Genomic DNA, 72,089 nt, shown 5'->3' on the forward strand with positions numbered 1-72,089 from the left:
AGTTGATCAGTTGAACGTGAAGTACATGTTCATGAAAGGTGAGTGCTTGGGTGAAACACGGAAAGAGTGCCTGATGCAAGTGCCAATCATGGGACACTCTATATGCATATGAGAAATTTGTCAACAAAAGCATGCAATGTGAAAGAAGGAGATGATGGGTGTTTCGAGGAATAAATGTAGCACATGTGACATCAAAAGATGTCTCAATAGATTCCACCTTTCCAAGAAGGGTTATCGATGTAGAAGTTTCTCCACTCGTATCTCACTGTGCTCAGTATGTGAGTGTCTTTTGGACCTTCTCCTTCACTTCACCAAACTTGAGTACTTAGACTTCGACTCTTTTGCTCACCTATACCAGCATGAGCGACACAACGTAAATATGCTCAACTCTTCCAGCTTGAGCAGTACCTAGAATAACTAAGACACTTAGACCACAGACAATATTACTTGAAGCTTTGGGACTAGCACCTCACTCATTTTGTGTCTTAGCTCGACTCTGACTTGTATGACTTGTCGATTGCATGTTGACACTGCTTTGTGACAAGTTCTTTGGCTGTTGTAGTGGCTGCTGAGACATACTTCGTGAAGTTTCATCGTTTTCCTGTACCTTCTTCTCTTTGTAGTGTCAGGCCTCTCGTCAGTCTTTTCTTCATGTGGATTATGGAATTTTTTATTTTTTTCTTAACAATAAACAAAGAAAATCTTAAAACAACTCAACAAAAGAAAAATCATTCAAATAGAAATCTAAATGCTATCTACACTATACACAGGTCCCTAGGGGCTCATATATGGATTTTGTCCCCATACTTCTCTGTAACACTACTATGAGGGCATATACTCTAAATTTCGTCAAAAAATTATCACAATAAACCGCAAAAATTCAATGCATCTCACAAAACATTGCCCTCTAATAGTCATAATGTTAGGTCCGCATTCAGAATGCCTCCCCCCTTCCTATTTGGAGTCATCCTTTACGACAGGGTATCGCAAAGGGTATGTGTTGTGCTTGGGCAATTAAAAATTGTGCCTATGCAAGCCTTGTAATGTAGCCCTATTATGCATACACACCCAAAGCATGGAAAAGATTTCTGTTGTGCAAGATGTGGGTATAAGCAATTTGCTTATTGGCATTTGTTGGCGAGGCTTCCTATTCTAAGCAATGTAATGGTCTTTGAAGCTCCTGTATGGTTGCTTGATTGAAGCGACTTGCTCTCTTCTAACTGTACTGTAATCGTAGGAAGAATTGTAAGAATTCAAGCGGCCATGCACTTACAGCAGTTTTGTTGTTCTTCTTTGGGACCCATTTCTTTGCGTTTATTGGCTGTTTTGTTGCTGACGCTCGTTTGGGAACCCATACTCGCCCGTGCTTTGTTTGTGTTTGAAGAGACTTCTTTGGGATCCACCTTTTTGTTGTGTGAGTCGACAATGGTCTTTGCTTCAGCCCTTGTACGCTTAGTTGGGGACATAATTTAGGCTTTGAAAGTTGATACTGTGGTTGTTTTGGAATCCAAATGAATTCTTGACGTTTTTGTGCTTGAATCAACTTCTTTGGAGCCCAAACCTGAGTTGTGAAATCTTGCAATTTTGTGATATTCTTACCCGTTCGTGCACGCTTTCCTTGTTTTTCTTTTGGTGTTCTATCTTGTGATTTGTCATCAGAGATCTTTGTCTTCTTGATCCATATCTGTTTTTGGCCGATCTGGCTTTTTGGTATCCAGATTTGTCGAGCTTTTTGGATTTGACTTGTTGTCCTGTTCTTTTGACCTGTCATGGTTGTTGCTGAAGGGGTTGGTGATAGTGATGGCCTGAGTTGATGATAGGGGATGTCGTAAGATTCATCACTATCGCTACTATCCTCAGCAAGGTTGACTTCTTGTACTTTCCTTGATTTTTTGGCTGGTAGTGGAAAGTTACTATCTGTTTTCTTGAGGGTGGTAGTTTCTTGGAGGACTTTTCTAGCCCATTGATTAGAGCATTGTTAGCTCGTTGCTCTGGTTGTATTCCTCCTAGTTAAGTCTTTTCATCCTTATTAGGAGCCATGTATGAGCATGCTTGTGGTGGCTGTGTCTTCACTGAGTACTTTGGAATCCACTTTTGATGCACTTTATTCGTGTAGCGATGACATTGATTCTTGGTTCGTTGATCTTCTTGAAGCTCGAAGTGTTCTACAGAGTCATAGAACTCGTCGTCTTCTTCATCTTTTGATTCTCCACATTTCTTTGTTTGCTCCTTATTTCGAGAGCTTGTTGATGTCTGGTTCTCTTCATTTTCCTGGATTACATTTACTGCAAAATAAGGAACGACATCATAGCCATTTTCATCACAAAACTTTGTTGTGGGAGCATCCTCCATGGTGCACATGTCCAGAGTAGCCAAGATGTGTTCCCATCCAAAAGGCTCTAACTCTTCTTCAAGAAATGGTTCTGGGATATAGTCCATATCCTCTATAACCCGCTCTAGGATACATTCCTCACATTTCAAGCTACCACATTGTGAAGCTCCACACATCCACAGTTCTTTAGGCTTACCTAACCAAGCTGGAAGTTCTGATCCTGCTACTGTGGCGGAATCAAACTCCTCAACCGGTGTTCTCGTCACATCCCTATAGCTATGGTCCCTCAAGTTTATCTTTGTTATGGTTTCCATATGTCTCAGGTATATATGGTCATAACCCCAATCTTGGACCATTTTCAATTGTCGCATGAATGGTCTTCCCAGAATGATGTCATAGTTGTTCTTCTTGCCAAAGTCAACAACAGCAAAAGTGTGTTCATATTCGATGCCACAAGAAGTAACAAGTACTTTTTCTAGCAGTCCTAGGGGCTTTTTCTTGTGCCCGTCTGCAAGCTGCAAGGTCATTCGTGTGGATATCAAGGCAGGTTTTCCCCATTTTTTCCAAACCTCTTTGGTTGCAATGGCCACACCAGCTCCACTGTCAAGGATTTCCATGGTTTTTACACCATTGAATTCCATAGGAAGGGTGGTGTTTCCATCTTCTCCCTCGTAATACTTGCCTACCTTGTTTAATGGCACTAGCCTAGTATTTAGTTGAGGCATTTCAATCTCTTTGATGCCTTCCTTGATTTGAGTCATTGGGGTTTTTACACCAAAGTTCTCTAGACATTTACCCACATTAGCCCACATGTTTGGTCTTATTCTGAGCAACTCGACTAATATTATTGTACAGGTGACTGGGGTAGATAGAATATCTACTAGCCCCTTTGAATCGATGGTCTTGTTGGGAGACAATCTCTATGATGGGACTGCAACCACATCTAACTTGGTCTCGTACTCTCCGATGTAGGACGGTAATGTTCTTAGCGAATGGGGTTGACTATCCATAGATTGTACAGATACTTTTTCCCCCAAATACGATCTCACATCTAGATTCATTTGAGATCTAGTCTCAAATTCCTCTATTGGTGGTAGAAACACTCCTCGTTCATCACCAGTCTTGTCTACTCGTCTTCTTGGGTCATCGGCTTCATTGGCCTCTCTGACTTGTTTCCACAATTCGTCAAAACCATCTATCTCTTTACAATCCTCAGGTATAGCTTGGTGAAATCCCTCGGAAGAGTTATCCATGGTATTCAATACTATCCTTGGTTCTAATTGTTACCATATACATGTGGTAGTGATGTGTGTGAACACACTAGGACCGCCGGGGCATTTTTTCCCTCTTTAGGAGGTTTTTTCCCCCGTGCATTGTATATAAGCCCATCACTCTAGGGCTACCTATCTTTCCATTGCACACTAAGTAACACACTCTCTATTGTGTGCCTTGAGCTTCCTTCGTCTTCTCCAAGCTGTGTGTGTTTCTCTGCAACCCTAATTCCAACAATTGGTATCAGAGCAGGTCACGTCCTCCTGGGCCTAGTCGCCAGCTGCTCCAGCACACGCCTGCTCACTTTCTCCGATTTCAGTGAGCTTTGGCGAGCGTTCACACGTCGACAAATATTTTGGGCAAGCTCAAAGAGCTTGGTCTGCTCAGAATTTTGATTTGGGCTCATTTCGGCCTCCGTTTCCACTACGGGCGATACTGCACAGGCTATTTCGTCATTTTGTGCAGATTTTCTGTCAGTGCCGTTTTCTGCATAACAGGTGCCTTATAGTATTCTACGGTTTGTGCTATATAGCACAAGCTGTTCCCGCTCCATTTCTCCTGTTTTCGGGTAGTTTTCACATCAGGTACAACATTTACCATGGCTGACAACAACAACACAGATGTGTTCAAGATGTTTGCTACTGAGGACAGGTTGGATGGGGACAACTACCCTATGTGGGCTTATATGATGCAACATGTTCTTGTGTCAAACGGTGTCTGGAACATTGTGCAGGGCATTGATGTACGTCCTGGTTCTGAAGATGTAGGCGATGTTGAGGATGTTGCAGGTCTTGCTGCAAGGATTGCAGTTGTTAGAGTTGTTTTGCCTACGGCAGAACAAGCTCGTTGGGATGTTAAGGATGCGCAGGCTCATGCATTGATTGCGTTGTCTGTGAAGCGCACCATTATTCCTCACATCCGTTCAGAAAAATCTGCAAAACAGGCTTGGGATATTCTAGCAGGTCTTTATGCAAGCCGCAATGAGGCTAAAATTGCTTTGCTGCGTAAAGAGCTAGAGTCGAAGATTATGCATGAGGAAGATGAGATGGACACTTTCCTTGCTAGTGTCAAGGATATCAATGAGCAACTCATTTCTGCAGGTGAAGTCATTTCGGACAGTTCCCTTGTGCAGACTGTTCTTGATGCCTTACCAGATTCCTACCAGACTTTTGCTAGTACTTGGAGACTCATGACCCAAGGAAATCCTGAAGTTGTCAAGTTTGATGCATTATGCACATTGCTGTTGCAAGAGTCACTTTCTAGAAAAAACAGGACTAGGCAGCGTGCAGTTGAACAGGCTTTTATTGCTTCTCAAAGAAAGGGTGGTAACAGTAATGCAGCCACTTCTTATGGTTCTGCTGCGAGTGGCAAAAATTCTGTTCCTAATGCTTCTGGTGGCAGCACTTCGTCTGGCAATTCTGGTGATAAGGGCAAAAAGAAGATGCGTTGCCATTATTGTAAAGCCAATGATCACTTGATCAAGTCATGTCCTAAGTTGAAGGCCAAAGAGGCTAAGAAGAAAGAGGGTGGTTCCACTGCAAATGCTGGTTCCACTACAAATGCAGCCATTGTTGAGTCTTCTGTGAAAGGAGATTGTGATACTGATGTTGATGCAGAATGGGCTTTTAGCGCAGAGTGCACTTACAATCCTGCTGTCCATGATGCATGCTTGTCAGTTGCTGCAGATTCACATGTGTGGTATTTTGACAGTGGTGCTACAAAGCACATTACCTCACATCGTGAATTGTTTACCTCTCTCGAGTCTGTCCGTCATGGGAATTCAGTCACTTGTGCCAACAACGCCTCTTATCCAGTTCAGGGAGTTGGAAAGATTGTGCTCACTGCTGCTAATGGCAGTTCCTTCACACTTGTTGATGCACTTTATGTACCTGGGATCAAGAAGAATCTCTTGTCTGTATCCGCACTTGCTAGACTTGGACTTGTAGTCAAATTTGTGGATGACAGATGTACAGTTCATGATCTCAGTTTTGGTGATGAAATTGTTGCATCTGGGCTTTTGTGCCGTGGGCTGTATAAGCTCACTTTGTATGACAAGTGTGGACAAAATTTTGCAAATGCTGTTGCAGATTCAAGGGCTATTTCAGATGCAAAACTTTGGCATGCACGTTTTGGTCATCTGAATTTTGCCAGTTTGCTGCGTTTGCAGAAATCTGATATGGTTGCTTCTTTGCCGCCTCTTGAAGCACCTATCAAACATGTTTGTGAAGGCTGTATTCTGGGTAAAATGCAGCGTTCTAAGTTTCCAAAGGATGGTTCAGTTAGGGCCACATGCAGGTTGCAGCTTGTGCATAGTGATGTTTGTGGGCCCATGCAAACTCCGTCCTTGGGCAATTACCTGTACTTCGTGACTTTCATTGATGATTACTCCAGGCATGCATGGGTATTTCCGCTTAAAGCGAAGTCCGAAGTTTTTATGTGCTTCAAACAATTTTTGGCTATGGCTGAAAATGTCTCAAAATGTACTATGGACACCCTCCGTTCCGATCGAGGGGGGGAGTATATGTCTCATGAATTTAATGCATTTCTGGCTAGTCGTGGGATAAAACACCAATGTACAGTGCCTTATACACCTCAGCAAAATGGTGTTGCTGAGAGGAAAAACAGGTCACTAACGGAAATGGCACGATGTATGGTCAAAAGTCAAGCTTTGCCACATTCTTTTTGGCTTGAGGCCATCATGTGTGCCACTTATGTACTTAACAGGTGTCCTACGAAAGCTTTGCAGTCTATTACTCCATATGAAGCATGGCATGATAGAAAACCTTCTATTGAGCACATGCGTGTTTTTGGCTGTTTGGCATATGCTTTGGTGCCACAAGTGCAGCGCAGAAAATTGGATGATAAGGCTGTCAAATGTATTTTTGTTGGTTATAGTGTTGAAAGCAAAGGTTACAGGTTGTATCATCCGCAAACAAAACGTATTCTAGTTTCACGGGATGTAGTGTTTGTGGAAGATTCTGTTCAGCCCTTGCTGTCATGTACTAGAGACAGTAATGTAAGCTCACAGGACATTTATGACACTTTGTTGCCTCTTTTCAGTGGTGGAAATACGAATGTAAGTTCCAATGAGGCAAATGTACAGCCTATGGGGGTTTCTGAAAATGTTTTAGAACAGCCTATCACTGATGCAGATGTACATGATGTACTTGATGAGGAAAGAGCTGAAAATGAGTAGGCTAGAGGTATGCCAAAATGGCTGGTGCACACTTTGCGTGACAGTAAATTGGATGCACCTTCATCTAGTCGTACTCGTTCAGGCTCTCGCCATGCATCTTATGCATCAGATTGTTATGCTTTGGCTGTGTCTAGTTTACATGATGTTGAGGAGCCTCTGTATTTTGATGAAGCACAAAATTCAGAAAATTGGATTGTTGCCATGAAATCAGAATATGATGCACTTATAGAGAATGACACATGGACTTTATGTGATTTGCCTCCTGGCAAAAAGGCCATTGGTACGAAGTGGGTTTACAAGTTGAAACGCAAGCCGGATGGTGAGATCGATCGCCATAAGGCTCGACTTGTTGCAAAGGGTTATGCACAACAAAAAGGCATAGATTATGAAGAGACTTTTGCTCCCACTTGTCGTATGACTACTGTGCGTTTTCTATGTGCATTGGCAGCTCATTTGGTTGGGATGTACATCAATCAGACATTGTTACTGCTTTCTTGAATGGTGACATATTTGAGGAAGTTTATGTAACGCAGCCTCGCGGTTTTGTCATAAAAGGACAAGAGGACAAAGTGTGCAAATGTAAGAAGGCTTTGTATGGGTTGAAGCAATCTCCTCGTGCTTGGTATGAGAAATCTGACACTCATTTGGTTAAACGAGGCTTTCGTAACAGTCCAATAGAAAGCACATTGTATGTAAAGCGTGAGGATGATGTATTTCTCATTGTGGTTCTTTATGTTGATGATTTGCTGATCACTGGACCAAATGAGAGACATATTTCTGAATTTAAGGCTGATTTGAATGCTACTTTCAAGATGAAAGATTTGGGGCTGTTGCATCATTACTTGGGTATACAGTTTAAGCAGTGTGATGGTGGTATTGCCTTGTGTCAGAAGAGTTACATAGAGACATTTCTATGTAAGTTTGGACTTGAGGATTGCAAACCTATTGCCACTCCCATGGAAACAGGTTTGAAGTTGAGTCTACATGATGCTGGCAATCCTGCTGATGTCACTCTTTACCAAACTGTTGTTGGCTGCCTCATTTATGTATGCAACACGAGGCCAGATATTCAGTTTGCAGTCTCGCAGGTCAGCAGATTTATGCATAGCCCAGGGTCTAAGCATTGGCAGGCTGTCAAGAGGATTTTCTGCTACCTTAGTGGCACTTTACATCTTGGCTTGTTTTATCCCAAGGGGGGATCATTGCCGCCAGACTTACATGCTTTTTCGGACTCAGATTGGGCTGGTTGTTTTGACACGCGAGTGTCCACAAGTGGTTTTTGTTTCATGCTTGGCAGTTCATGTATATCATGGTTGAGCAAGAAGCAACCTACTATGGCCACTTCGAGTTGTGAGGCTGAGTATAGGGCAGTCTTCACAGCTACGGTTGAGTGTGTATGGCTCAGACGCCTTATGGCTGACTTGGGTGTTGGACAGGACACTGCCAAAACTATCTACACTGACAGTCAGAGCGCATTGGCAGTTGCGAGGAACCCAGTTTTTCATGCTCGCACAAAGCACATTGAGGTGCATTACCACTATGTCAGGGAGAGGCTCTCAGCAGGAGAGATCAGCTTGGCTTATGTTCCAACACAGGACAACCTTGCAGATCTTTTCACAAAGGCATTGTCTCGTGAGAAGCTTGAAGCTTTCCGCAAAGCTTTGGGCTTATTCCCCTTTGTGGACTGATCCTGTCCTCAGGGCATGGCACTTCCCTTTACTCATGTGCCAGCTCTCGTTCACCGCATCACTCTAGGGGGGATTTGTTACCATATACATGTGGTAGTGATGTGTGTGAACACACTAGGACCGCCGGGGCATTTTTTCCCTCTTTAGGAGGTTTTTTCCCCCGTGCATTGTATATACGCCCATCACTCTAGGGCTACCTATCTTTCCATTGCACACTAAGTAACACTCTCTATTGTGTGCCTTGAGCTTCCTTCGTCTTCTCCAAGCTGTGTGTGTTTCTCTACAACCCTAATTCCAACACTAATGTTGGGTCTTTGAGGTTTGGTATGTGCTTATGACTAGAATCTGGCTCTTTTAGTTCCTGGTTTGCTGGGATTACGTGTGTAGGCATGACACGGATCACATCCTCAGGTTTTGCAACTGGTTTTTCTAGTAAAGGTTGGGCTGTTTGAATCATTTTCTGGTACATTTAAAACCTTTGCTTTTCTAGTTCCCCATCGGGATATGTCATCCACCTGTGTTCTTGGGTTTGGTTATTTTTTAGCCTTTCATCATAGGCTTTCAAGAGGGCATCTAATGTCTCATTAAACTTCTCTGCCAACATAGATCCTCCTGAACTAGCACTTCTCGGTTTCTCATCCGTGGATGGTTCTTCTAGAGGTTTAACCATCTGTGTAAGAGAAGGTGCCTCTTTTTCCTCATGTTGTTTTATCTTCTCCTCAGCTTCCGTAAGCTTCTGAGCTAGGGATTTTTGCTCTCGTTCCCTACGTGCTTTCATCCTAGTCTTTCTAGCTTTCCAACTATTTCGTTTGCTCTTGGTTTTTTGACTTGGTACGTCTGTCTTTGGTCCATCATCTATCTTTGGACTCGTGTCACTTTCCATGTTCTTTGTCTCTGGATTTTCATCATCTTTCTTTTGGGCTTGTGCTCTCGTAACCACTTGAACTGGTACGACATTTTCATTTTCTAAGCTACTAGGGAGTTGAACAATCCCTAATACATTTGTCATGATTTTCCTGATTTGCTTTGGGTTTTTCGGACAATCAGGGATCAAGTGAGTGATGCCACACTCAAGACAATAGGCATTTACTTCAGTGATCTCCATATGAGGACATTGTTTGACCAAGTGGTTGTCACGAATTTTGTGACAATCTGTCTCTGGGTGAGGAGATTCTTTTAGCATTTCCTCTTGGCTATAAACAAGCTTTGACCTAAATAAGCCTCTATTTTCAATGAATCGCAATGTCTTTTCGTCCATTTCATACCTTCTTTCTTTCGACTAAACCCCAGGAGGTGGAGGTTGTACCGGCCTCACCACTCCATGTGTTTCTCTCACATTTTGTTGCTCCGAAGGGTAATACTCACTTTGGTTTCTATACCACATTGTAGCTGGTACTGGCATTGGTTTATTTGATGCTTCCATCATTGGCATGTATCTCATGTCTACTGGCATTCTAGCACCTGGCAACGGAGGTCGTTGTCCTAAGAGAAGCTATGGCCTTAAGACTCCTACTGGCCCTGGCGCATTCCCCGTAATGTATCTAGGTGGAGTAGGTGCTTCTGGAACAGGTTGTACATACCTCTCCCTCGTATTTTCCATGCTATAATAGCACTCTTCCTCCATATGGTTCGTCCATTTTCTCTCAATTTCACACCACTTTGGCTCTCGTGAATCAGACCTTACAAGAGGAATCAACCTCTTGACCAAGTCGTTGATAAGCTTTTCTTGATCAATAGGTGCCATTGTCTTGGCAATGGACTCACTTATCTGTGAAACACTGTGCTGAGAGGATGTGTCATCTCCTTGAATCTTTAAGTCCTTTTCTTTGTATGCCTCACAATTATCCACTAGATAAAGAGCTTCTTTGATCAACTCGTTTAGCATCATCCTCCTTATCATATGCAGATCCTTCTGAAGGCCCTCATCTCTCATTCCCTGGATAAAGATCAACATCAGTCGTGCTTCCGTAGGTAATTCCGCTCTCGGATAGATCTTATCATATCTCTTGAGCCGTAATGATGCTTTGAGTACTGATTCATTCTCTTTCTGTTTGAATCTATGGATTTGCGATACCGTGTTGTGAGCAATGCCTTTTGGCGAGAATTATTCAATAAACTCCTCAAACAGCTCATCTAGGGTCTCAAAATCCCATTTTTCCACCGAGTCGAACCATGTAGCCGCATCATCTTCTGGAGTCAATCCAAATCCTGCAAACTGTGTCGCAAAATCTGAAACTTCCTCTGCTCTAATAACTCTTCTAAAAGCTGTTACGTGATCTCTCGGATCTTTATCTCCGGAGTATTTTTTGTTCACCCATTTCTGGACTTGGGATGGTCTAACTCGTCGATTGTCTACAAGTCTAGCCAGAGACTCTCCCAATCCTTCTCTCGTTATCGCTCTTGAAGGGAATCCTGGTGGCTGTCTTCTTGGAATTCCTATAGGAATTCTCGTGTTTGGTGGAGGCATTTGTGGTACTTCATTGAACAAATATCCACCTCTTTCTAGTACACTATGTGGATTTGTGCTTTCTACAACTCTGTATTCTTGTCCATACTTGTCGACAACTATAGATCTCCATTGACAGTCGACTCCATATGTGTAGACATATAAGATCTTGTAATCCGTTATCTCTTCTAGGTATGGATCTGAGCACCTAAAAAGATTGACTTCATTTTGGTCAATGTATCTATATAGTACTTCACTATCATGACCAATCATCCAAACTCTCTCAAGAAGATGGATCTTTATCAATTGCAAGTTTGGAAGATCCATTGTGGGAGGATATTCCTTTATTGTCGGGATCTCCAAGCTTACATTGAATGTAGGGTAGACATGATTTCTGGGTTTAAGAACTTTTTCTTGGTTCAAGTAGACTTATTCCACTGTGTTCAAGTGCTTTGGTTAGGAAAAAGTCGAAACTATGTGAAAAACCGCAACCGTTTCGTCACAATTCTCGCAAATTGTCACTTTTAGACACCCCTAACTTGTGGATGTATTTTGAGGCTTCAAACGACGTTTTTATACTATACCTAGGTACCTTCTATACTAAGGCTACCTTAGGTTTAACAAAAAATGGGGTTGAAAGGATCAAATGGCTTTGTATTTACAATCTAGAAGTTCCATTGCACCCCGGCTTCTGAAATTAGAATAACTACTCATTACAAATGACATTTATAGCCGTAATCTGCAGCATGTCATAACTCGCAAAAGATAAGACTTTGGTACGAAACTTGAGTTATGTTGTGTTGTTGACCCAGCGGTCAACAGCCGGAAAGTTAGGACACTTTTCGCACAGCTTTGAGTAATTCTGCACCTTCAGATGGTTTGACCATAGCAGGTGTAGAAGGCTGTCTGCTTACTAAAGAAACCAACAGAAAGACAATGGACAAAGGCAAAGGAACAGCCTTAGTTTTTAGGGGAAGGACCAAAGAAAAGTACAAAGGTGGAAAGAGGAATCAGTCTCGTAGCAAGTCCCGAAGTGCTAAAGGCAAGAGTGACATACAATGCTACCATTGTGAAAAGAAGAGTCACATGAAAAGAGACTGCAGAGAATGGAAAGCAGAAAAAGGAAAAGAGAAAGGTGAAGACCATGGTGAGAAGAACAAGTCCTCAGTGAAGGTTCAAGAAATAAATGTGACAAACACTGTTGCAGAGGATGACAGTCTAGTGTCAGGAGACATCTACTTCTTGAAGAATGCAATGGACTCGGCTCTTCTTACAGCATCTGATGGAAATGCAGTGAGTGACTAGATTATAGACTCAGGGGCATCACTTCATGTGTCTCCAAACAAGGAGTGGTTTACCTCTTATGTGACCACTAAAGATCATGTTCGGCTAGGCAATGGGCAGACATGTGAGATCTTAGGTGTTGGATATGTTCAATTGAAGTTTCATAATGGCTCTTCTTTCACGCTAAAAAATGTGAGACATGTTCCCACAATTACAAAGAGCTTGATCAGCACATGTTTACTTGATAATGCTGGCTACGTCACCACTTTTGGACAGAACATGTGGAAGATATCCAAGGGTTCTATGACAGTAGCACATGGAGGACTTTACATGATTTATGTAGCAAATGTCTCTAAAAATTTAATCAATGTAACCGAGCAGTCGAACGTTTCTTTGTGGCATAGCCGGTTAGGACATATGTCCAAGAAGGGAATGGAAATCTTGTCTCGTTCTGGTTATTTGCCTGGATTTTCATTTAATGATTTTGAATTCTATGAACATTGTCTGTATGGTAAGCAAACACAGCAACCGCATAAGCATAGAAGCAGTAGAAGAGATACACATTTGGCACTTGTTCATAGTGATTTGTGTGGACCTATGCCTAACCTATCTCCAGGGGGAGCTTCTTACTTTATGACATTTATAGATGATTACTCGAGTAAAGTATGGGTTTACTTTCTCAAGCACAAGGATGAAGCGTTTAGTGTTTTCAAAACATTTGTGACACTTGTGGAGAATCAGAGTGGCAAGAAGCTTAAATGCTCACGCACTGACAATGGTGGAGAGTATGTTTCAAAGGCCTTTCAGGACTTTTGTGAGACTAAAGATATAAAACGTGAACTTACTGCTCCTTACAATCCTCCTCAAAATGGTGTTGCTGAGAGGATGAATAGGACCATACAAGAGAAGGTCAGAAGTATGTTGTCTAATGCACAGCTGCCAAATGGGTTTTGGGCTGAAGCTGTATCAACAACTGTTCATCTTATAAATAGATCTCCTAGCAAGGTTTTGCAGAAGCATTTAGTGGCAGAGATGGTATGGTCAGGCAAGGCGCCCTCATACAAGCATCTCAGAGTCTTTGACTGTGAGGCATATACTCACGTTCCAAGGGAATTTAGAAACAAACTTGAGGCAAAGAGTAGAAAGTGCATCTTTCTAGGCTATGGTAATTCTGGTGAGATGGGGTACAGACTTTGGGATACTGAATCCAAAAAGGTTATCCGCAGCAATGATGTTCATTTTAATGAAGCCAAATATCATTCTAAACCAGAGAGGGTTAAGGAGATTAGAAGAGTTGTCTTCCAAGAAGATGGACCTGCACGTGCAAGACAAAATGTCAGGGCTCAAGAGGAATAAGGACATGATAGAGTGGAACCATAGGTTGTGGCTGAGCCTCAGCCACCTATTTTGTGTAAATCGGGACGTATCTCACGACTTCCTGATCGGTTTGTTCCATCTATGAACTACGTCATGTTGACTGATTGCAATGATCCTTCATGTTACAAGGAAGCAGTGCAAATGAAGGACTCCGGGAATTGGCAATTGGCCATGCAGTCAGAGACCACAGCTCTACATAAAAACCAGACATGGAAGCTAGTTAAATTACCACAGGGCAAAAAGGCTCTACCTTGTAAATGGGTTTACAGGAATAAGATCACCACTCATGATAGTCAGCCAAAGTACAAAGCAAGGCTTGTTGCCAAGGGCTTTAACACTAGGTTGGTAACCTAACAGGACATAAAAGTGTCCTTTCAGGGTTTTGAAAAAAACCTCCAAAACCATAGTAGATCCACTCATTTTGTAAAATCCTTTCATGAGGTTATAGTTCAAGGCCTTCTACACATGTAAAAAATAAGAAACTTGTAAACTTGCTCATCTTTTGGTCACACCAAGCCTCCAAAGTTGATGGACCAGTACATTTTCATCAAAACAGTCATTTCTTACGTTTTGTTGCATAAAAATAAGATTAGGGATTTTTGTAGGACTTGAGATAAATTCCAGAGTTAACTTCAATGGGTTGGTGATCAGAACATATGATTGCTTCTCACTCACTATTTTTTGTTTTTCCAAAAGAAATAGGTACAAAAAAGTTGAATTTTTACCATTCTGCAAACCTATCATCAAAGTTTCTATAGCCACACTCAATAAAAATAATATATGCATGTCTTCTTAGTTCCCTATTGTCCTTTAAGTTCATAAGGATCCATGGAGCATGTCAAAAGAATAATACATCTCTTACCAAGGGGAATCTTGGGGACAAAGATGAAGTGCTAAATACAGCAAACATGAAAAAACTGGGTTCAACATTATGAGTTGTAGAATCCCATAGAAACTATTCAATATCTATCCAAATTTGATCCTTATGACTAGATATGGTTACTACCTACAAAATGCATGTAGTTGTCACAAGAAACTAACAATATTGAAAAAGCTATACTTGATATACTAGAATGTTTCGTTTTCTTCTATAATTGAAAAAATCAACCATCGTTGTCTACTATGCAAAATAGGGTATTAGGTGCCCCAAAAATCAAGGAATATTAGCTTTATGTTACAATATGCGACATAGAAAATCAAAACTGCATTTGGATATCATGAAAGTCACCAAAAAAATCATAGAAGAGCTAAAATTGGCTAAAAAATAGGATTTGACAATTTTTGTAATTTGGTCATAACTTACAACTTTAACATTTATTTCTCCCTAGAAGCATCAGGACATGTTGAGGACTACTAAAGATAGTTCTCTAGCATTATAGACCTCACAAACATGAATTATAGAGTGGTATAGCTGCAGAAAGTTGAAAAAAGACAAAAACAGGACCCATTTTTTCACACAGTTTAGGTTGTGAAATGTTGTGCAAGGACAAGGTTAAAGATGGACTTGATGTTCCAAACAAATGTCGAGTTTTTTTCAGCTCATGAGACAACTTTCTAGACGGATAGCACCTCAAAATCCATTTTGAAACTCTTGACATAATTCAAGGAAAATGGTCACTTAGCAGGACATAAAAGTGTCCCAGGACCAACCTAGTGTTAAGCAAGAACAAGGCATTGACTTTGATGAAGTCTTCTCTCCGGTGGTCAAGATGACTACATTGAGATGCTTTCTTGCATTGGTTGCCATATTACATTTGGTTTTGCACCAAATGGATGTCAAGACAACGTTCTTGCATGGTGATTTAGATGTGGAAATTTACATACAGCATCCAAAAGGGTTTGTTGAAAAAGGCAAGGAAGATTTGGTATCCCAGTTGTTAAAGAGTCTTTATGGCTTAAAACAATCACCGAGGGCATGGTACCATAAGTTCCACAAGTTTATGCTTTCTCAAGGCTACAAACGTAGTGAGTTTGATCACTGTCTATATACAAAGAAGGCTAAGGATGGTAGTTGGCTGATCCTTATTTTGTATGTGGATGACATGTTGATTGCTGGCAAGCACTTGGAAGAAATTTCAGCTTTGAAGTCAAAGATGGAAAAATTGTTTGACATGAAAGACATGGGTGAGGCAAGTCATGTTCTTGGTATGCGCATTCATAGAGATAGATCAAAGAAGTTGATTTGGTTATCTCAAACAGAGTATATTGACAAAGTTTTGCAACGTTTCAATATGGAGAAGGGAAAGGCATTGAGTGTTCCATTGCCACCATATGTGAAACTCAGCAAGCAAGATTGTCCCGTGTCTGAGGAAGAACAGGCTGAAATGGATAAGATTCCATATGCGTCTCCAGTGGGTAGTTTGATGTATGCAATGATTGCTACTCGCCCAGACATTGCATTTGCAGTGAGAGTAGTAAGTCGAAACATGTCAAACCCAGGCAAGAAACATTGGGAGGTAGTGAAAGGAATATTGAGATACCTGAGAGCTACAAAGAGTATGAGTATATGCTATGGGAGTCAGGAGCTAAGTGTAAAGGGTTTTACAGACTCAGATTATGCAGGTGACTTAGACAACCGAAGGTCTACTTCAGGGTATGTCTTTACATTGGCTGGTGGAGCAGTATCATGGTGTTCTAGATTACAAGATTGTGTTACTCAGTCTACTATAGAGGCTGAATATGTTGCAGCATCAGAGGCATGCAAAGAATCAATTTGGCTTAATCGACTAGTAACAGATTTGAGAATCAAAGAAGAGATTCCTATGTTATATTGTGATAGTCATAGTGCTATACAATTGGCTCGAAAGCCAGTTTATCACTCAAAGACAAATCATGTGGATGTGAAGTATCATTTCATCAGGGAAATGCTCGAGGATAAGCAAATTCAGCTTGTCAAAGTTCACACCACAGAAAATCTGGCTGATCTACTTACAAAAGGCCTTCCCTCAGAGAGCTTTGCGCATTTTCGCAAGCAGTTAGGTGTAGGGTAGTACATCACTTCTCTACATCTCTTGCATATTAGCTTGTATAGTAGCTTCTCTCACACTTAAAGTACCACATTGGACTTCAAGTGGGAGGTTGTTGGGGTATAAAGCCCAATGTGGTTGCCCAGGTAAGTGGGCAGGCCACCAGGTATGTACACATATTCTTTTGTAAAAACCTAATAAGAACTCACTATGCTCTACACATTACAATAGAGCGAGTTCACCATATCGTCGTGCTCTTCTTTTCGCACTCTCTCTCGCGTTGCACTTCCGCTCGTACTCCTTCAATCCCCCCCTTGTCGCCACGCACCATTAGGAGATTTCGGAGGTCATTTGCAGGGCCTTCTAAGAAATTCTATTTCTCTCTCTAGAAAATGTTCTTAAAGTATACTTGCACTTGTTTCATACGTCCAAAACGACAACTGAACACTCTGAAAAGTGAACCTAATATTTAAAAAATCCTTGAAAACGGTCACTTTTTCATTCAATGCGTGTGTCGTTGTCATGAAGTACATGACGCTCATTCAATATAGCTTTCGTCATCATATTGATATTAAAAAAATCACAAAATTATTAGTTGGTGTTAGAGTTTGAAGTTTTTGATACCGCCAATGCCTCCAAAATGGCAAAAACTTAAAAAAGTTTATCTACTTGCTTCAATCTGAGAGCTAGAGAGGGAGAAATTATCAAAATACTCCTAAAGAGGAGATTTTGTCTCACGACGTGCGTGGGACTATCTGGAAAATTCCAAATGGCCCTCCACGCACCGTGAGGCAAAAAATAAAGAAAGTGGATCACGGCATGCAGAGGGTCATCTAAAATTCTCCAGATGGTGCCTCCCGCGCCATGATCCAAAATCCCCTTTTTAAGGGTTTTTTTGCGATTTCTCTCTCTTCGGGTGTCAGATTGAGGCAAGTAGATAGGTGTTTTTTAGGTTGTTGGACGTTCTGAACGCATTGGCAGTGTCAAAAGCTTCAAATTCCAACATCAATTGACAGTTTTGTGATTTTTTTAATTTTAGTGATGACTAAAGCCATATTAAATGAGCATCGCCTACCTCATGAAAAAGACATTCGCATTGAATGAAAAGGCGTCCGTTTTCAAGGACCTCTGACACCTTCTTTATATTTTTCTTAATATCAATCTATTTTTCTACGTAACGTAAGCTCTTCTTTTATTGGAGGAGCGCTTTTTCTTCTCTTTTCTAAAAGGACCTCCAAAAGACCTCCGAAATCTATTAATGACTCTCCATTGCCATCTCCATCTCTGTGCGTGTCCCCTTTTCCTTCCTTCAATATGGCCTATCTTGTAATCTCTCTCTCTCTCTCTCTCTCTCTCTCTCTCTCTCTCTCTCTCTCTCTCTCTCTCTCTCTCTCTCTCTCTCTCTCTCTCTCTCTCTCTGTGTGTGTGTGGCTCCCCACTACCATGCTCCATGCCACCACTCCCTGCCTCTTTACTCATCGGCAAGATATGCCTTTTCTTCCCTACTAGGGGGTCTTTCCACACTCAATTGGACGCAATCTGTCCACAGTCCTCTTTCTCTTCAACTAGTTCTTTTTGTTTAAGCAAATTCTCAAGGCTCACACTCATGCACCTAGTCAATATCGAGCTCAGGACCTCAATCACGAATTTATATGTCATGTGCTTCTAAATTGTCATATTACTAGTATACATAAAATAGTGGGTCATTACATTCCATAAAAAAGCCGTATGAGGAGGGATGGCTCATTGTGAGAACGTCCATAAATTGTTCGTATTATGTAGGGAGGTAGGTCAGATGTAAGATATTGTATGTAGGGGGGTTTCTCTAATTTGGATGCACACAAGTGACATCCCCCCATTACTAATAGTGAATCCCCCGGGCGTAAACCCTTTCCACTCTCAAATACACCTCATTCTCATGACATATTGGATCTTGTTCATACTGATGTATGTAGACCTCTACCTTCTTCAAGATCACAATATCACTACTTCATTACGTCCATTGATGATTTCTCACGGTATACAGCAGTATTTCTACTTAGACAAAAATCTGAGGCCTTATTTGTTTTCAAACAATTCCACAAGGCTGTGCAACTTCATACTGGCCATCGTCTCAAGAAGCTTTGTAGTGACAATGGAGGCGAATATTTTCCTTAAGAGTTTGTTAGTTACTGTGCTAGCAGTGGGATTCGTCATGAACACTATATTCCATGTTCACCTCAACAGAACGACATTGCTAAACGAAAGAATGGCACTATTCTCAATGCTAGTAAGATGTATGCTGATTCATTCTGGCTTATCTCGTGTTTTTTGGGCTGAAGGTACTTTGATAGTAGTATTTATTCAAAATCATCTTCTTACTACTGCATCGTTTGGTAAGATACCCATCACAGCATGGACAAGTGACATTTCTTCTGTATCTCATTTTCGAACCTTTGGATGTATTGCTTATATTCATGCTCCCAAAGAGACACGAACAAAGCTTGATACTCCTGGTCTTAAAGTTATTTCATTGGATATTTTGACACTTTCAAAGACTACAAATTCTATGACCCTTCCTCTAAGAAAGTAATTGTGAATCATGATGCTACTTTTAATGAAGAGCTTATGGGAGGCTCATGATCCATGGATGATTCTGATGATATCAAATCGTTGCTTCAAGCTTTTCCATTTCTTTTAGATGGTGAAACTCTTCCTATAGAGTAGCTTTCCTCTTCACAACCATCCATTCCAAATGTTGCCAATGATGATATTGATAATTTTGTTGCTCTGCCTATTGATTTTGAACATGGTTCATGTCATGTTTATGATGACGTTATTGTTGATAATGCTTTCTCTACTTTTGAAGATTCCATTATAATGAATTATTCTCTTCACACCACAAAAGGATCAATGGCAAGAGGCTATGGAAGAAGAGTACAATTCTCTTATATCTAAAGGTACATGAATACTAATTGAACTACCTCCTAGTCGTATAGCTATTAAGTGTAAGTGGGTGTATAAGACAAATGTAAGAGCAGATGAATATTTTGATAAGTTCAGGAATATTTAGTTGCAAAAAGTGAGTCTCAAGTTGTTGGTGTTGATTATCATACCTTTTCACCTTGTTTGCATTACAAGTGGTTGAGTTTTATTGGTATTCGATGTTCAATTTGATTTAAAATCTCATCAAATGGATGTACAAATTTCTTTTCGAATGGTGATTTGGAAGAGGAAATTTATATGAAACAACCAAAAGGGTTTGTTACTTTAGGTAATGAAGACCTTGTTGCTCAACTCCATATGGTGTTATATGGTCTCCGAAACAAGCTTCGCGGGCCCGGTATACAAAATTTAATCTTTTTCTCACCTCTAAAGGATTCATCTCTTGCTCTTCAGACCCCAACTTATACATAAAGCACCAAGGTAGCCATTTTGTGATTATTGCTCTTTCTGTGGATGATACCATCCTTGTTTCCAATGATTAGGGATTTCTTCACCAAGTGAAAAGGTTATTGTCTTCTGCATTTGATATGGTGGATCAAGATTCAGTTGTGTCTTGGCATTCAAATTCAAAGGAACCACACAAAAGGTATTTTATTCCTTCAACAGTCAAAGTTTATTGCAGATACTATTCAAAAATTTGATATGCACTCTGCACATTCAGCCAACACCCCTTGTCTTGCAAGTTCTACAAAGAACACTTATGATAGTGGCGGTCAACTTGTCACAAATCAACCTTATGCTAACTTGATTGGATGTCTTTAGTTTGTTGGCATGAATACTCGCCCTGATATTTTCTTTGTTGCTAACTTGATTGGATGTCTTTAGTTTGTTGGCATGAACACTCACCCTGATATTTTTTTTGTTGCTAATTATCTTGGAAAACAACTTGCATGTCCTTCTCTTAAGCATTGAACTAGAGCAAAGCGCGTATTGAAATACTTAAAAGGTACTATAGATTTTGGTTTGGTCTATCGAGGACAAGTGACATTGGATTCTATGCAATCTCTTTCTCTTTTGGTTTGCACAGATGCAGACTGGGAAAGCTCACATTTATGTATGAAATCTACTAATGGAAATTGCTTCGTTATAAATGGTTGCTTGTTTCTTGGACCACCAAGAAACAATAATGTGTTGTAGTTTCTACGACTGAGTCCGAATATTTGCGATCATTGTAGCTTGTGAGTTGATCTGGCTTCGACAAATGCTGGTTGATATTGGTCATTCTCCTCTTTCTAGAACACCCTTGCGGTGTGACAACCAGAGTGCTATTATTCTTACAAAAGACTATGTTCAACATAATAAGTCAAAGGACATTGCTATGCATTATCATTATACACTGTCCAAATGACCATATGATTGCAGACAGGTATAAAGTATGCAAAGGCACCATAATGGTTGAACACTGTCCAAATGACCATATGATTGCAGACATTCTTAGTAAAGACCTCAATGAGTCACTTTTCATCCTCTTGTGCTCGGAGCTTGGAGTTGCTTCGGCCTCACTCTTTCTAGATTAGCTTCTCTGCTATTGTGATAGCTTTATACATTTGACATTGTAATCATATAGGTATCATGCACTATGCACACTCCATAGTTACACACTGTGATCTTTGAGTCACATGTATATTTGTACTTAGATACACAATTCACTTTCACATCATCATCGTTGGTTCATATTTTCAAACTGTATAGGGGTTTGGATTTTTCCCTTGATGTCACAGGAACCGAATAATAGAGATAGACAGCAAAACAGACGAAGAAATCTTTGTATTGATAGTGTTTGATACAAGAGAGGAGCAAAATATATGGGCGCACTCGCACCCGCATAAGAGAGATCGGTGAATCCTCCCAAAACGCACCACCCGTCCTTCTATTCTGATTTTTCCTCCAAAAGCCTGCGACCTCTCAAAATAGCCGCTTTTCTATTTTTGGCGTTCGGTCGACTCGACTTGCGCGCCAATATACCTGCGAGAACAAGGTAAAAACATGATCGCGAAGCGATCCGTAGAGGTTAGATTTTTGTTTTTTGATTTTTTTGATTTTTTTTTAAGTCCACAAATTTTTCAGCTGTCTTCAACTGAACATAACTCCCAAACGGAGCCAAAAAAGCCCAAGTCCGTCTCACACAATCTTATTGCCCTCGCTGCGCTCTTTGACAGCTATGTGTGGAAAATTTCCATAGCCTGCTCTAATTTGCTGAAAATCAACCTGCAAAACAGCATTTTCTACAAAAACGATGCAAAAACAGCAAATCCAACTTTTTTTCTTAATCTTTTGCCCTCAACGAGCATCAAAACATCAAAATCTCTAAAGACTCAAAGAACCAAAGTTGTTCCTTATAACGGAGGCTTCAATCGCTTCATACATCACTTTTTAAAAATCCCACGTTAACACCTTCAAAAATGCCCCAGAAAGTGCCTTCCGGATCAACTAATTTTATTGGACGAAAACAATCCACACATCCTTCTACACAGTGGACTAACTTTAAAACGACCAAAACTTCCTAGAAAACAAAATTTATTACTAGAACACCTCAAAATCAAGTCTTGTTACAATCTCCCCCTTTCAGAATTAACTCTGTCCTCAGAGTTGGAAGGAGGGAAATTCTCTTTGCAAAACACTAAGATCAACCCAAGATGCATCCTCTACTGGATAGTTCTGCCACTTAACCAAAACTTCCACAATGTCTCTATTTCTCAAATGTTTGACATGCCTATCTAGCACTAAGTCTGGTTCTACTGTCAATGTTCCGTCATCTTTCAACTTAGAGTTGTCCTGTAAAACATGGTGCACGTTAGGAACATACTTTTTCAATAAACTCACATGAAATACAGGATGCACTTTGACATGAGAAGGCAATTCCAATTTGTAAGCTAATGAACCAATGCGCTTCAAAATTTTAAATGGCCCAGCAAATCGTGGAGACAATCGCTTATCCTTTCCAAGAATCAAATGAGACTTCTCGGGAATAACCTTTAAGAAAACCATATCCCCAGTTTCATACTCCACAACCCGATGTTTCTTGTCATAATACAATTTATGTCTCTTTTGGGCTTCTCTAATATTCCCCCTGATTTTGGCCAACTCGTTATCCATTTTCTCAAGCATCTCACGTGACAGTTCTACCTTATTCCTCGAGCTAAGAAAATTTATAGAGCTGTGGGTTTTTCCCTTGATCCCCAAGGGTTTTTTCATCCACATTTAGGGACCCTTATTTGAGCGGGGGTGTTGAGCTATCGATTAGCTCGTAATCAGAGGTGTCTCCATGAATCTGCTATGTAGCTTGTCATCACTATCATATCACCAAACATATCTTCATGTTGTCATCAATATGACATCACCAAACATATCTTCATAAATCTTTTATTGTCACCAAGTTTGTCTTTTCAATAAAATGTGCATTCTCATTAGGCAATCCATGAAACTCTGGGAACTCGTCTGCAATGTTTAATTGCCACAAAAACACTTACATGTAAGGTCGAAAGATCAAGGGATGCTGATGGATCACTCCAATACCTAATACTGGGTAGCCTGGCCCCCAGTGTTTGGTTTCACAAAATGCATGGGTAGACTTAAAATAAGTTGAAAAAGTAGTGGAGACCCAAAAATAGAGGATTTAAGAGTCACGACCTAAAAATTGCGTTTTCAGTCAAACAGAGACGTTTTTTGCAATTCTGTCCGCTTTGCCTTGTAGACCAGACCTATTCCCATCGTTTTCAGTACCTGGATTATTCTGTTCTGAGTTGGTTTGTAAAAGTTATGATGAAAACAAACATCAGGCAGCAGCAGTGTAGTATACACAGGGACAGACAGACATACAATAACATACAACTCTCCCTGCTATCAACCAAGAAGTGGATTTGTTTCTTTATGGTAGACTATTGCAATTGAGATTATGAAGGTACATAATTATGTTTGTTTACTTTGATTATCATGTTGAATTGATTGCACGAGTATGTTCTTTTGGCTATTTTGTAGGCGATGCAGAAATCAATATGTGAAACAGGATCTGTGCAAAGTGTCATGATAAAAATCTAACCTTCACGGATCGCTTAGCGATCACGTTCTTATATTATTCTCGTAGGTATACTTGGTGTGAAAATCGTGCAGGCTTTTCGAGGAAAAGAAGGATAAAAGCACGACGGGTAGTGCGTTCGGGGATCATTCACTCATCTCCTCGTCTGCGAGTGCGAGTGAGAGTGAGAGTGAGACGCTGCATGCAAGCGGACTGAAGCTCGGGGGTGGTCGGGAGGTTCGAGCTTCGTACAACGGAGTGCGCCCATATATTTTATTGCTCCTCTGTTGTATCAAAACTCTGCAAAAATCCATCAATACAAAGATCTCTTTCTCTATCTTTTGCTGTCGATCTCTATTATTCGGTTCCTGTAACAAGTGGTATCAGAGAAAGCGGTTGATTCTGGACATGGAAGGATACAAGAGTAGGATGAAGGAGCAAGAAGACCTTATTTCGCGACTATGAGAAGATCTGGAACAAGAAAATCGGGAGTGTGCTGAGGCTCTGCAGGGCAAAGCAACACGAGAGCCCGATATCTATGTGGACCTTGATGGCAAACATGAGGCGAAAACCATGCTAATCCACCAGGAAACAATAATCATTGTGGCGGCGCTGGGGCACCTGGCGGTGGTGATAGTGGTGATGGTGGGAACGGTGGTGGTGGACATAGAGGTCGTCAACACGAAAAAGAAACGATGACGATATGGGAGAAGGGACAACCAATCATTCTTAACGAAGGATAAGCTTAAAGAGTTTGATGGTATAAGAAAGATATGCAAAGATTTAGAAGCGTGGATTGAAGAACTCAAAGATTTGGATTATACTTTCAATATCGAGAACACGGTCACTAGACTTTCGAATGCTTGAGCAAGGTGACCCATAAGACAATACGTACCTTTGGTTGAATTTGCATATAACAGTTCATATCATTGATCTATTAGGATGACTCCGTTTAAGGCAATGTATGGCTATAATTGTCCCACACCTATTAATTTTCTTAACTCGAGTAATAAGGTAGAACTGTCACGTGAGATGCTTGAGAAAATGGATAGCGAGTTGGCCAAAATTAGGGGGAATATTAGAGAAGCTAAAAAGAGACATAAATTGTATTATAACACGAAACATCGTGTTGTGGAGTATGAAACTGATGATATGGTTTTTTTAAAGGTTATTCCTGAGAAGTCTCATTTGATTCTTGAAAAGGATAGAGGATTGTCTCCACGATTTGCTGGGCCGTTTAAAATTTTGAAGCGCATTGGTTCATTAGCCTACAAATTGGAATTGCCTCCTCATGTTAAAGTGCATCCTGTATTTCATGTGAGTTGTAACAAGACTTGATTTTGAGGTGTTTTAGTAATAAATTTTGTTTTCTAGGAAGTTTTGGTCGTTTTAAAGTTAGTCCACTGTGTAGAAGGACGTGGATTGTTTTCGTCCAATAAAATTAGTTGATCCGGAAGGCACTTTCTGGGGCATTTTTGAAGGTGTTAACGTGGGATTTTGAAAAAGTGATGTATGAAGCGATTGAAGCCTGCGTTATAAGGAACAACTTTGGTTGTTTTAGTCTTTAGAGATTTTGATGTTTTGATGCTCGTTGAGGGCCAAAGATTAAGAAAAAAGTTGGATTTGCTGTTTTTGCATCGTCTTTGTAGAAAATGCTGTTTTGCAGGTTGATTTTCAGCAAATCAGAGCAGCCTATGGAAATTTTCCATCACATAGCCGTCGAAGAGCGCAGCGAGGGCAACAAGATTGTGTGAGACGGACTTGGGCTGTTTTGGCTCCGTTTGGGAGTTATGTTCAGTTGAAGACAGCTGAAAAATTTATGGACTTAAAAAAAAAAAAATCAAAAATCAAAAAACAAAAATCTAACTTCTACGGATCGCTTCGCGATCACGTTTTTACCTTGTTCTCACAGGTATATTGGCGCACAAGTCGAGTTGACCGAACGCCAAAAATAGAAAAGCGGCTATTTTGAGAGGTCGCAGGCTTTTGGAAGAAAAATCAGAATAGAAGGACGGGTGGTGCGTTTTGGGAGGATTCACCGATCTCTCTTCTGCGAGTGAGAGTGCGAGTGCGAGTGAGACGCTGCATGCAAGAGAATTGAAGCTCAGGGGTGGTCGGGAGGTTCGAGCTCCGTACAACGGAGTGCGCCCATATATTTTGCTTCTCTATTGTATCAAACACTATCAATACAAAGATTTATTCCTGTGACATGAGTTTATTAAAAAAGTATGTTTCTGATGTGCATCATGTTTTACAGGACAACTCTAAGTTGAAAGATGACGGAACATTGACAGTAGAACCAGACTTAGTGCTAGATAGGCGTGTTAAACATCTAAGAAATAGAAACATTGTGAAAGTTTTGGTTAAGTGGCAGAACTATCTAGTAGAGGATGCATCATGGGTTGATCTTAGTGTTTTGCAAAGAGAAATTTTCCTCTCTTTAGACCAACTCTGAGCACAGAGTTAATTTTGATAAGGGGAGAATGTAATAGGACTAATCTTTGAAGTTCTTAAAGTCGAAAAGAATGTAGCAGGGCATATCTTTCGTTTAGCACGATTTGAAAGATTGTTGAATAGTCTATTAAATAGAGCTTAAATGAATGAGTTTGAGATATTAAGAGAGAACATATATTCTCTTTTTGAAATAATACACTAAAGGCGTATTTGATGAAGCTTAATAAATAACAGATAGTTTGTTTATGAACAGTAAAATTGAGATTTTTTTTAATATCAATGTTTTATATTTATGTGTTTTAGCTTAAAATGCATGGGTAGACTTAAAATAAGTTGAAAAAGTAGTGGAGACCCTAAAATAGAGGTTTTAAGAGTCGCAACCTAAAAGTTGTGTTTTCAGCCAAACAGAGACGTTTTTTGGGACAACTCTCCCTGCTATCAACCAAGAAGTGGATTTGTTTCTTCATGGTAGACTATTGCAATTGAGATTATGAAGGTACAAAATTATGTTTCTTTACTTCGATTATCATGTTGAATTGGTTGCACGAGTATGTTCTTTTGGCTATTTTGTAGGCGATGCAGAAATCAATGTGTGAAACAGGATCTGTGCAAAGTGTCATGATAAAAATCTAACCTTCATGGATCGCTTAGCGATCACGTTCTTATATTATTCTCGCAGGTATACTTGGTGAGAAAATCGTGCAGGCTTTTCGAGGAAAAGAAGGATAAAAGCACAACGGGTGGTGCGTTCGGAGATCATTCACAGATCTCCTCTTCTGTGAGTGCGAGTGCGAGTGCGAGTGTGAGTGAGAGTGAGACGCTGCATGCAAGCGGACTAAAGCTCGGGGGTGGTCGGGAGGTTCGAGCTCCATACAACGGATTGTGCCCATATATTTTATTGCTCCTCTCTTGTATCAAAACTCTGCAAAAATCCATCAATACAAAGATCTCTTTCTCTATCTTTTGCTATCGATCTCTATTATTCGGTTCGTGTGACACCTCACGACCCTCCAAAGGCTGCAATCCAATTATACGACCGCCTCAAGTGTTGTCCACAATTTTCACATACATAGGTAGTTGTCCATAAGGACCCACATCCCCTTTACATTCTTTGCCTACAGAATAGACATATTTCACACCAATTGGAGCATAGGAGAACTTGCTCCTTAGCGGGGGCACCAAATAATATTAGCATGCAAAAGAGCAAGAAAATGAATGCCTCTATAGCCTTGCACGAGTGTAAGGAGACATGGGAGTACAATAATTGAATAACAGAAATTTGCAAGTACACAGAGTGTTGATCTATCGATAGCCTTTACACCTCTTAATTGAACCTTTGTATTCATTATTGTATTTGATAGGATAGGAGTAATGTAACTTCTCATAAAAAATTCATTGTAAAAGGAGTGATGTAGCTCCTCATAAAATATTCATTGTAAAAGGAGTGATGTAGCTGCTCATGAACATTTGTATATTTAATGATTTTTATAATATAACGGTGGGTGTATATAGAGCTTTGGGTTTTTCCCTTGATCCCCCAAGGGTTTTTTCATCCATAGTTAGGGACCCTTATTTGAGCGGGGGTGTTGAGCTATCGATTAGCTCGTAATCAGAGGTGTCTCCATGAATCCGCTATGTAGCTTGTCATCACTATCATATCACCAAACATATCTTCATGTTGTCATCAATATGACATCACCAAACATATCTTCATAAATCTTTTATTGTCACCAAGTTTGTCTTTTCAATAAAATGTGCATTCTCATTAGGCAATCCATGAAACTCTGGGAACTCGTCTGCAATGTTTAATTTCCACAAAAACACTTACATGTAAGGTCGAAAGCTCAAGGGATGCTGATGGATCACTCCAATACCTAATACTGGGTAGCCTGGCCCCCAGTGTTTGGTTTCACAAAACCTCATGTAATAGGACTAATCTTTGAAGTTCTTAAAGTCGAAAAGAATTTAGCAGGGCATATCTTTCGTTTAGCACGATTTGAAAGATTGTAGAATAGTCTATTAAATAGAGCTTATATGAATGAGTTTGAGATATTAAGAGAGAACATATATTCTCTTTTTGAAATAATACACTAAAGACGTATTTGATGAAGATTAATAAATAACAGATAGTTTGTTTATGAACAGTAAAATTGAGATTTTTTTCAATATCATTGTTTTATATTTATGTGTTTTAGCTTAAAATGCATGGGTAGACTTAAAATAAGTTGAAAAAGTAGTGGAGACCCAAAAATAGAGGATTTAAGAGTCACGACCTAAAAATTGCGTTTTCAGTCAAACAGAGACGTTTTTCGCAATTCTGTCCGCTTTGCCTTGTAGACCAGACCTATTCCCGTCGTTTTCAGTACCTGGATTATTCTGTTCTGAGTTGGTTTGTAAAAGTTATGATGAAAACAAATAGCAGACAATAGTAGTGTAGTATACACAGGGACAGACAGACATACAATAACATACAACTCTGCCTGCTATCAACCAAGAAGTGGATTTGTTTTTTTATGGTAGACTATTGCAATTGAGATTATGAAGGTACATAATTATGTTTGTTTACTTTGATTATCATGTTGAATTGATTGCACGAGTATGTTCTTTTGGCTATTTTGTAGGCGATGCAGAAATCAATATGTGAAACAGGATCTGTGCAAAGTGTCATGATAAAAATCTAACCTTCACGGATCGCTTAGTGATCACGTTCTTATATTATTCTCGTAGGTATACTTGGTGTGAAAATCGTGCAGGCTTTTCGAGGAAAAGAAGGATAAAAGCACGACGGGTAGTGCGTTCGGGGATCATTCACTCATCTCCTCGTCTGCGAGTGCGAGTGAGAGTGAGAGTGAGACGCTACATGCAAGCGGACTGAAGCTCGGGGGTGGTCGGGAGGTTCGAGCTTCGTACAACGGAGTGCGCCCATATATTTTATTGCTCCTCTGTTGTATCAAAACTCTGCAAAAATCCATCAATACAAAGATCTCTTTCTCTATCTTTTGCTGTCGATCTCTATTATTCGGTTCCTGTGACAAGTGGTATCAGAGAAAGCGGTTGATTCTGGACATGGAAGGATACAAGAGTAGGATGAAGGAGCAAGAAGACCTTATTTCGCGACTATGAGAAGATCTGGAACAAGAAAATCGGGAGTGTGGTGAGGCTCTGTAGGGCAAAGCAGCACGAGAGCCCGATATCTATGTGGACCTTGATGGCAAACATGAGGCGAAAACCATGCTAATCCACCAGGAAACAATAATCATTGTGGCGGCACTGGGGCACTTGGCGGTGGTGATAGTGGTGATGGTGGGAATGGTGGTGGTGGACATAGAGGTCGTCAATGCGAAAAAGAAACGATGACGATATGGGAGAAGCGACAACCAATCATTCTTAACGAAGGATAAGCTTAAAGAGTTTGATGGTATAAGAAAGATATGCAAAGATTTAGAAGCGTGGATTGAAGAACTCAAAGATTTGGATTATACTTTCAATATCGAGAACACGGTCACTAGACTTTCGAATGCTTGAGCAAGGTGACCCATAAGACAATACGTACCAAGATGGCTCAATTGGAGACTTTTGGCGATACGTACGATAAAGGTAAGTCATCGATCCCTTCTTTGTGATGTTGTATGTCTTTGATACGTCCTTTGTGATCGAATTTATGCGTAAAAGTTGAGATTTAAATTTGAATTTCTTATTTGACTTGGATAGTATTCATTGATTCTTATCGTCTAAATTGATTGAGAAATTTAACTTGAAATTAAATCGAGAAGTAAAAAAAACTTGTGGACTTAACCAATGGTAATAATAGTTTCACGAAAGAGTTAGTAGAATTTTTTTTTTCTTTGAAGAGTTGGAAGCATAAAGATGATTTCTATATCATAAACATTGATATGCATGATGTTATCATTGATATCAATTAGATGATTGAAGATTATGTTTTGATTGATTGTTAAGAAAGAAAAATATATCTTTAATATTTGATGATGATAAGTCACACTCTTCGTGAAAAGAAAGAGATCCTAAATCTAGTTTTGGCCATGGAATTGATAAGGTGACTTAGATAAAAGTGTGAGATGTTTCTTGTGTTTGCTAATGATATTAAAGAAGAGTCTGGGGATAAATAGAAAGAGACAAATCTAGAATTTGTAGAGGATCTCTTACATCATTTAAGGATGTGTTCCGGATGATCTTCCTCGTATACCTCCACCTAGAGCGGTAGACCATGCCATAGATCTATATCTAGGAGCAACACCTTATTCAAGGGCTCCATACAATTTCAATATTGATAAGCTTAAAGAGCTCAAGATACAACTTGATGATCTTTTGAAAAAGGGTTTCATTAAACCTAGTGTATATATCTCCTTGGGGTAGTCCTGTGTTATTCCAAAAGAAAAAGGATGGTACGTATAGGTTATGCATTGACTACAGGGGATCAAACAAACAGACCATTAAGAACAAATATCCTCTTCCTCACATAGAAAAATTGCTTAGCCATTTGAGTGGTGCCATAATATTTTCAAAGATTAACCTTCGTTCTGGCTACCATCAAATCCGCATCACGACCGAGGACATTCCAAAGACTGCTTTTCGTACACGTTATGGGCATTATGAATTTACAGTTCTTGCTTTTGGTTTGACTAATGCACCAACAACTTTCATGTGCTTAATGAATAGTACTTTTCACCCGTATCTTGATGACTTCATTCTGGTAATTTTGGATGATATTTTTGTGTATTCTAATAATGAAGAAGATCATGCATTGCATTTAAAGAAAACATTTGAAGTTTTGCGTGAACATGAATTGTATGCCAAAGCAAGTAAGTGTTCTTTTGCAAAGGATAAGATTGTGTATTTGGGAAGAGTGATTTCTAAAGAGGGGATTCACATTGATCTTGATAAAGTTAAGACTATGTCAGTAAGAGATGTAAGAAGCTTTATGGGTCTAGCACAATATGAGAGCACACATTAAATATTTCTCTAAGATAGCAAGTCCTTTGACCAAATTGACCAAGAAAGACAAGGGTTTTGTGTGGACTTCTACCTGTGAGATTTCTTTTGAGACCTTGAAGGATAAAATAGCGGAAAATTATGTTTTAAAAGTTCCTGAGATGGGCAAACCATTTGTTGAGTCATGTGACACTAGTGGTGAAAAATTAGGTTGTGTTTTGACACAAGAAGGAGGAGTGGTTACATATGAGTCTAGGAAATTAAGACGACATGAATTGAACTATGCAACACATGACCTAGAATTTCTTGCTGTTGTTGATGCATTGAAACATTGGCATCATCTTTTTCTTGGTGTCAAGTTTGAATTGCGTACTGATCACATCAAAGTTTGAAGTATATTTTCACTCAGCCATTGTTAAACAACAGACAAAGGAGATGGATTGAATTGCTGGCTGAGTATGATTTTGATTTGAAGTATTTGTGTGGAAAAGAAAATGAATTTGTAGATCCATTGAGTCGTAGGCCCATGTGTAATCTGTTCACTGTTGTGCGGTCCAATTTGATTGATGATATACATGCTGAAGTTGAAAATGATTCTTTTTATATGCCTATTTTGAAATTCTTGCGTGGAAATATTGGTGAGATGTATGAGAACAGATATCGCTTGTATAAGGGAAATATGTACTATTATGGCCGCTTGTATGTTCCTGCAAATTCTACTTTTAAGAGTCAAATTCTGCATGAGTGTCATAATTCACCTTTTTCTGGTCATCCTGGATTGAATAAGACATATGAAAAGATTAAAAATTCATTCTTTTGGCCGCGTATGAAATTGGATGTTAAGAATTACGTGTGTGAATGCTTTCAATGTCAACAAGTTAAGATTGAACATAAGAGGATTCCTAGTGACCTTCAACCCTTAGACATTCCTTTACAGAAGTGGGAGTCTATATCCATGGACTTTATCATTAGACTTCCTACTACTCGTGGAGGGTATGACTCGATCTTTGTGGTGGTAGATAGACTCACAAAACAAGCTCACTTCTTTCCTGTAAAAATAACTGATACTGCATTCACCATTGCACACTTGTTTATGAAAGAGATATTTCGTTTGCAGGGCATGCCCAAGAGCATAGTGTCTGACAGAGATTCTAAGTTCACTCACTACAAGAGGCTATTCATATTAGCGACGCTCACACAGCGACGCTCAAAAAAAAATTTCCCGGCGTCGCTATGAGCATCGCAAATTTACTTGTAAATTTGCGACGCTCATAGCGACGCCGGCTGGGCTATAAAAATAACAGAGAGCGCCCAAAAACTCAGATCTCAGATCTGAGTTTTTCGGCGCCCTCAAGTAAGAGCAGGTAACGCTCTCCCTCTCTCTCTCTCTCTCTTTCTTCACCACACACACACACACACACACACACACGAGGAGAGGAAGGAGGGCCAGGTATGCTCCTTCGCTCTCCTCACTCTCATGTTCCCTTCCCCTCTTTCTCTCTCTCTCTCTCTCTCTCACACACACACACACACACACACATAGTGTTTTTGAGAGAGAGAGAGAGAGAGAGAGAGAGAGAAAGAGTACAAATATAAACAAAAACGCACACACACATACATAAACAAAGAATGCACACACACATTGAGAGAGGAAAAGAGAGAGAGAGCATGCATAAATAAAAAACGCACACATTGAGAGAGGAAAAGAGAGAGAGAACATGCATAAACGAAAAACGCACACATTGAGAGAGGAAAAGAGAGAGAGAAAACATGCATATCCAAAAAAACGCACACACATTGAGAGAGAAAGAGAGAGAAACTAATTTAACGTCGTAGAAAACTAATTAAAATTAAAAGACCTAAAGATCTAGCCGACGAGGAGTTGAACTCAAGACCTATTATTCAAGAGGGAAATGGCATAACCAATCTATCATACTTGGCATGGGTGATAGAAAGGTTATACCATTTATCTCTTTTTATTGGCACACACATCCACACACGCGCACACACACAAGAAGAAGAGAGTTATAACGTCGTAGGAAACTATCCTAAAACACGTTAAAGATTAGGTTAGATGTAGACTTACATTAAATTAGATTTAGGTTTATTTAAGTTCAATTAAATTAGATTTAGGTTTATTTTTAGTTAGATTTACGTTTATTTACGCTAGATTTAGATTTACGTTATATTAGATTGGATTTAGGTCTCCATAGACTGCGATGCCTGCATGAAGTAGGTGAAGAAAGCCCTCAATGGAATATAGGGTATTGCTGCCTTCACTCATGGTGGGCTCCGTCGATCCAAAAGTACTGGTGAATTGTCTTCAGAAGATAGGGAAGAAGGTGGATCTTCAGGGCGGCAAGAGTCACTACATCCCCGACAATGACCATCTAGACAACCTCTAGTCATTCAATAGCAACTTCAAAGTCAGTAACAAGAGCAAGAACGATCCAAAGGGCCAATTGCTGTCGTCAGATGTGGATGGAGATGAGGTCACCGCCGGAAGTTAACTCTCACATCTTTAGTGATGAGAATGTCAACTCTTGCCGAGTTATGTGAAAAATAAGTTTTAAGGTTCTTATAATCCCTGTTAGTTTAGTTCTTTGTTTTTAATATAGCATAATTTACGTTAGATTTAGATTTATGTTATATTAAATTAGACTTAGGTTTATTTAGGTTTACACACACACACACACACACACACACACACACACACACACACACACAAGAAGAAGAGAGTTTTAACGTCGTAAGAAACTATCCCAAAAGACGTTAAAGATTAGGTTAGATGTAGACTTATGTTAAATTAGATTTAGGTTTATTTTTAGTTAGATTTACGTTTATTTAGATTTACGCTTATTTACGTTAGATCGAGTCCACGCAAGAATTACTTACGGTTTAGGGTTTAGAGTTAGATGAACAGTGAAAAGATCTACTGTGAAAAGATGTTAAGATGCTGTGAAGTGCTACAGCTAGAGAAGAGGCAAAGGGGTTTTGTCCACTACATGCAGTATCATGTAGACGTGGGTCTGTAGATTTCTGGTACCCACAAGTATAGGTATTGACCAATAAAGACGAGATTATAACCCGGTGGTTCTGATCTCCGTGCACCTCTAGACCGAGGTGTGCGGGGATTGGACATGACTAGAGAATGTGAGGTAGAGAGAGAGAGAGAGAGAGAGAGAGAGAGAGAGAGAGAGAGAGAGAGAAAGAGAGATAAGACGAAGAATGCCAATAGAATATTAAATTTGTTGTCCAGGTTATAAGATTTTTATCCTCATTATGAGTAGTGACGAGGATGTGGGACCGTCCAACCGAACCTATCTCTCAACGAGGGTCTTATGTCCTTGTAATCAATGCAAGCATGCTGTGCGACGGACAAGACGTGTTTCTTTGCAGCACGTTCGTGAATTTGGCGAGTTTGATCCATCTATTATAGATCGAGTTGTTGCCAATTATAACTCATCGGACTCTGACGTTGGCCAACAAGCAGCAATCTTGCAACCCAATAGACGTGTTCGTAGGCGCTTTGGTCAAGCAGCATATGTGAGGCCACAAGATGTATCCTCTGACAGCTCGGGGGATGATCATGCAGAGCACATTCCCAACGAGGCAATGTTTGAGCCCGAGATTGATGAAATGATCGAGACGATCATGGATTCAGAAAGGCTTATCTATGATGATATGAAAAGTGAAGCCGATACGCCATTGTATAATGGAGCACGTATGTCTAGATTGAAAGCACTCCTAGTTCTTCTCAACATGCAGGCAAAGTTTGGATGGAGTGACACTAGCGTCACAGCGCTTTTCAGGTGATCTATTACAATTAGTTTACTTTAATAAAACTCTAAATGTATAATGATCTGATAGATTTTTACACGACTGTATTGTATTTTTATGTTGTGTAGATTTCTTAAAGAGCACATACTACCAGCTGACAATGCGATGCCAGATTCCCGAGATGAAGCAAGAAAGATTTTGCGAAACTTGGGGATGGATTACAATTCTATCCACGCTTGTCCTAATGACTGCATTCTTTTCAAAGGGGAATACATAGACATGGAGAAGTGTCCAAAATGTGATTCCAAAAGATATCGAGTAGATCTCCAAGGGAAAAAAATTCCACAAAAGGTTTTGCGACATTTTCCTCTGCTTCCTCGCATCAAGCATTTCTTCGAATGTAAGTCCATGGCCGCCCTAGCATCATGGCATGAGGAGAATAAATCTTCGGATGGTGTGCTACGAATTCCTGCAGATTGCGCAGCCTGGAAACATATAGATGGAACATGGTCGGATTTTGCCAGGGAAGCTCGAAATTTGCGCTTAGGCCTGGCTATGGATGGCGTAAATCCATTTGGTCAAAGATCAACATCTTACAGTGTATGGCCCGTTGTCATCGTCAACTACAACATTCCCCCATGGTTGACTACGAAGAAGGGGCACCTATGGCTAAGCTTGATTGTGCCAGGGCGATATAAAGTGGGGAATGTGGATGTGTATCTTCGTCCACTATTGGAAGAGCTACAACAATTGTGGATTGGCATAGAGGTGGTGGATATGAGCCGACACATAGGATGACAGAATGCTTTGATCAGAGGCATTCTAATGTGGACCATGCATGACTATCCCGGGCTAACAGAATGCTCAGGTGATCTATTGACACTCCTCACTCAGACACTGTAAATCTTGTTTTTTCCCATAGTTGATCTATTATCATGTGTATACATGCAGGGCTTCAAACAAGCGGATACAGAGCATGTGTCACATGTGGACCTAGACTGAATGCACGTAGGGCGCCCTCACTGAAGAAGGAAATCTACGAAGGTCATCAAGCGTATCTTCCAGAGAATCATGTATTACGCGGCGGCTTTTTGGAAAGAGAGCCACCAAGGATGTCTGCACAAGCATGGTTAGAGCTGAAGGAGATGTGTGATGACGGATTGCCTCCAGGGATGAAGAGACTATCTCTATGGTATGAGTTACCATACTGGCCCCGACTCATGATCAATCACTTGCTCGATCCAATGCACATATTCAAGAATGTGGGTAATCTACTATGGGACCATCTGACCGGCAAGAAAGATACTTTGGGAGCCAGAGTTGACCTTAGAAATGTGGATCGTATGGAGCAATATTGGCCGCAAACAGTGTCTGATGGATCGATAAAACTCCCTAAAGCACCATGGATTTTCACAGAAGCCCAAGAACGCAAAGTAAAAGAGACCATTCGATCTTTGCGGACCCCCACTGGCGTAATGCACTCGCTCCGAACGTGTTTTACTAAAGAAGGAAAGCTTACCGGTTTGAAGTCACACGATTGGCATAAAATGTGTCAGGTACGTTCATAGTGGACTTTAATATCATTGCATAAAATGTGGACTTTAATATCATTGATGCACATACTTTACAGTTTATTTTACCGGTTGCCATTGAGGGATGTTTGTCTCTCGACATCCGTAACACAATCTACAAACTTGCAAAGCTGGTGCAATGGATCTCACAAAAGGAGATCAACGTAGACTCCATACCATTCGCCAAACTAAATGCTGAGGAGCTTGTGTGCATGTTTGAGAAACATTTTCCTACTACCATGCTAACCATTCAGGTGCATCTTCTTGTTCACATAGTTGATGAGGTGGAAATAGCTGGCACAGTTCATTCCAGATGGATGTTCTTCTTAGAACGTTTCATGAAAACGCTTAAGGGATATGTGCGTCAAAAGGCACGTCCGGAGGGTAGCATGGCAGACGGTTGGTTGGTATCAGAGTCCCTAGTGTACATTGGAGAGTGGCTAGACGGATTTGATAAAGCCTGGGACACGCTATGGCGAACCATAGATGATGAGCGCATATCTGGGATTGTCATGTGCAATCTCGGTGTTGAGAAGAAGATGAGGGAAGATCTAGAGGCTAATATCAACCGATTTTGCATGCTTCACAATCCAGTGATGCAAAAGTGGATTTCACAATATGAGGATGCAAAGCAAGAGTGACAAAGGGCACGAATCGAGTGGAGACGGGGAAGACGACCACCGATGCACTATCCGACGGTTCTGGAGAGCCTACCAACCTTCATGAGCTTAAGATGGTTGCACAACCAATTGAAAAGCGCACAACAATGCGGTGACGAAGTGATTGAGGAAGAGTGGGAGTACTCTCGGGGTTGCACGACCAAGGTAAGTTTGCAATGTACGACATGCTAGTGACTTTATTTCTAAAAGTTTGAACGGACACTCATAATCTTTGTTCGTTGTAGTATAAGTCATACACAGGATCATGGTGTAAAGGTCCACATTTTAGGGTGGAACGAATCGAAAAAAAGCGTTTTACTCAAGATTGTGGAATCATGGCAAAATTTGAACAGTCTAGTCGACGACGTTCCTCTGATGCAGATCCTCTGGTGGCGGAACTCACTTACTTCGGCACGCTGCAAGAGATTTTGAGGATTGATTATAGAGGATTTTTTGTCGACTTGTTCGACGTGCAATGGTTTAAAATAATCATGGAGGGTCGCAACGCTACTGTGCGTAGAGGAGAGTCTGGTTTTCTTGAGGTGGATTCTACTAAGAAATGGACTGACCTAAGAGTCACTTTTGTACTACCAGAGCATTGTGAACAACTAAGTATGTAAATAGTTAACATCCCCCTTTTACAAGTTATGTGCTTGAAAGCTCTCATGTAAGTTATGTGGCTTTGGCAAGTAATATTTCATCCTACAAAGTCTACATCAAACTGGTGGTACATCATAGAGGTAGCCCCTTGTAGTGCAAGGACGTATGAAGGCTACCATGTGCCAATCACAACGGCATCAATGGAGGAGATCAGAGAAGATGCTCAATCAGAAGCCGCTGCGGTGGTGCCAGACGAGCATCAAGATGCTACTACTCTATATGGGGTGCATGCAGAGGAGCTACAAAATGAAATAGAGGATATGTGTTTAAACAGAGAGCTCTATATAGATATAGGAAGTTATGCTGAGTTATGCGAGGATGAGAGAGAGATCTCTTAAAGCCACAAATATTGTATTTGAACAATTTTGCTCCGGGTTGTAAAAGCTCTGGCTCTCTAAGTACCTTCCATGGCGCTCACATCTTTTGATTGAAAATTCTGAGTTTTCCACTTGCCTCTTCTATCACTCAATTCATTGCGTCATTGTATTTATATGCGTCATTACGTCATTGTATTTAATGGTCTTTGCGTCATTGTCTACTCTATTCATTCAATATTAAGTTTAAATATTCGTGTGTTTAATGCAGGTATGGATGATGAGGAGTTTCTTTCTTCTTTGTCACCGCAGCAGAGACAGTGGTACGTGGAGCGTCATCGCTCTGGCGCATCATCGCACGTTCCTACTCCATCCACATCTCTCTCTATTTCGGAGCATTCGGCACGCTCCGAAGCTTCGGCGTCGACGAGACGAGCTTCACACTCGTCTAGACACCGGCGCTCTAGTGGTGGCGGTGGCGATTGTTGTGGGGATTCCGGCACCGATGCCTCCACACCGCCTCGTGTTCGATGAGGATCTTTACCCTGCCCTTCTTTGCCAGCCCCCACACCAACCACAGCATCGCCATCTACGCCAGGTTTTGCACGGCTGACTGTTCCTAGCAGCTACACACCTCTACCTACTCCGCCAGGGGCCACCCCACTCGACACTCCTCGCTTCGGGGTCCTGACGCCGGTGGAGACACCTGACGTCCGTACCCCCATCGACACACCGCTAGAGACCCCTGTCGGGACCCCCAGGTTCACGCGTCACCGACCAGAGGGCTTGCCTTACTCCGTCGACTTTAGCGGCGACATCATCATGGATGATGACGGCAAGAAGGTGATCTCGCGCATGCGTGGTCTTTGCTCTCAGCTGTTTAGACACTACATACTAAACAAATGGAGTGAAGTACCAAGTGATTTAAAAAACAGAGTCATCAGCATACTTCATGATGAGTTTCCCGTTCCAACACGGGATCAGTGCTTCGATGAAGACCTGATGAAGATTTGAACGCACGAATACTGCAAACACAAGCGTTTCGAAGTGCAAAAAGCAATCAAGGATGGGTGGAACAGGCCAGATTGGCTGGCCAAAGAAGATTGGAAGAATGCGAAGAAAGCAGCGCGCGAGAATCCCGACAAGTGGAACCAACAAAAGGATGCAGCCAGAGCGCGAGTAGAGGCACGGAGCTCGCACCACTTGGGGAGCGGTGGATGGGCATCATTTGAGGCCAATTTTGTAAGTGTTTTTGCATTGCTCCTTATGTTCGATAGTTTAGGGTTTATGAGTTTTTTAATTCTAACATAATGAAATCTTTGTATGTTTTGATAGTGGTCGATGACAGGACGTGATCCCACACCGTACGAGCGCAAGTACGCAGGCAGGAAGGGCTTAAACTCCCTGATGGACATTCTCAGTTCTCGTTGCGGCATGGTTAGTATTAGGGTTTACTCTTTTCTATTTTTTGTATTGTTTTATAAATGTCGTTATATGTTTATACTTACTGAAAGCTGTCTTATTGTCTTTTTTCGCAGAATCCGACAGATATGCAGCTTGGACGCGATGAGACGTCTGACCAGACGACGTCAGTTTAGCCGTAGCTAGATAGCATTAGTTTAGGGTTTCTCATAACTTATGTATCATGAGACGGATTTTATACATCTTTTTGAACCATGTATATTATTACATTTGTCACCGCATTTCATTTTGCCAATCAATGCTTTATGCCTGTGATGTTGTACAATTGTCATTATTACATTTGCCAATCAATTCATTTTGCCTATGATGTGTATAATTGTCAATTTTACGCTTGTCAATTTTGCAAACAATGAGTCTTGTGGGTGACTATTTTGGGTCTATTATCTACCCTTGCACTTTTTTAAAAAAGTGAATCAAGTACAATATGGTTGATGGGTGGCAGGGCATTCAATGCCGTGTCACCAAAAAAAATTTCTCTCGGGCGTCGCTATAACCGTCGCTATTTATGGCTCTGGAGCGTCGCTATAGACTTCTGTGTAAACGTCGCTATAACCGTCGCTATGAGCGTCGCTATGAGCGTCGCTATACGCGTCTCTATATAGCGACGCTTATAGCGACGCCTATAGTGACGCTCTCGTAGCGACGCTATTAGCGACAGTTTTAGCAACGCCGGGGGTTATAAAAACCCAGTGTATTTCCGTCGCTAACAGCGTCACAAGAGCACACAACCTCTTGTAGTGACTTCTCATTTTTAGAGAGCGACTTTTGACTCTATAGGTACCCAGTTACGCATGTCTACTGCTTTTCATCCTCAAACAGATGGGAAAATGGAGAGAGTGAATCGTATTTTAGAAGATATGTTACGAATTTATGTCAATGAAAACCAATCTAATTGGAATGAATATGTACCTTTGGTTGAATCTGCATATAACAGTTCATATCATTGATCTATTAGGATGACTCCGTTTGAGGCAATGTATGGCCATAATTGTCCCACACCTATTAATTTTTTTAACTCGAGTAATAAGGTAGAACTTTCACGTGAGATGCTTGAGAAAATGGATAGCGAGCTGGCCAAAATCAGGGGGAATATTAGAGAAGCTAAAAAGAGACATAAATTGTATTATAACAAGAAACATCGTGTTGTGGAGTTTGAAACTGGTGATATGGTTTTTTTTAAGGTTATTCTTGAGAAGTCTCATTTCATTCTTGAAAAGGATAGAGGATTGTCTCCACGATTTGCTGGGCCGTTTAAAATTTTGAAGCGCATTGGTTCATTAGCCTACAAATTGGAATTGCCTCCTCATGTTAAAGTGCATCTTGTATTTCATGTGAGTTGTAACAAGACTTTATTTTAAGGTGTTTTAGTAATAAATTTTGTTTTCTAGGAAGTTTTGGTCGTTTTAAAGTTAGTCCACTATGTAAAAGGATGTGTGGATTGTTTTCGTCCAATAAAATTAGTTGATCCGGAAGGCACTTTCTGGGGCATTTTTGAAGGTGTTAACGTGGGATTTTGAAAAAGTGATGTATGAAGCAATTGAAGCCTGCGTTATAAGGAACAACTTTGGTTCTTTGAGTCTTTAGAGATTTTTATGTTTTGATGCTCGTTGAGGGCCAAAGATTAAGAAAAAAGTTGGATTTGCTATTTTTGCATCGTTTTTGTAGAAAATGTTGTTTTGCAGGTTGATTTTCAGAAAATCAGAGCAGGCTATGGAAATTTTTTATCACATAGTCGTCGAAGAGCGCAGCAAGGGAAACAAGATTGTGTGAGACGGACTTGGGCTGTTTTGGCTCCGTTTGGGAGTTATGTTCAGTTGAAGACAACTGAAAAATTTGTGGACTTCAAAAAATTAAAAAAAAAAAACAAAAAACAAAAATCTTACCTCTACGGAACGCTTCGCGATCACGTTTTTACCTTGTTGTCGCAGGTATATTGGCGCGCAAGTCGAGTCGACCGAACGCCAAAAATAGAAAAGCGGCTATTTTGAGAGGTCGCAGGCTTTTGGAGGAAAAATCAGAATAGAAAACGGGTGGTGCGTTTTGGGAGGATTCACCGATCTCTCTTCTGCGAGTGCAAGTGCGAGTGCGAGTGAGGCACTGCATGCAAGCGAATTGAAGCTCAGGGGTGGTCGGGAGGTTCAAGCTTCGTACAATGGAGTGCGCCCATATATTTTGCTCCTCTGTTGTATCAAACACTATCAATACAAAGTTTTTTTCCTCTGTTTTGCTGTCTATCTCTATTATTCGGTTCCTATGACACTTGAACTCCACAAGGTTTTTTCATCCAAAGCTAGATACTTTTTTTTGAGTGGGGGTGTTGGATATATGGCTCACTCTACTCAACTTGGTCTCACCAATATATTTGTATCTTTTCCTCAATATGAATCAGTCTTTGGGAGCGTACATGGTGTGTCTCTTGCTGCGTCTCTCTCTCTTTTGTACACTTGGTCCACCAAATTTGATGGATGGTGATTGGCCAACAACTAATAGTAACACTATTGTATTAACCAAGTGACGAATTGAAAACAAAATTTTCAATGCAATAAAGTGCACGTATGGGTCACATCAAGCAACACTAACATCTTTTGTGCCTCTATATCTTTTTGTTTTCTTGTTCAAGGTAGACGATGTTCATCGCATGCCTACCACGTGGCTTGCTAAGGGTGGAACAACAATGAATGCCTTCCTTCCATCTGCTTGGGACTCAAAGATTGTTCAACACAATAGGGATACCATAAAGTGCATGGTTCTGACAAAGGAAAGGATCATATGATACCACATTGAAAATTAACAAATCTTCATTATATTCCCCTATTAATAGTGGAAGCAGATGTGAGGTGAATGGAAAGAGCTCAATTTGGACATCATTGATATGGAGCAGGTTGAAGTGCATGTGTGCAAGCAAGACAAAGTGTGGGACATGGTCGTCAATGCCGATTTGAATACGGAAACCGTAATGGATTACTTGGTGCTTGGTTTTGGGCTCCAGATGGACTACTCGTTTGTAATCATTGTATATGTCATGAGCTTCCATGTGTTGCTTCTTCACCGCGTCCTCCTTAAGAAGAAGAGGGCTTTCCTTATAAAAGTAAGACAATCAGCCAATGTAGCCCTTGTACTCTCCTCAACAAGAAAAGAGAGTTGGAATTCCTCTAGCTCCACAATCCACTTCATGAGCCTCCTTCACAAAGTAGGGTTATTCACCGATTGAGGTAGAAAAGTGTAGCTAGTGAGGAATGTGAGTGGTTTAGGGAGAAGGTAGTGCCTAAACACACACCATAATGAGCTCCACCTCAATATAGCCTCTTTCCACCTCAAGCTTCACCCTACTAGCACAATAGATAGGCTTCATGTAGTGGGAGTCGTTACCTTGTTGAAGAAGAATAGCTCCAGTAGCATACTCACCTATTGATAGATTCACATAAAAATCCTTATCCCAATTAGGATCTTTCTTGGTAGGAAGAGAAGCAAGAATGTCTTCGATACCTTGAAAACCTCTTCACATTCATTTGCTGACTGTAGAGAATCCAACCTTGCTACTTGTTGTAGAGGATAAAGAAGTTGAGAGGACAAAGGAATAAACATTGACATGTACTTCAACTTTTGAATAAAAGTATCAAGTTTCTTTGTATCCTTAGGTGACAGGACGAGCACCAAAGCCTTCACTTTGTCAGGATCCGCTTCAAACCAATTCTCCGAGATCATATGCCCCAAAAACTTCACTCTTGGTTAAGCAAGATGACACTTCTTTGGGTTGAGTTGAACTCCACTTTCATCATCTTTTTTCAATGCCATCAAAAGATTTTCACAATGATCCTTTTTAGAGCTATAAACACAAAAGTCATCAATAAGATCCTTCACAAACTTGCCAAGAAAGGGAGAGAACACCTTATTGATGCACTTTTGGTACCATGCACAACCACTCATAAGACCAAAAGTAAGCATACAATAACAAAAGAATTCCCATGGTGTGATAAATGTGGTTTTCTTTTGATCTTATAAAGACAAGGTGAACTGAAAATATCCAGAGAATCCATCACATACACTCTACCTCTCACACCCTGTAAATAGAATCAAGTATTTCATCCATGAAAGGAAGAGGGCATGGATCCCTCTTCATAGCTGCATTTAGAGGCTTAAAATCAACACATATCCTCCACTTTCCATCCTTCTTGGGTGTGACAACAACAAGACTCACCCATTCTTCGGTATTCATAGGACATATGAAACCTACTTTGAGAAGCTTGTCTACTTCTTTCTTTAAAGCATTAAGTTGTACATGTCCCATTCTCCTTAGATTTTGGTAATTGGATTGTGGATCTCCTTGCCTTTGAAGCCTATAATTTCCTCATAATAAGTGATGAATAAATGGGAAAATTTTTGTACCATATGTAGGTACTCACCCTTCTCATGACTAGTCAAGTCGGGAGACAACATACCTTGTATAAGATCTAGTTTGACATTAGGTTGAACTTTGGGTTGCATTAGATATACAATTTTCTCATAAGGACAAGATATGTCCTCATTTTCCATCAGGAAAATAAATTTTTGTTTCTCATCATGCTCTTTTTCTAGAAACAAGGAGGAAACATCTAGATCACTATCGTTGCTATCTTCCACCTCACTGCCATCATCCCCATTGTCTTCTTCCTTACTTGAGTACTCTTCTTCACCACTTTGATCATTAGAAAAAGTATTCAAATATTAATTTATAGCCATGTCAAACCTCTTCTTATCACCCCTTTTATTGTAGAGAGTGATGGTACCATGTCCCCAATCCTGTATAGCTTTGGTTTCTTGTAACCATGGTCTTCCAAGGATGAGAGGGAAAGCACCAATACCTGCATGCATAACATGAAAATTGACCATAAATTTAACATCAAATAAAACCACCTCCAAGTCAAAATTGTTGTTTTCACAATCTCAACATTTTGTTTTCATGTGTTTTAGCTTAAAATACATAGATAAGATTAAAATAAGTTGAAAAAGTTGTGGAGACCCAAAAATAGAGGTCTTATGAGTCGCGACCTAAAAGTTGCAGTTTTAGCCAAAAGAAGAGGTTTTTCACAATTTTGTCTGTGAGACCATGTAGATGAAACTTATTCCCGTCGTTTAGAGTACCTGGAAGTTGATATTCTAATTTTGTATGAGAAATTAATAGAATAAAAAAATAGCCAGCAATAGCAGGGTAACCAACAAGCAGCAAGATATTAGCTTACACACAGATATGCATAGGTAACATCTCTTTTGTTTGAACCAATCAAGAAGTGATTATACTCTTTTATGATGATACAAAATTATATTTTCTAATTTGATTATCATGTTGAATTGGTTGTACGAGTGTGATTGTGATTGAGATTGAGAGTGTGATTGAGATTAAGAGTGTGGTTGTGATTGAGATTGAGATTGTACACAAGATTGAGGTTGAGATTGCAATTGAGATTGAGATTGAGATAGCTCAGAGGTGGTCACAAGGTTATGAAACGAGCTATGCTCTTCCTGTAATCATTATCTTGTATCCATACAAACTCTTTATTTCATATATTTACGCAGTGTTAACCGTAGTCTTAGTGGGAATGAGTCGACCCACCTTTGTGAGATGGTGTACAATTACCCAAATGGCATCATGGCCAAGATTTTTAATAGGTAGTCCTTCTACAAAATCCATGGAGATACTCTCTCACAATATTGAGATTGAGATTGAGATTGCACACAAGATTGAGGTTGAGATTGCAATTGAGATTGAGATTGAGATAGCTCAGAGGCGATCACAAGGTTATGAAACGAGCTATGATCTTGCTGTAATCATTATCTTGTATCCATACAAACTCTTTATTTCATATATTTACTCTGCGTACTCTGTATATTCCTTGTTCATCAATCTATTTTTCTCTTTCGTGTCGCGTCACAAGTGATATCAGAGCGGTTTTGATTCTATGACATCGATGAAAAAAATACAAGAAACGATTGACAAAAGAAGATAAAAGTGGACATAAATGATCAAAGGAGAAGAAGCAAAAAAGAACCGATGACTACATTGCGGGTGAAGCGGCAGTCAAATAATTCTTCAAGAAGGCTAAGCTCAATGAGTTTGATGGCATCCGAAAGACATGCAAAGATTTGGAAGCATGGATTTAAGAACCCGAAGATTTGGATTATGCTTTCAATATAGAGAGCAAGACCATTAGACTTTTGAATGCTTGAGCAAAGTGATCGATAAGGCAATATGTACCAAGATGGCTCAATTGGAGGCTATTGACGATGCGGATGATAAAGGTAAGTCATCTAGCCCTTCTTTGTGATGATTTATGCCTTTGGTTCGTCATTTAAAATATTTTGTGATCAAATTTATGCGTAAAATAAAAAACCTGAAACTGAATTTCTTAATTGATTCGGGTAGTACATATTACTTATTGTCCTTTGAATTGACTCAGAAATTAAACTGAGAAATCAAAAGACTTGTGGATTTAACTAGTGGTAATAAAGTTTCATGAAATGACTAACTAAAAATTTGTCTATTTTCTTGAATAGTCAAAATCATAATGGTAATTGTTATGTCATAGATGGATGTGAATGATACGATTATTGGCAGGGATTTTATTGATTGTAAAGAAATTTCCTGAATCTTGTAATGGGAATAGTCACACTCTTTATAGGAAAAGAAGAGATTTTAAACCTAGCTTTGGCCATGAAATTCATAAGGTGACTTAGACAAGAGTGTGAGAGTTTAATAACTTTCAAAAACGAGTAAAAGATAAACCTGAAATAGGAAACGGGAAAAAAACAAGAGTATGTGAAAAAACTTCTTGATAAGTTCAAAGATGTTTTTCTTGATTACCTATCAGGTATTCCCCCTCCTTCCAACTCTGAGGACAAAGTTAGTTTTGACAAGGGGAGAATGTAAGAGGACTAATTTTCCAAGTTCTTCAAGTTAGAAAGAATGCAATAGGTTAGATCTTTTGTTAAATATGGTTTAAAAGATTGTTAAATAGTTTATGAGATAGAGAGTATTAGTCCTACACAAATGAGTTCAAGATATCAAGGGACAAAATATATTCTCTTCACAATACATTAAAGATGTATTTAGTAATAATTATTGAATAAAAGATCATTTGGCTGTAGATTGTAAATTAAACACGTAATCAAAATTGTTGTTTTCATCAATATCAATGTTTTACTTTCATGTGTTTTAGCTTAAAATACATGGATAAGATTTAAATAAGTTGAAAAATTAGTGGAGACCCAAAACTAGAGGTTTTATGAGTCTCGACCTAAAAGTAGCATTTTTAACCAAAAGAATAGTTTTTTTGCAATTTTGTTTGTGATGCCTTGCAGATCAAACCTATTTTCATCGTTTTGAGTTCCTAGAAGTTGATATTCTGAGTTTCTATGACAAAGTTATGGCATAAACAAATTGTCAGCAGCAGCAAGCTAGCCTACAAGCAACAACAGATTAGCTTACATATAGACATACATAACATCTCTTTTGTTTGATCCAATCAAGAAGTTACTATACTCTTTTATGATGATACAAAATAATATTTGTTGATTATCGTCAGGGATTTCATTAACGTAATCACGATCGGGTGATTACGTAAATAACTATCATATTTACAGAAAAAAATCACATGATCAGGTTAATTGTTAACGTGGCTTTGATGATGACCTGTAAAAACCTATAGAGCCGGTAAGCCCTCCGGGCTTTCACAATTTCCCTGCGGGAACCGCCGGGCTTTTTCGTTTTCCCGGCGGGCCCACCGAGAAAACGAAAAAGCCCGGCGGGCGTAATTATATATAGTAAATAGTTTCCTAACCCCGGTCTTTTAGCTAGGCAAATCCTTGGGGAGTGTATCCGAGTGCCAGGTATTGTCATCTCCTTGTGATTTGACCTAAGGTTACAGAGTCACAGGTCCTTTTTTTGGCCGGACGTGATTCTTAATTCGGTAACCACTTCTAAAAAAATTTAATTCGTTTACAGACATAAAGGTACGAAACCAAAACAACTGAAAACTTGGGGAATCATGCTCATTGCAAAGAAGCCATTGGTCCAAATGAGGGCTGTAATTGGTTTTGGAAGATGAGCATATGTAAATGTTTAGTCGATAGTCAAGGGTCGGATGTCCTCTACTAGTGTACCAGGCATATAAAGATCCTTGAAGTCTTATATTTGAGTTGATTTAGAGCTATAATCCTTGATTCGGTGAAAATAGCTTTTATATATTGAATTGGTTTCATGGGTGGGCTACAATCCTTCACTGGGTTCAAGTAGTCCCCAATTGGGTGATTATATTGAAGATTTATTTGCGTTAGTTCATGCATTGGTTTATACAGAGATTGCATTATTTATTACGATAGATTATATTAGTGCATGAAATGACCAATTATATATTTTATTGCTTTCATTTGTTTTTGTAGCAAATGAAATTAGATGTTTCTTATTGTTTGCAAATCAAAGTGGACATATAAATAATCATTATAATAATAATTGCATAGAGAGATTCACAGCATTGTTATGGTTATTACACCATGTATAGATTACATTGCAATGTGTATGGTTGCTCACAATATAGGTGATCGATATGTGGATTGACTAGCGTGCATTGAAAATCTCATATTGTGCATCATGGTTACATTCATATTGAATGGTTTTTAAATTATAATGTATATTAAAAATAAAAAAATTGTTTTCAGTTTGTAACATCTTGTTCTTTTCTCTTCAGTTTTAATTTAAAAGCAATGGAGTAAAATGTGGGCACAAGTGGTACAAAGAAGCCAAAGAATAAAAAAGCTCCTGGCAAAGAGTGGGATTATGCTCACAACATATGCGGCCGATATATGGAGTGGCAATGTAAATTTTGTCACACAACAAAATCTGGCGGTGCACCATGTATTAGGGATAATTTCCTGGGTAGCGCTAAAAACAATTGTAGAAAATGTGAACATTCTCAGGCACCTGCAGTTGCAAAACGTTTGAGAGAAGAGCTCGCCAAAAAGGGTGGCAAGAAATGACAGATATATAGCTCTGTGCCTTCGAATCAAGAGTTCCCAGAGCCAAATATTAACTCCACAGATCCTGTAGTGACGCCAACTAACCTTGGAGAGCAACCTGCGCAAGGAGAGGAAATTCCAGGCAATATTCCTTTTAAATGTCCCACTGAAGGTGGACTTTGTCAAAAGCGTCAAAAATCATTACATCAAAGCTTTTGAGTGCAGTCTCTAGAAGAAGCACAAATAGCACTCTCCAAAGAAATATTCTTCACTGGAAGTGCTTTGGTCATGGTAGACAGCAGTCATTGGAAGGCTGCTTGGAAGAAAATCGGTGAGTTTGGTCAAGGATTTTCAGCTCCTTCTTATCACACGATAAGAAATGTTTTCTTGGACAGATGTTACATCGAAGTCAAAGAGCGTGTTGGCAAAATAATGCTTCGGAATATTTCACTTTCAGGGTGTACAATTGTGAGTGATGGCTGGTCAAACGTTCAGAGAAGACCGTTGATCAATGTAATGCAGGTTTGTCCAAGGCGAGAAACGTTTATAAAGGCGATTGATAGTTCTGGTGCAATTAAAAGTGGCAAATACATTTTTGAGGTCTTCATTGATGTAATTAAAGAAATAGTGCTGAACGTGTTGTTCAAGTTGTGATGGACAACGCAAAGAATTGTAAAAACGCCAGTAAATTAATAAAGAAGTGCTTTCCACATATTTTTGCCAATGGTTGTAATACGCACAGCTTGAACTTGGTGCTGAAAGATTGGTACACTAGCGAAGAAACCACATGGTTCACCAAAATAATTGATATAGCACATCACGTTGTTAAATTTATCTTGAAATGATAGAGAGTGCTCGATTTGTATAGGATGCGCATGTCAGTGATGCTGAAACTTCCTGCTGAAACTCGGTTTTGCACACACTTTTATACCTTGGAATCCCTTCTCCGTAATAAATGTGCTATGATTGACACATTCAGTTGCGCGTCCTTTGATGAATAGCAGCTTGAGCAGAAAGAAATAGTGAAGGATGAAATTACATGTGTATGTGGCAATGTAAACAAGGTTTCTTGGTGGAGTGTAATGGATGCATACCATGTAATGATGCCCGTTATGTTTGCGATCCGCAATCTTGAGCAAAGGGCGCCAAGCTTGGGCAAAGTGTGGATGACATGGTGGTCAGTCCAACATTGAACAGAGTCTTGAAAATCTTGAAGAGCCAAAGGAGTCTGTAGTAGATAAGGAGTGGCAATTACCATTCTCTGGCAAACAACGGGAAATTTTGGCTAAGTATTTTCATGCAAGGTGGAAGAGTGCTCATAGTCCACTCCATAGCGTGGCTTACATGCTTGATCCAGAGTATTGGAATTTAGATGTAATAGGACTAATTTTTGAAGTTCTTAAAGTCGAAAAGAATGTAGTAGGGCATATCTTTCGTTAAGCACGATTTGAAAGATTGTTGAATAGTCTATTAAATAGAGCTTATATGAATGAGTTTGAGATATTAAGAGAGAAAATATATTCTTTTTTTAAATAATACACTAAAGACGTATTTGATACAGATTAATGAATAATTAGATAGTCTGTTTATGAACAATAAAATTGATATTTTTATTAATATTAATATTTTATATTTATGTGTTTTAGCTTAAAATGCATGGGTAGGCTTAAAATAAGTTGAAAAAGTAGTGTCTTCAACCAAAAAAATACATTTTTCGCAATTTTGTCTGCGTAGCCTTGTAGACCATACCTATTCCCGTCGTTTTGAGTACCTGGATTGCTTTGTTCTGAGCTCGTTTGTAAAAGTTATGATGAAAACAAACAGAAGGTAGCAGTAGGGTAGTATACACAGGGACAGACAGACATACAACATCATACAACTCTCCCGACTATCAACCAAGAAGTGGATTTGTTTCTTCATGGTGGACTATTGCAATTGAGATTATGAAGGTATATAATTATGTTTTTTTACTTTGATTATCATGTTGAATTGGTTGCACGAGTATGTTCTTTTGGCTATTTTGTAGTCGATGCAGAATCAGGGTTAGAAACAAGATTTGTGCAAAGTGTCATGATAAAAATCTAACCTTTATGGATCACTTAGCGATCACGTTCTTACTTATTCTCGCAGGTAACTTGGTGCGAAAATCGAGTTGACCGAATGCCTAAAAAGCGACTATTTTGAGTAGTCGCATGCTTTTCGAGGAAAAGAACGAAGGGTGGTGCGTTTGGGGATCATTCACATATCTCTTCTTCTACAAGTGCAAGTGCAAGTACGAGTGAGAGTGAGACGCTACATGCAAGCGGATTGAAGCTCGGGGGTGGTCGGGAGGTTCGAGCTTCATACAACGGAGTGCGCCCATATTCAATTGCTCCTTTGTTGTATCAAAAGTCTGCAAAGATTCATCAATACAAAGATCTCTTTCTCTACCTTCTGTTGTCTATCTCTATTATTCCGTTCCTGTGACATTAGATCTGATGTCCAATACAGAGGTGGTAGGCGATTTCTATCACGTGGTCAACATGTTCTACTCCAACGTTTAGGTCCAAATTGATTGCATCAAAGAAATGAGTGCATTTAGATTAAAAGAAGGTCCTTTTGCAAATGATTTTATACAGGTAATGACAAAAGAGCAACCTGCATGGAAGTGGTGGATGATGAATAGTGGAGAGCATTGCTCTACCTTACGTCCTCTTGCAATGAAAGTAGTCGCACAATGTGCAACAAATTCAAGTTCAAAGAGAAACTGGAGTATGTACAAGTTTGTTCATAGCACTATTCGCAATAGACTATTAGCAAACAGAGCATAGAAATTAGTGTATATGTATTGCAATAAAAAGATACTGAATCACATCGAAAGTGTTGGCTACAAGGAGGAAATGCCAACCTGGTTGTATGATTGTCAAAATGAAAATGATTAAGATTTCAATGTTGGTGTATCTCAATGCACTGTAGACGAAATAGAAGAGAATTTGATAATAGATGTGGAGGTTGAATTACAAGGAGAACCACAACACTCAGACTTAGAACCAAATAGCAACTCAACTGATTCAATATAGCTTGAGATTAGAATGAAAAACCATTGTTAAAGACCTTGTATTCAAATGTGTGTTGAGTAATTACAATGCTTCATATTCTCGATAGTACATAGTTTGTCGCGATATTACATAGTTTGTCGATCTCAATTGTGTTGCCCTGAAGCAGCATCTTGCTCATCAAACAGATTTCTAATTGTGCTAGGGGTATCTGGGCGTGCTTGCTTGAATTTATATTCGTTTTCCATGCCAAACAATATAATATACATTCCTTGTGGCATATCTTGTGAACATATTGCGCATCGACTATTGTTTTGCATCAAACGAATAAGACAAACTAAATGATAATAGTGACCACATGTCAATGTATAGTACCCACTCCATCCATCAAAATTCTTGTAGCAAACTGGACATTGGGAAGATGAGGATGCATCTGAAGTAGACGAGGGGACCAACTCCGGATGCAAGACAAGGTGGCTGATGTGTGTCCCTTGTATAGGTGTTGGATTCACTCGCTGTGTTAGGGTTTGAACGTCCTAACTTAAGCGGTGAATGTTTTTCTCCATCCGGGCTTGTGAGAGTTGCAGTGTCTGGGTGGCTATAGAAAGACGTGTTATTTCTACATCTTTCTTTGCCGACTGTGTCCTGTAAAAATCCTTCTCTTTCTTTAATTGTAGGTCGGTGCCTTCCACTATCAATGCCAGCTTATCTCGGGTGAAAGTGACACAACTCTCCCTTAAATCATGAGTGGCAACAGTTGTCTCCTTTGACGAGAAGTCTATTGGTCGCTGTTGCACAAAGTGAACATATAACATTTTGGCAAAATATAGCGCACAATATGCATTGTGCAGGGGATGGCCATAAACCTCCAAATAAATCCTCTCAACGTTATCTTTGATACCATCATGCGTGCACTTCTAAACCTTCCACCTTCCTTTCTTAATCTTTGCATCCTCACATGGCCATATTGTCTTGATCATGTCCTTTGTCACTTCTTTACTGATCTCTTTCCACTGCATATGGTTTGGATTTATCCACTTTGAGAGTCGGCGAGCAGTACGCGTCGCTTGTTGTACCGACATGCCGTGTGCCACAGACTTTATACGCTGAAATGCATTAACAGCCGCTTGTTGTTGATTATCAGGCAGTGATTGGGTGCCAATATCTTGTTCTTGATCGGCCATTTTCTCTTAGAGCTACAGTCAACAGAGTGGAAAATATTCAATATCATTGGCAAATATATATTCTCACTCATTGGGACACTGCACGGAATCCACAAAAAACCACCGCTTCAAATGCGACTAATTGAACCACAAGGCAAATTTGAAATATTGACAGTTAAATGTCAAATTTAAAATTTGAACCACAAGGCAAGATAATTGACTCAATTAGGTGAACCACTTCAAACGAGATAATACACTTCAATAAAAATTTGAATACACTTGACAAGACATATATATCATAAAAATGTTTAAATCGGATAAAATGATGGTGCAAGTTCAACAAGTGGATGTTGCACAGGATTAGGGTCTGTCTTTAAATGTTCTTTGAAAAACATCAACACGTCAGAAGAATTCCTTCTTTGGTCCCGATCTTTTAACTTCATCCAACAATCTACTTTAATTCGAATAGCCCTCATGACATCTCCGTCGAGGTGGTGAAAAACATCGTCTGTAAAATAAAATTTTCTGGCTGCACTCCAAAAATCTGCCAGCATGTCAAACAGGTAGCCCAATTCATAAATGTCGTTGGCTTTTGAGTATGCATCTGCGCACCGTGGATCGTATAGTTTGGGAGCAATCCACGGTCGCTCGGCGTTCCCTGCTCTCTGTGCATTCAAAACTGCTTCGTTTGACTGTGCGGTTGGAGACAAATAATTGTTTGCCACGCACTTAGCAGGTGTTTTCAGCATCATATCCCAATCAATGATACCGACGCGGGGTTTATTGACGCGAGTAAAGTCCAACATTACGTTGAACGGGTGCAGGTCACTGTGCACTATACCAGTTTGGTGGGCAACCGCAACGCTTTCGATTAAGGCATGAAAAATTTCCGGCATCTTCTCGACCATTGCTTTGATCCGTACTGTGGCTATCTCGCTTACAGGGTTGTTTGCTACAGGAAATGACCTCCAGCCGTGTTGTAGCCTGTGCATGTGTCGTCTGAACAATCCGTGAGCGAACAGTAAGTGGCACATCATGTCGCCCATTGTAGTATGGGAATATCCTGATCCAAGGAGACTCTGTAGTAAACACAATGCACCTGACAATGGAGGGGTGAAGCGTTTGCATTCCGTGCTCTATGTGAAAGCTAACAAATTTTGCCTCACTCCCTCCTTTGTAACATTTTCCCACATATGTAATGTAGTCTGTAAAAAATGAGATGCGTTTGATAGTGTACAATGTGCACACACCGAAGGAGCCAGCTCAAATCCTCAAACTTTCTACCAAGGCTTCGTGAGGATGCCAACAAGATGAATGCACTTTGCATCCTAAGCAGTGCACATGATTGTGCCAGTGCCTCTGGCATCGGATCAACCTCCCAAAGTTGCTTGTGCATCTTGTGCCATCTTCAATGTGTTGGGTAGAGCTGCTTGGTCCTGCAGTTTCACACGCTTCATCTTTACCTTCTGTTCTTCACACAATCTATCCCAGAGCTCTAACTTTGACATGTCGCAAGCAGGTGGGATGTCTTCTTTTAAGTCTCTACAACATACTTTCATATTGCCCAACATTGTCCTGACTTTATGGTGGGGGTCAAATTCTCGTATCCTAGCTGGACTCAACAACTTGTATTGGCCTTCAAGTCGCAACCTGCGCTCTGTGTTCTCCCATATAGCGCTAGTGATGTCTTTGATGTAGACATCGCTTTCACTAATCTGTTGTATGCGGTCAGCTACACATGATGAGATTGCCAAAATACATTCTTTACGAATGGCACGCATAATACATTTCTTCGAATCTGGTGTCATATTTGCACTGGACAATACAAAAAGAGCATATCAAATACAAATTCATGGTTGCAAATGACACTACCACTCTCACACTATCTCAGGTAAACTCTTAACCACCACTTGAAGACTTTAACAAATGTTATGGAAATATTGATAGAAATTGAATATAATCTTCACTTAAAATTGCAATCTGTTCCACGTGTAAAAAGCAGTTCAAACAAATGATTTATAAGAACTTTATTCAGATTAAACAATACATGTTAACTATCTTTAACATTTCAGCACATATTGAATTTTGTAACTTATATTTTTCTCTGTGCGCACATACTAATTCAAACAAAGCACACACCGACTTCAAATATTCAAAACATTTAAAAGATTGAAAGTATACAAATTGGACTAGCAAATTGTGTTCACACACTTTTTTACATAGCATTTATGTAAATGTAGTAATCAAAAAGCGATGATAATTGATGCTCTTTAAAAATATATAAACGAATATTTAACATGCAAATTGTATGTATTTAGATTTTTGTGCAAATATTTTTTTACATGTAATTTATATAAATGGAACATTTAAAATAACGATGATTGATAAATAAAGTATTCTATATAAATGACACATTTAAAATAGCTATGATTGATGAATAAAGTATTCTATATAAATGGAACATTTAAAATAGTGATGATTGATGCTAGCTCTATTCTATATAAATAGAACATTTAAAATAGACATGATTGATGAATAAAATATTCTTTTGAATATGATTAGCTAGTATATTATTTCAAATGGACAGTTAAAAACAACAAAATCAAACAATTCATACATTTTGCATATGAAATACTCTTCACAGTCGCGTTACCGACCAAGTATTTCATATACTTAATACTTAAAAAATTAACTGCACATGCACATACAAATTAGACAACGTTCGTACGGCTGGGTTAACGACCTGAACGCCACATTTATCCAAAAACATATGCTTCTAACAAATGACACTCTATTAGCCGCGTTACCGACCGAGTGCCGCCTGAATCTAAGGAAAAACAATGGCCTATATATGAACATCTCTTAGCTACGTTACCGATCAATGCCCATATGTTTCTTGGGGAAGGGGAAGGGAAGTTGACTTACCATAAGGATTCTAGATTCTCCGCGTTATCGACGTAGTACCCAAACAGTAAGCCAATACTTACCACAAGGACACCATCTTCCCCGCGTCACCGAGGTGATGCCCGCGTGATAAGCATTGTTCCGGAGAACACCTTACACACACACTCCCATTGTGTGGTAAGGTACCTTATTACTGCCACGCACTACGATAAAAGGCACGCTACCACACAACGTATACACACACACACACACACACACAACACATACTCGGATCGTGTGGTCAGGTACTCTACTGTTGCCGCGTACTACGAGACAGAGCACGCTCCCACACGACCCCCTCTCTCCCTCTCTCCTCTCTCCTCTCGACGTACCTGCAAAGGTGGCGCAAGCTCTCTCTCCCTCTCTCTCTCTCTCTCTCTCTCTCTCTCTCTCTCTCTCTCTCTCTCTCTCTCTCAGAAGGCGACAACAATAATAGACCCAGGTATATATAACGCAAACAGCCTGCCAGGCTTATCCACTATCCCCGGCGGGCCCGCTGGGCTTTTCTGCTAACCCGACGGGAGTTTTGTGGGTTTGCAAGTCACCCTAAACCGGTTTCTGTGTGATCATGTTTGCTGTGTCAATAAGACCTTGTGATCACACAAAATTTGACGTAATTACGTAAATATTAAATCCCTGATTATCATGTTGAATTGGTTGCACAAGTATGTTCTTTTGGCTATTTTGTAGAAGGTGCAGAAACCAATGTGTAAAACAGGATCTCTGCAAGGTGTCATGATATTGAGATTGTGATCGTATTACGGTTTAGATTATGATCGTAGCTGCCATCTAGAGATTGAGAATGTGATTGTGATTGAGATTGTGCACAAGCTTGAGATTGAAATTGTGATTGTGATTGAGATTGAGATTGTGATTATGATTGAGATTGAGATTGAGAGTGAGAGTGTGATCTCGGAGAGGTCACCTAATAAAAATATAACCTATCATATGAGTTCAACAGAAGGGTATTTAAATTTCTTGAAAGTTACAGAAATATATATACGGAAGGGTATTATTTTTTCAAATTTTAAAAAACCTTACAGATTTCAAAAGAAAAGGGTACATTATATTCTTAATAAAATTCACAGATAAGGGGTTTTACAAACATGTCTTTAATGCACGTGATATGGTAGTTTTACACATAGTGAACCCCCGAGAGTGTGATTGAGATTTGAGATATCTCGGGGGTGGTTGGGAGGTTATGAAACGAACTATGCTCTTCCTGTAATCATTATCTTGTATCCGTAAAAACTCTTTATTTCACCTATTTACTCTACGTACTTTGTATATTCCTTGTTCATCAATATATTTCTCTCTCCCATCTCGTGTCACGGCATACAAAGCTAGCATTCGGCGTGCCTATGAAGATGCCTCATCAATTTTTATCTAGCACTCCTCTTGGAACAAATTGAAGCTCCATAACTTCCATGGAGCTTCAATTTATCAAAAGCACAAATTGTTGACGATCAAGGGGTAGTGTACAAGGATATTTTGAGATGATACCAATGGTAATGTACACATACATATAGTTCATTTCTTTTAAGGGCTCGATGGCACATTGAAATAAGGCACAATATTTTCCAACTGAGACCATTTAGACGTGAATGTAGATACAATATATTCCAGTCACTCGATGTCGTTGTTAGCTATACTACCTCGGGGGTGCATCTAATTAAGCGATAAGAATCTACATTTGATGGTTATTCAATTCAAAGGGAGGGAAGAGAGGTGTGATGATATGAGAGTAGGCGTGGTTTAAAGGTGTTTAAGGAAAGTGGAAGCCATATTAGCATCTATCAAAAACACATTGTGTACAAAGGTTGTTGAATCCACTCTCCTTTTATATATTTCTTTTGCTTACCTTTATGATCATGTAAACCAATCAGGAATTTCTATTACCCTTGATCTTCAAGTTTCTCATTCTTTTTCGTAAATAATTAGTCCTTTCTTATCATTTACTATTGTTCATCTATGCGACGATTGTTCTTTTGCCTTTGAGCTCTTAGTTTTTATGGATTTTTTTTTCAATTTTGAAGCAGAACAGTGGGTGATGACCTAGTCTTTCCTTGTAGGAAGTTCAAAGTTCATCTCATATTGCGCAAGTTTTATGTGTTGACAGATAACAATTTGTTGTTGCAAGTGGTACGACATTTGTGTGACAAGACACGGGAGCACAACAAACTGAATAACAGAAATTACAAGTACATAGAGTAGACAAAGGAGATTAGATATCTGATTGATGTAAATTCATGGGTACAAGAGGAGCGTAGCTCGTTTCAAACCTCCCAACCACCCGCGAGCTATCTTACTCTCAATCTTGTGTACAGTTCTCAATCTCAATCGAACTCTAACTCTCACTCTCAATCACACTCTCCCTCTCATTGACAATCACAATCTCAAGGAGCCATCATAAAAGAGGCGTCCTACAAACAAACGCATAAGAACCGCTAAAACACATCCCACACACACTAGTTAGCCAATTTAGAAACTTTCTTTATTCTCGGCCATTTTTAGCGATCCGTAGCTCCCACACGGTTCAAAATTTTGTGAAGGCCATCCCATATAAATTCCTCCATCTGATCGTGTTCTTTGATAGTTGTGTGATGCGAAAAATCCATATCCTACTCAGTTTGGCCAAAAATTTCGCTGCAAGTTGACAATTTCTACAAAAACAGCGTAAAACAACATTTTTTCACTTTTTCTTTAATCTACAAGGCTGAAATGAGTATCAAATTGAAGGAATCTGATAAAAATTGAAAAAGAAATATTTCTCCTTGTATTGAAGACTACAATTCCTACATACAAAACATTTTCAAATTTTGACCTTAGCATCCTCAAAATTCGCTCTTGAAAGGTGTCCCGGGTCAAAATTTAAAACTTCACGAAAATTATTAGAATAAAACCCTAGACTATGAAAAAGCACTGAAATGAACAAACTTTGCTCCAAACAAAATATATACCAAAAACTTTGCAAAATAAGTCCTACTACAATTTGAAGCTAGAAAAGCGATTTATGAAGTGGGTGCTAGAGTTGTAGGACTTTGAGTTTATGTGGGACACATGTCTAACCTCACCATCCTATCTTATTGTAGTATTAGCGAGAACCACTATTAAATTGTCAATCCATGGGATGAAGTTGACTCGACTAGTGCATAGAGGCTACAAGAGGTTGTAAATATCTTGAAAAACAACTAACAACTCGCATCTAACTCAAGCTACTCTCAAGTGACGAAAATCACCAAAATCCAATCGCTCATCGGCAAACAAATCACATCCGTTATAGCATCAAATGACATCCAAACGTAATGAAACTTCTAGGACATGTTTATAAAACCTAAGCAAACGTGCTGATGGTTTCAGACCCCACTTTAGATCAAGTTCCAAAATCACGATTATTAACAGCACTGGATTTTTGACCTAGTCGTTTTTGACCCAGAATGCATCTAAATGCTTAGCGATGATGCCCCAATACCCCGCCTATGCTTAGTTTTTGATTTGAAAGTGTAAGTTCCTAATTATGATGAAATTAGGCCGCGGGTCCATGACGCCAAAAGCTACAAATTACTGTGAACTGCTTACGTCAATGCGTAGAGCTCTTACCTGCGGTTGCAAATGTAACAAACGCGATTGCAATGTGACAACTGGGGAGGGAGTAGGAAGCGCGAGAAGGAGAGGAGCGAGCACCGTTAGCTCACGCTGTGTATTTAATTATCCAAAACTTAAAAATAACTTACAAAAATTGGCTTTTATACCTTAGCCAAGGTTTTTAATGGTCAAAACTAATAATCTAGGAGCGCTAACAGAGCTGGGTAATGACAGGTTGATACAATTTAGAAGCTTGTAGCCCCGGATCATTAATTGTAGAGTTTATCCGAGAAAATAGGAGTTACAATATTCTCGATTTATCAAAAATAATAAGTGTTTTATGATGAGAACTCCGAAAAATGGTATCTGCGGTATCCGTGTTAGCTTGCTGCTAACATTCCTCCCCTCCTCGCTTGTGTCGTCCCTTGACACAGCTTTATGGAATGAAATATTCTTCGGGCTGGCGGTTGGCAAGGCAATTTTTAAGCGCATTTAGTGCCTTTTGGTATTTGAGTTTTTCCTTTCTTTATCTGGCACTTGCAGAGACTGCATGGTTACTCTGTTCTTTAGTTCCACCATTGAGTAGCCTACAAACCTAGATGTGAGGTTGCTGATCATTGGTGCAAATATCTCCGTTTTCCAAGTGAAGAATCCCGTGTATAACACTTCCTCGAACGTCAACATATTATGTGATGGTAAGAACATACACCAGGCGTTGAATCCATAGAGGTCTTCTTCGGCAGGTTGACCACTGAGATCATAGCATAATCTTTATTGCCCTTCAGGAATGACAACCAAGGGGCACCTGCTTGCTCTGGCTCATAAAAAACTTTAATACAAGTGAGGAGCATTCGGCATATTTTATATAACATTGCACATGAGAGATCCGGTAGACTTTTGAAGAAGGACATGGCGCCTTTTAGGGGTTTCACCATGTATTCCTCTATGGCTGGTCCCTTTTCTGGAGCTGGCAATCTTGAATAGTTTAGCCAGGCTGGTCTCTTCTTCACTAGTACCTCATGCGCTTGCTAAGTCCTTACTCTTTGTACAGGAAAAAAGGTCAGATCTCTTTGCAGAGCCGCAGGTGCTCTCGTGAACAAAATCAATTACGTTGGGTTTTTGTTCAGCTAGCTCAACCTCCACTCCATATGGTGCCATCTATTTGCATGTCTACATAACGCCTTTATTTAAACTGTAGTAGCTCAACTTTCATCAGAGGGTATGGCAGGGACTGTTGGTACCATTGTGCATTGATTTGATTAGGAGTGAGTTGTGTAACATTGATGGAGTGAAGAGATCTCAACTCCCAATCCATTGCTGCCTTCCACTGCTCATCTACCTCGTGTGTAACATTTTCTTTCAATGCATCTTCTTCAGCCTTTGAGAGATGGACCATGGGCACTGTGTCTTCATCTATAATGTTTACCTGAAACTCTTCCTCACCATTCAGCTCTACTATGGACTCGGTCTCCAGTCTAGCAGATGACACTGAGGGTATTTCTAATTGAGGCTGCTCCGATGTGCTTGCCACTTCTTGCGTTTCCGGCTTTGCCTCTCTCACTAGCTGGTTAACTCTTTTAAGTTCAGCTATTTCCTTTAGCAGCTCTTCTTCTCTTTGGACCCGCATCAAAGCCAAGTCTCTACACTGAGATTTCTCTAACTTTAGTTCCAGCTTGAGGTCCTTGTTGTTTTTTTCCAATGCTTTGTACACTTCATCTGTTCCTTTGATTGAGGCTATGGTTGGATTCTCTTGTATTTGCCGCAAGAAAATTGCCTAATCATTTATTCTTTGTTCTGAATATTGTAAAGAAGCATTCACTACATCCAACTGCACTTGAATCTTCTAAGCTAATAGGGTTGTCGTTAGAAGTTCGTTAGTAACTTCTGTGAGTTGTTCGTCTTTCGGTTTGCAAGCATTTGACAGTTTTGTAAGCAGGTCACTTAACTCTTCCATCTCCTTCTGCTCTCTATCTCTTGCTAGCTGATGTTGTTCAGCTTCATCTTTCATTTCCTGCACTTGCCTCTGAAGATCAGTGATGACATTCATTCTTTCTTCTAACTCTCCTTGGAGAGTGTCAATCACCATCTCTAGTTATCCTGCATTTGCTTTGCATATTCGTTGACTTGCAGGATTACCTCATCATTAGACTGCCAGTCTTCATTTGTTGCTAGCTGGGTGATGTTTCTGCAGCCTCTTGTGTGTGTCTCGGTTGCGTCATAGTGGCCAATTTTTATTGCGTGGAGGTAGAGGGTTCGCTTTCTTCTACTTTGTCTTCCTAAGGCTTTGTGGATGCCTCGGCTGTTTCTTGCTATGTGGAGGTAGAAGGTGTTGGCTTGGATTTTTTTGTGTCCTCTTTTGTAGTACTTTTTTCGTGCTGGGCAGATTCGTCTACCTTTTGCTTTTCAGACCCTTGTGCAGATGCGGTTGCTTTCTTTGGTTCAGGCTTAGTTTCTTTCTCTTTTTGTTGCTCTTGTGTAGTAGTATCCTCTTGTGCAGATTCTGTCTCTTTGGTGGGCTCAGCTTCTGTGGATTTCTCTTTCTCAGGCTCAGCTTCTTTAGTTGGCTCTTTTGTGGTGTCTTTACCTATAGGTGATGGTGGTGGGCTCGGCATAGGATTATCCTACTGTTTCGTAGGCGGTGAAGTGGTTCGAGGAGACTCCTCTCTTCGTGCTCTCTTCTCCTCATTATCTGAGTTGTCACTGTTGTCTCTTTCTGGAAAGCTTCCAACCGACTCTTCATCAGATCTGTAGGATCTCTTGGCTGATCTTGTAGCTTGAGGAGATGGTTGTGCTCCATGTTTTGGTTTGGGGCAGGTGGTAGGTTGTCGGCCATGTTGATGGCATGGTACGAAATCCTTGTCAAGACTTCTGGTGCACCCAGGTATGTGATTTTTCCTTCTTTCTTTGTGCCTTTCAGAGTGGTCAAGACATATTCGGCGTGGTCCACCGGTTGCCTGGTTGTTGACTTGAGGACTTACCTGAAAGTGGTGGCAATCTCATGATTTGGCGTGGTATACCTTGGTGACCTTTTAGCCAGGAAGTGGAAATGCTGGTGGTATAACCTGGCTGGTTCTTCCACCTGCTTGTGAATTAGATCTACAAAGGTGGCTATGGCAATTTCTTTGGTGAAAGTACCTGTCGTTTTCCTGTCCCTTGTCCTCATCGTCATGCCTTTAGTGGGCAGTCTAGGTGCTTCTGGGTGTCAGAAATTTGGGGAGTTCCATCTTCTTTAATCGTGGATAAAAGCCCGTAAGCTTTTTGGAAATCCACACCGCACGGCTCTTGTTCATAAAAGTCTCTGAGTCCTAGCCTTTCGGTAGGAGTTGCAACTCTACCTGATGTCCCTCCTCACTTTTGAATCTGTCGGTGAACACTGTGGTGTGATGCTCTTCTAGCTGTTTTTTTGAAAGATGTGCTGCCTTGGCGGCTTTGACTGAATTTGGATCCAATTGGGATGCGGGTAGCTCCTGCAAGATTTCTTTCTGGTTGTGTTTCTTCTTGGCCCTCCTTTTTGCTTGCATGGCTTCTGTTCAGTGAGTAGAGTGTCAAAGTTAGCAGATTTGTCGGATTTTTCTCTGAAATGTCCTTTAGTCCGAAATGCTAACAATTTTGGTCAATTTTCTTCAAATCAATTTTTGAACAAGCATAGATGCATAAAAACATGCAAGGAACAAAACTGTACAACTGAGTATTTTTTTCAACATTTTGCAAACTTGCCATTACAGGCTTGAAGTATATACCAAATACATGCTCTGAGTGAAATATGGGCTCATTTGGATGCATAGGGTGAAAATGGTACCATATTTTGGCTTTAGGTCTCTAAAATAGTAGATATAGTAGAAATTTGAGATTCTGAGCTCCAAATTGGTTCATGTAAGATCCCCAATCCCGCCGACACCAAAAACGGGATGGCACCATTGACAGGTCTCTAGGCCTACTAAAGTCACAGTCCTTAAACACGAAAAATTCGAGGGAATTCACCCTTACCATTGACAATGGTTTAGGTTTATAGCCCTACAAGAGACCTAGTCCTGTCTCGCAATGGAAACGGGACCATAAAAAAAATTCCGGCCCTATATCTTCATCCTTCAGATTAAGGTTTCTTTAGCCAACGCTTTTTCCCCCCTAACATATGTGAGGGCACAGCCGTTGTTGGATTCCTCTTCCAAATGAAGAAGTTTCTAAACGTCTGAGTGCGCGGGAATGGATAGTTACCTGACTAATCAAGTCCACCCGTCCATGATTGACAACCTTAGTCAATCCCCACTTACCACCCCGCACTCGCACATGATTTTTGTGTTGTTTAATTACTACCACATTCTTTTCACAACTAAAACAATGATTCCTTTTAACTTTAATAACTGTAGTCTACATTTCATTAAGACAACCTTTGAAAACAGTATTGAAAACATTCTTTTAGAAAACAAATATCTTTAGACTTAAGACAAGGTACTGTCATTTTGAAGTATCTTTGACCAGTACTAACTTGTCTCAAGAGCACCTATAAAGGGGTGAAAAACAGCACCCTTTCCTTATTTATAAAAACCGGGGTGGAAAAAGTCATCACCCAAAGTCCGGGCGCCCATACGCCAGAACCAATTGCCAATACAATCGGGCAGTTCCTCTAGAATATACTTGAAAGTACTATCCATAAACATAAGGAATCAAAGATGTCTTGAGAAAAGCTGTCTTAAGGATGGTCAAACATTTATTTTCTAAGTCAATCAGTTAGAACCCAATCATTTCCTTCCTAATTAAAATCATTGCTCGTTGGTTTCGTGGAAGTTACCTTCCATTTATAGCCAGTTTATCCTTCCTAACCTTACTTATGCAATGTTTAACTAAAAAATGAACTTTAAAGTCTTTTAGTGAACAAAATAGAAATCCACCTGGGACTGCTCGTCCATGTATTGTGGGGAAGGTGCCTGTAGACTCTCCTCTGTTGGCCTATGGCTAGGCCCGGCTTCATGATCATTAGTTGCTTTGTTTCTCTTGTTGCTATCATCCTCTTCTTCAGTAAGAGGATTTCCCCTGGTTCTCTTGGGAACCATGTCGGTAGCTTTATAAAAAGACTTAATTCATTAGAAGCTTAATTGAATAGTCTTCTTTTCCCTTGTTTACCCAAGATAAAGATTTTTGGAGTAGTGGGTATCTTTAATAGTCAATTTGATGAAATATTTATTCTATAACTTATTTATGTAATTTTTCCCACTCTTCAATAATGATTTTGGACTTCGAATATTTATTCAGAAATTAGATAAATTCATTTACTAATTTCCCTTGTCTATTTTATACAAAAAATCAGATATTTTTATTGAAGATATATACCTAAACTATTTATCTAAGGTTGAGATATTTATCATGCATTCCTCAAGGTGTGTTCCTCCTCTGATATTGATATCAAAGGTTTTTGGGTTGATTTACTATATTTCCCCTTTTATTATCCCCTAAAAATAATATAATTTTACTGGGATATATAGTTAAACTAATTATCTGATGATAACATAATTACCACGGGTTTCCCAAGGTCTAATCAACCTCTAATAAATAACTCATATCAATTTGAGCCTATTTGCTAATTTCCTCTATTTAAGTTGTCCAAAAATAGAGTATTTCTACTAAATGTTATTAGCTAAATTAATTATTTGAGTTTTTCCTAACTATAATGGGTTTTCTAACATCTAATTAATCTCTGATAAATAAATCAATTCAGTTTGAATCTATTTGCTAATTTTCCCTATTTAAATTGTCCAAAAAATAGAGTATTTTTGCTAAAGTAATTAGCTAAATCAGTTATTTGATCTTTTGCTAATTATCATGGTTTTTCTAAAATCTAATTAACATTTTCTAAATATTCCAATTAAATTTTAATCTATTTACTAATTTCACCTATTTAATTTGTTTTGAAAACAAGGTATTTCAGCTAAAGTAATTAGGTAGATTACTCATTTGAGCTTGTTATCATTATCACAGGTTTTATAACATCTAATGAATCTCTGATAAATAGCTCAATTCAGTTTCAATCTATTTACTAATTTTTTCTAATTAAATAGTTCAAAAAATAGAGTATTTCTTCTAAAGTAATTAGCTAAAATATTTATCTGAGATTATCCTAATTATCACCGGTTGTGTAACACCTAATTAACCACTAATAAATCACTCACAACATTTCAAATCAATTTACTAATTTTTCCTATTTAATTTGTCCTAAAAATAGAGTATTTGTGATAAAGTAATTAGGTAAATTAACTATCTGAGCTTCTCCTAATTATCATGGGTTTCTTAACACTAGGTTGGTAACCTAACAGGACATAAAAGTGTCCTTTCAGGGTTTTGAAAAAAACCTCCAAAACCATAGTAAATCCACTCATTTTGTAAAATCCTTTCATGAGGTTATAGTTCAAGGCCTACTACACATAGAAAAAATAAGAAACTTGTAAAATTTCTCATCTTTTGGTCACACCAAGCCTCCAAAGTTGATGGACCAGTACATTTTCATCAAAACATTCATTTCTTACGTTTTGTTGCATAAAAATAAGATTAGGGATTTTTGTAGGACTTGAGATAAATTCCCTAGTTAACTTCAATGGATTGGTGATCAGAACATATGATTGCTTCTCACTCACTATTTTTTGTTTTGCCAAAAGAAATAGGTACAAAAAAGTTGGATTTTTACCATTCTGCAAACCTATCATCAAAGTTTCTATAGCCACGCTCAATACAAATAATATATGCATGTTTTCTTAGTTCCCTATTGTCCTTTAGGTTTATAAGGAGCCATGGAGCATGTTAAAAGAATAATACATCTCTTACCAAGGGGAATCTTGGGGACAAAGATGAAGTGCTAAATACAACAAACATGAAAAAACTGGGTTCAACATTATGAGTTGTAGAATCCCATAGAAACTATTCAATATCTAGCCAAATTTGATCCGTATGACTAGATATGGTTACTACCTACAAAATGCATGTAGTTGTCACAAGAAACTAACAATATTGAAAAAGCTATACTTGATATACTAGAATGTTTCGTTTTCTTCTATAATTGAAAAAATGAGCCATCGTTGTCTACTATGCAAAATAGGGTATTAGGTGCCCCAAAACTCAAGGAATATTAGCTTTATGTTAGAATATGCAACATAGAAAATCAAAACTGCATTTGGATATCATGAAAGCCACCAAAAAAATCATAGAAGAGCTAAAATTGGCTAAAAACAGGATTTGACAATTTTTGTAATTTGGTCATAACTTACAAGTTTCACATTTATTTCTCCCTAGAAGCATCAAGACATGTTGAGGACTACTAAAGATAGTTCTCTAGCATTATAGACCTCACAAACATGAATTCTAGAGTGGTATAGTTGCAAAAAGTTGAAAAAAGCCAAAAACAAGACCCATTTTTTCACACAGTTTAGGTTGTGAAATGTTGTGCAAGGACAAGGTTAAAGATAGAGTTGATATTCCAAAAAAATGTCGAGTTTTTTTCAGCTCATGAGACAACTTTCTAGACATATAGCACCTGAGAATCCATTTTGAAACTCTTCACATAATTCAAGGAAAATGGTCACTTAACAGGACATAAAAGTGTCCCACTACCAACCTAGTGTTAACACCTAATTAACCACTAATAAAAAACTCACATAATTTGAAATCAATTTACTAATTTTTCCTATAAATAGAGTATTTTTGCTAAAGTAATTAGGTAAATTAATTATCTAAGCTTTTCCTAATTATCATGGGTTTCTTAATACCTAATTAACCATTGATAAATAACTCATAGAATTTGAAATCAATTTACTAATTTTTCCTATTTAATTTTTCCTAAAAATAGAGTATTTTTGCTAAAGTAATTAGGTAAATTTATTATCTAGGATTTTCCTAATTATCAGGGTTTTTTTAACATCTAATTAACCATTGATAAATAACTCAAAGCATTTGAGATCAATTTGATTATTTTCCCCTTTAATTTTCTCAAAAAAAAAGTGTAATTCTACCTAATTAATTAGGCAAAGTACTTAAAAAATTATAGGATAATTTTCCTAGCTTAAAGACTATCTAATGCAGCTCTAATAATTACCTCAACTTAATCTAAGCTTAATTAATATATTTTCCATTAATTCATGGTTAATTTGGCTAATTTCAGGCCTAATATGATAGGATATTTAATTATCTTATCTTTAATTTATTAACAAAATAGATTAATCTAGCCTTGCTAATTAATAAGGATTAGGCTAATTATCGTTTGGGTTAATCAACTAGAGCTTAATCTCTAGTGATTTCTGCGTAGCGTTCTCTGTAGATGAGATAGAGTGTGTCAAGGCTCCGAATCTAAAAAATTATGAAGAGAAGGGGGTCCTTTTATAGCTTTTTTGTGCACCGGGCAGCTTCCGGCAGGTTTCTACACTCCAAGCAGTCACCTAGCTTGCAATTTGCGCCACCTGCTGCTATATCTGTCCTTGGCAGGTTCCCCTAGCTTCCACACAGCCCCCATACCTTCCAAAATTTACTTTGGTTGATTTTTGATGATTCTAATGATGAAAATTGGAATACCAGTTAATTATAGAACCTTAGTGTAAAAAGTCTTTGTTAATGATTATTACTGAAACCATTCAATTTTCATTAACTAATTGAATTCCTATTGTAATCTTCTAGGTTCTGTAACTTTTCCAGTTTTTATCGGATTCAGATCCTGAAAATTATTAAACATAGTAAAGCTCTACTTATGATTCCAAAAATACCAAAATTAGCCGTGTTTGAATCCTTCAACAGTGGTTTTTTATTTAATTTTACAAGCTTTCTATAATTTTTAAGGTTTCGGAAACTCGAAACCTTACAGTTCAAACTTGGCTAGTGGGCATAGCACATCTAGTACTTTGGATGTATGATGGCAAAATATCAAAATTCTCCCATTTTGGCTAGAAAGTAAATAATCGCGATTATTAACTTTGGTACCAAAATCAATATTTTTTTATATAATTTGGTTCTAGGCATTGTATAGACCCTGTGTATGTGATATGAGGTGATTTGGATCAAGAAATGTTGTCCATAACCCAAAAATTGGCTTGCAAAGACCTTTTTGCATTTTCTGGCAATTTTTCAAGTTATAGGTGCTCATTTTGGCTGATACTTGATTTTTGGCATGTAATAGGTGTGTACACATGGTAGGTGATGTGATGTAACAATTTTAAAGCAAAAATAGTGCAAAAGTAAATAATCGCGATTATTTACAACAGTCACAATTTTTTTGCAAACCTACAACTTTTGACGTAGACACATTCTATACACCTAAAACAAGTCCTAAATTGAATTTGGTCAAGTTTTGTCTTGCCGGCATCACTTTGTGCTTTGTCGACTCTAAAATCACCATTTTCTATGACTATACTGTCTGTTGAGTTGGTTAGTCAATTTTGAGGCCTTGGACTTGTCCACAACATAGTCGTGAAGCCACTCATCCAATTCTGGCTCATTTGGAGTTAGTTTCATCCCGTAGGTTGAATTTGACGCTTTGTAGCCTTCAAGCCGTTTTTTGCTTTTCGAGGGCTTTGCTTGATTGATTTCACTAAACCAATCATATACATTGTATATGAATGTCGTAGGCAAAGCTGTCTGTGGAGTCATATCGACATTTTGGCATTTGCCAAAAACCTATCTTTTCTACTGGGGACCCTCTCGAATGGTCAATTGATGATATAGAAAGGTTCTATTATGTTAGGGCATGATGCAGTTCATATCCCATCTGATTTGATCGAGCTGACAGGCCGCTATGGTCAGTTTTTGGTCGTAGGTCTTCGTGCACTACTCCGTTTCTAGGGTTTTTCCTAGGGGTTTAGACTAGCTACTGACCTTACAAAATGGATCATTGACGAGTAAAGAACTTACCCCTCATATCTTCTGTGAGACGGTGCTGAAAACGGGCAACTGTAGACTCCAAAAAAGACGCGCGAAAGAGGTCGAAGAGCTCTCTCTGCAATGGCCACAAGTGGAAGTGGGGTGGTTTTCGCCTATCCGGGATATCTATATCCGGACTTCCTGAACCAATTTTCCCCAAATTTCCCCGTTAGTCCTACTAGGCCGTGAAATCTATGCTAGACTTAAAAATTTCCTTGATCCGATTCCTCTAGCTCATTCTGCAAGAATTTTGCAAAAATAGGCTTGTCCGCCTTATTTAGGCTTCCCGCTTCCATCTTTTGATTTCATTGGAAATTTTTGTGCTTGTCCATCTTGTCTTTTTTATCACCATCGTGTCTTTCATTTTTTCATATGAGCTTCCTTGGTATTTATTATTAATTCTTGACTTGTTTATTAAAAAAATCAAAGAAAATAACAAAATGCTCTAAAAAATTAAAGTGATAATCCAATAATTAAGAAGATCCATTAAAAACACAGCTTTATTGTTTTTTGTTGGATTTTTCTATTTTAAGTCTCACTATCAATAAAAATGATGAAAACTATCCAAAGAGGACTATTTTTTTATGATTTTTTGATAGTATATACACTATTTACACTCATCGAGAAGATATTTTCAGTGAATTTTCCCTTGATAATGAATTATAAAGGGCATTATTAGGTAATTTTGCACAAAATCACACGTTTACATCGAAAATATTCCTCCCTCTTCAAACATGCCCTTAATTACTTAGCACTTAGTGCCCTTCGGCCCCTCCTAGATGGCGTACTCTGGGACAACTGTGTGCATGGGTTGAACGATCGTGTCTATGCATAGCCGTGGTCGGCTCTACCATGCTTTGAAGATCAATGCAATTCAAACCACTATGTTGTGCAAGAGTTGGGTCTTCAGTAAATAACTCAAGGGTTTCTGATGTCGAGGTTTTCTGCTGACGTCTTCCAAAATGAAAATGTTGTAGCTTCTGTGCTCTCTGTTTGATTGTACCATCAGGATGCTTCAGCACACTGATTGCTTGAGCTGTTGGTAGCACTTTTAGTTGTTGTCGAGCTTTTTCTTGCCGTTGGTAGTTTGGTTTGCTTGGTGCTGTATGGTGTGGTGGAGTCTTTTGAGACTTAACTCGCCATTGTTTGATTGGTTTTACGATTTGTGGAGAAGATAAGTGCTCCTTTTTCTTCCAAACCAATTTCATGTTAGGTTCGTTGTTCGAAGATGCTTATGTTTGTGTTTTTACCCTTGGAACCTTCTTTTGTTTTGTCGGTGAAGTCTTAGGCACCCCGATTTGAATCGGCTTATCCTTAAGCTGTGATTTTGGTACCCAAATTTACCTGACTCCTTTCATGCTACTTGTAGCATTTTCTTGCCAAGGGGATGGAGAAGATTGATTACTTTGTTGGTTTGGTCTGCTGAATTGCCTCCTTTCCATTCCTCCTGCTTGGTGCAATTGGAACAGTTAGTTGCCCGCCTTTAGTGATTGCTTGAGATGATTTGTATCCCAATATGGTACTGCTTTGTAAGTACGTATCCAGGGAATTCCAAGAATCATCGTTTCATTCATGTGTTCATTTGGTAAGCATACAAATTGATGAGGACATGAACATCCATGTACTATCACATTTAAGTTGACTACTTCCAATGTTGGGGTTGGGTTCTTGCTGCATCCTTTGATTGTCACTATTCCTACTATCAATGCTTGACTTGTTGCCTTCTTGTACGTGGAATAATTGACTGCATTTACTCTAGCTCCTGTGTTGACCAAAGCATTGGTGCTATGATTGTTGAGATGTACTTTGATGTGTAGGTCCATTCCGTCTAACCAGTCATCATCTATTGAAACTGCATCTTTAGGTAATTCCCATTGTCGGTCATCTATTTCCAGAGTGTTGATGGGAATCGATATCTGTTGATTCTTGAGAGAAGCTTTCCGTTTAAGTACCCGAAGCCGAGCTTCCTCTTGGGCTTCATCAATAACCTATTGTCATTTAATCTTCCTTTGCTTGGCTGTATGCATTCTTTCTAGAAATTCATTGGTTAGTGGTAAATTGTACTTCTTTGCACGACATCCACTAATCCAATTAGCCATTGGTTTACCATCTAGGATGGACAATTTTACTGCTCCACTTGGAGATATATCTTCAATGATAAACGGTCCGTTTCCCTTTTTCTTAAACTTGGGAATGTGTTGCTTAAGGGAATAGACTAAAAATAAGTCCCCTTTCTTGAAGATTTTTGTGATTAAGTGGGAATCAAAAAAACTGTTTTTGGTTCTGCTTTTGTGCATAGATGTGAGCTACAGCAGCTAGCCTTTGATCATCTAGCTTTTCCAAATCTTCAAGTCTCTCTGACAATTCATGTCCAGTCCACTCAAGCTTCTGTGCTACCCTTAATATCGGCAATAGAAATTCTATTCGAAGTATGGCATCAAGACCATAAACAATGTTAAAGGGTGTAGCATTTAGAGTTGTTTTGAATGAAACTCGATAATCCCATAGAACTGCATGGAGATTCATTTCCCAGTCTGTCCTTCCTGAACTAACCACTTTAGTCAGTTTGTATGCTCAACTTGTCTATTTGCTTGTGGGTGATAGGGAGATGATTTGTTATGGATGACCATAAACTCATTAAGAAAATACTCAGTTACCTCATTGAGAAAATGAGCTCCCCAATCACTGACAATTTCTATCGGTAGTCCATATCTAGTGAATACATACTCATAAAAGAATGCAGCAGTAGTTCTGGCATCATTCTTTTGAGTTGATTTAGCTTCGGCCCACTTGGTCAAATAGTCCATAGCTACAATGATATATTGAGCTTGGGTTCTATAAGCAGCTGTTTGTATTGGTCCAACAAAATCTATACCCCATTTTGTGAAGGCTCTAGCCCCCATCATTGGTCTTAAGTACATGCTATCTACACGTGTTGGCATTTTTTCTCGTTGACAAGCATCACACCTTCGAACATATTCTTTAGCATCCTGCAAAAAGTGTTGGTCACCATATGCCTGCCATCAAGATTGCTCTTGCGGTGGTCTCACTAGAAA

Source organism: Adiantum capillus-veneris, unplaced genomic scaffold, assembly GCF_014529385.1.
Source record: "Adiantum capillus-veneris isolate H3 unplaced genomic scaffold, ASM1452938v2 Hic_scaffold_303, whole genome shotgun sequence".
Taxonomy (NCBI): domain Eukaryota; kingdom Viridiplantae; phylum Streptophyta; class Polypodiopsida; order Polypodiales; family Pteridaceae; genus Adiantum; species Adiantum capillus-veneris.